The 51061-nt window shown below is 34.2% G+C and overlaps 1 protein-coding gene across 1 annotated transcript; it reads left to right on the forward strand.

The window, feature by feature from the left end:
- The first annotated feature begins 5044 nt into the window (after nucleotides 1-5044).
- Nucleotides 5045-46863, forward strand: LOC123529699 (fibroblast growth factor receptor-like). The gene is made up of 21 exons (XM_045310151.2): nucleotides 5045-5224; nucleotides 13545-13622; nucleotides 15263-15343; nucleotides 20950-21021; nucleotides 22055-22126; nucleotides 22769-22840; nucleotides 26172-26252; nucleotides 26452-26529; nucleotides 27072-27140; nucleotides 27472-27540; nucleotides 32551-32619; nucleotides 36209-36402; nucleotides 37159-37283; nucleotides 38299-38415; nucleotides 40301-40445; nucleotides 41176-41286; nucleotides 42153-42352; nucleotides 42489-42611; nucleotides 43526-43734; nucleotides 44386-44491; nucleotides 45556-46863. Exons 1-21 carry the CDS (start codon nucleotides 5115-5117, stop codon nucleotides 45613-45615), a joined length of 2241 nt encoding a protein of 746 aa, XP_045166086.2. The 5' UTR covers nucleotides 5045-5114; the 3' UTR covers nucleotides 45616-46863.
- Nucleotides 46864-51061: the final 4198 nt, after the last annotated feature.

A 51061-nucleotide genomic window follows, 5' to 3' on the forward strand; every position in this document is an offset into this window, starting at 1 on the left:
AAAGGAACAAGACGCAGATACCAGATGTCAATCTGCGCAGAAATACGTTTACGGCCCTGGGAAAGCACTTCAAAAATAAAAATCGGGTAATAACAGCACGTGAATTGCCTTGTTTTCTCCCGTTAAGGTGATGTCACTTTTTGAATTTCCGGTGAATAACAAAAAACCAAAGAATATTCAGTTCTTTCCAAAAACCGTTATATCATGATTCAACCAAATAGTTTCCTTTGTCTACCAAAAAGGAACAATTCTTATATCTTAATATTGAGATTTGATACCTTTATAACAGACAATAAACTAAAACAATAGACATTCATATGTGACGTCGGTGAGCTCAACAAAGCAATTTCAAGCACAAATATTAATGTGGAATATAAAGTAAATTGCACATTACAATATCCGTCCAAGATACTTCCGAGAATTCCTATTGTTTCAGTCATTTGTCAGTAATTAGAGCAACTCACAGTGTTGCAATCATACAAAACACATCCCTTGTTTTCACATAGATATTGAGGATTTATCTAATTAGCACATGTATTGGAAACATAATTTCAATACCGACTGTGTATTGTAATAATGCTAAACTATCTCAGTCGTGACGTCTCCTTAATACATGGGCTGATTCAGTGAAAAAAGTAGTTTTTATGCAAGAATGTTATATTATATGCCCTTATCAAATGCACTCATTTGTCTGGCCCATATTTCATACACATAAGAAAAAGTGATATTACATGAGTCATTATCACTTTTGCGGGTCAATTACGCTTTTTGCGGACCCGCGCGTGCGCCACCCCTTTCGATCAATCAAATGAGCGCATTTGAGAAGGGTATATAATATAATAAATTTTATATAAATTAAAGTTCGTTTATAAAAAAACTGTTTTCAAGATAACGAGCATTAAGTTATATTCTATATTCTCTCTTTCTATGAAATCAGGATTGTCTGATTGGCCCCGCTTCTTCCTATTTTTATGATGTGTGTATGAACTGGTTAAAGCATGACCGGACCATTAAAAACAATTTATCTGCATTTTTCTCCTTTTTTGGCTTCTGTGATAATATATTGAATAATCAAGAAGCTCTACAGTGAAAACAATCCGATTCTCGTTCAAGACGATAACAGATCAATATGTTTACGCCATTACAACGATCATCTAAAGTTGTAAATACAAACAATGCTTTAATCATCAGAACGATATTATGTTGTCCTCACGTCGACATGATGATTAGCGACATGTACGCATCGAGAAATAGCACTTTCAAAGATTAAATATTTTACTTAAAAACATGTTTAAAACGAAATGTCATGTCATGTCATTGTCTAGATTCAGGTGCGGTGTTGCACCCATAAGACTCGAAACGGGTCGTTACGAAGGTTTAACAGAAAATCAACGATTGTGCCCATTTGGTTGTAATGCTGTAGAATCAGAGATACATGTTATTCTATGCTGTCCGCTTTATACTGTTGAACGAAGACTTCTATTAGAAAAGGTTACTTCTACATTTGTAAACTTTGAGAGTCTAAATGACAATGATAAACTGGTTCTGTTATTCACACATCCAAATTTGATAAGAATAGTTGCAAAAACCTGTTATGATATACTTAAAAAAAGAAGTAATACTTTATATAATATAAATACAGTTTAATGTACCTGTATAGATAGGCTTTTATTTATTTATAAATTTCTTTTTTACTAAATTGTATGTAGATTCTTTTAAATAATTACAGTATTTTAGTGTTAAGTAAGAGATATCTGCTAATCTGTTCTCTGCCAATCTGATTGGTGGGGATACTTGATTCTTTAAGCCATTTTTTTACTAGCGCACATTTAGTGCACCTGTCTAATCTGGTTCAGTGTCTTATAACCCTTTTTTTAAATTAAATTTTAGGACACATCTTTGTGTTATGATTAGCATACATGTCTTGCTTTTTATTGTAATATATGAGAATTGATTTATGTGAAATATGTGATATGTAGAAATTTTAAATATATAGTCCCTTGTAATTCAAATTTGAGTGGCCATTTACTTGTGTTTTATTATGTATATGTCATATTTTTATACTGTAAACATGTAAATGAATGAGACTGAAATAAACAATAAACTCTATAAACAATAAACTCTGTCACATATCATAACTTTCTTAATTAATTAACACACTCACGGAGTTGGTTATTAGCTGTGCAGAATAATTCGCCATCATTTGCGCAGTAATTGAACTATTCCGCAAGACGTATTACAATTTATAGCATAACACTCTTTTGCTATAATATTTTTCTTAATTATAAAACTTTTTAACCTTAAAAGAATCTATGTATCTTGACTTTGTTAGTTTACTAAAATACTGAACAAGCTAATATTATTTGTGAGCTGAAGTTGAATTGTCATGGGAATTGATAATACAGAACGCAGATATCATAAAAACAGTATCAGCCCTAAAATGCGTTATCTTCTTACAAAAATACTATTTTGAAGGAATCCAAATAGCGTCAATTTCCGACAAGTTGCCAAATAAAATATCTTGTTCAAGGATTTCAAACGCCATGTGGTAAGAAGATAACCGCTACTGTTCTGGGTCTCATTTACATTGACGTTGATGTTAAAAATGTTTCTTATGAAGACCTTTGAACGCTTGGACTACAATCGTCGAACTTTATTTACTAGTAACTGTAGAATGTTTGAATGTAAAAGGTCAATGCCACTTAAATGGTTAATGATGTACAGCCGGAGAAAGGTTGGGCCTGTTGCCATTACACTTTATAGGGTCAGTTGGTGATCCTTATTGTTTTAGGGTCATGAGGCAAAGATCAAGATGATTTGGGCAAAACGAAAATTTACACACCCAGTACCTCTGACAGGTCATCATTGTTGTATGATTTGAATTAATTAATTATGGTGTGGTCTTTTCTGTGAATGTTTTATTGGTATGAATAGGGAATATCTCATGATGATTTATATGTCAACAGTAAATGGTAAACATTTTTAGCCACATATTTATATTTAACAAATAATCAAGGCCTTCAAGTGGTTTCGCGTCTAATTTAACACGGTTCAGAGTTCAGATGCGTAGGAATTGAACCACGAGGGCGTTAGCCCGAGTGGTTAAATACTGAAGCATCTGAACGATGACCCGTGGTAAATTAACGATAAATAACAAGAAGGCATTAATTGTTTTCATTCTGACATGCTCATTGATATATTATCATAAATATTATGCTGGACTTCATTTACGCGAGGAGTAATGTATCGGACGTCATGCGGCAATTTGACGTCATAATTAACGTCATAATGCTCTCTTACCGGTCCGCGCGTCAACCGTTGTTTATCACAGATTCTAACATGACTCGGTTAGATTTCCAGTTAAACAAAGAAGGAAATCAAGCTCTGTATATTTAAGAAATAATAAATATGTGCCTATATTTTATCAGTTAATAAAATATGGGCAGGAGTTCGGATGCGTAATAATTAAATCACGAGTGCGTAGCACGAGTGATTTGATATTCGCATCCGAACGACTGCCCATATTTTATTAACTGATAAAATTATTGGAACATATTTATTATTTCGATTCTAACCACGCAAATTCTTCGCATTTTACAGCACTACATTTTAGCTCGATATGTCATTCGGCTGCATATGCTATTATAAAAACCTCCCCACAAATGGAAAGCGTTGCATATTACGGAATTTTCCGATATTCAACAAATTTTAATTAAAGTATTAAGTAGTTACTGCTGTAAAAATGAAAATCAGAAGTAAATACTTCGTTCAAAGTTTATACATGCAGTTTCTAAAAATAGTGCACGTCACCTTCATGATGGCACTAAAACATACACGCCAGAACATTGCGGCGGCATATAAACACGTAAACACTTGAGTCTGGAAGATTTGAACATGAATTATAATTTATTTACTGTCAAAGTAGAATCTAGTTGATTTATCGTCTTATTTACCACGGTTCATCGTTCAGATGCTTCAGACGATAAACCACTCGAAGGCCTAGATTATTTGTTAAATATACAGAGCTTGGTTTTCTTCTTTGTTTAACTTGAAATCAAATCGAGCCATGTTAGAATTAGCAAATAATCAAGGCCTTCGAGTTGTTTATCGTCTGATTTACCACGGTTCAGAGTTCAGATGCGTAGGAATTGAACCACGAGGGTGTTAGCCCGAGTGGTTAAATACTGAAGCATCAGAACGATGAACCGTGGTTAATTAGACGATAAATAACAAGAAGGCCTTGATTGTTTTCATTCTGACATGCTCATTGATATATTTTAATAGATATTATACTGGACTTCGTTTACGCGAGGAGGAATGTATCGAACGTCATGCGGCAATATGACGTCATAATTAACGTCATAATGCTCTCTTACCGTTCCGCGCGTCAACCGTTGTTTATCGCAGAATATACAGAGCTTGCTTTTCTTCTTTGTTTAACTGGAAATAAAATCGAGCCATGTTAGAATATGTCTTATATAATACTATAATATCAATCACGCGTCCAAACTCCTGTCCATTTTTTATTAACTGATAAATATAGGAACAGATTTAGAATCTATTATTTCTTAAGTAGACTGGCATTATATAACTGCAAAATCATAAGTAATTTTTGAGTAAGTCATAAATATTCAGATTTTGTTAATTCACTTAGTTCAATCGTCTAAATATGTATAAGGATCAAATATTTACAACAACTCTTATTCCTCCTAAGGAAAGCCTGGGCAATCTAGTGTGCTTCATACATTAACAGAAGTCTAAATTTTAACATCAGTTCCATCAGAACACAAACTACCTGTGATGTATTGACTAGAATGTATTCGCAGAAACAGCACAACATCAAGTCCACTAATTAATGAAACATAATTATGCAGCGTAAACAATCTGTTAACTGGAATTACAAACAATTAATCATCATGTAATATTGATAATGTTTTCATAAATGAAAGCCAATGCCTTCTTTAATAATTAGCCATGTATAACATTTTATGAAAATTGTATCATGTGCCACTTTATTGTTAACCGTTGAAACGTGCGCGTGGAAAAGATTGATCGCAACCTCCATTGCCAGTGTGTGGGCATTAAGCAATTGAATAGAAACAGCGCGTTTAGCAATGTGGTGTTCAAACGCTTTATTTTATTTGTATTTAAAGATTTTTATAAGTTTGTTGAATTGTGCCAATATCTCTGGGAATTGTGATGATATTTATTCTTCGAAAGGAATGTGAGTACAAAAATGAGTCATTTAGTTTTATTTCTTAAATACATTTTCAATATGGCTAAAACTACCGTAGATAACTTTTTAGTTAGTATATGTCAAACAAGATTCTATAACGATCAGATCAGTGAATGTCTTGAATACGAATATGTCCTTTTTAATATTCTTAACTTCACAATCTGACGAAATATAAAAGTTTTTTTTTTTTTTTTTTAGAAATTCAAAACTTTATTACGAAGACATAGATGGACGTATATATAATGCCAACGCTTGAAAAGTTATTTTATCAAACTTAAGGCTGTCATATTTTAAGCAAGTACATATTTTGCGATGTCGTAAAATGGAAAAAAAAAGTTTATGCAGCTGTACATTTGGGCTCATGAGATGATAGCTAGCAAAAAGCAACCCCTTATTTTCTCCGTTTAAAATTGACATTTTTATAATTTTGATATATAAGTTGCTTTTTTCTACTTTATAGTGGATTTATGCATGTCATTTTAGATGTATTTGTATTGGACATTCCTGAATTTTTAGATACAAAAACAAGTCGAGTATACGAAAATTTTACCGACCATTTTTAAGAAATTCAGTGAGGTACGTATACATCTTTTTCTTGTTTGTTTTTACTAGATAATTTAGGAGTATAAATCAATGAATTCTTTTTGTAACTGACTGTATACGATAGTTCTTAGAAATATGAATATTTTATGTAAAGCGAAAAGCAAATATATTTTACATTCTAACATGGCTCGAATTGATTTCTAGTTAAACAAAGAAGAAAATCAAACGCAATATATCCTGCGATAAACAACGGTTGACGCACGGACCGGTAAGAGAGCATTATGACGTCAATTTTGACGTCATGTAGCCGCCTGACGTCCAATACATTACTCCTCGCGTAAATGAATTCCAGCATAATATTTATTGAAATATATCAACGTGCATGTCAGAATGAAAACAATCAAGGCCTTCTTGTGATTTATCGTCTAATTTACCACGGTTCATCGTTCTGATGCTTCAGTATTTAACCACTCGGGCTAACGCCCTCGTGGTTCAATTCCTACGCATCTGAACTATGAACCGTTGTAAATTAGACGATAAACAACGCGAAGGTCTTGATTATTTGTTAAGTCTCACATAATAAATAATATGGCAGCATATAATGGTCACATGTTCCTACAGATTAACGTCACCCCCACATTGCATGCGTCATCACAGTATGTTGAAATAGATTATATTGTTCGATTTATCACGTTTGGTTTATTTTTACTGTGTGTGGACCCTGATCATTTACAGATAGAGCATAAGATTTCAAGCAAAAGATATCATAACATATGTAGCACCATCAGATTCGGGATGTATATAGTTACAAGAGTATATTAAGTGGTAGTTAGTTACGGATATATTTTTGATTATGATCTATGGTTGTAATTAGATCTTAGGTAATGTTTGATATATCCGAAAGTTTCAGAAAAAAGGTATTATGTCCTTTGGTAGGAAAACTAATTCACTTTAATTCTCCAAAATGTGTATGTAAGAAGTTAGAAATGTTTTCTGTATACACAACAGTATATATAACATACTAGGTTATTCCCTGTTGTCGACCGTATTTGATTTCAATATTTGACGGATTCTCCATTAAGGTCCATTTCTATACGATATTATATCAGATTTGTTCGAGATCATTTTTCCATTTATACGGGTTATAATAGGGAAAGGCAATATTTTGCAACATGCTTGTGTCTGGTTCATGAACCTTTGAGTGTTTGTTAGGCATACATTGTATGTAACAGAAATAATGCCTGAAAGAATATTTCAAACCAAACATTTTTCGTATTGACAGCTAATAAGTAAGAAGCTGAAGGATCAGCACTAACGTAAATAATGAAAAGCTGATCAGTCACCACTAACGTAAATAGTAAATAGCTGATCACTCAGCACTAACGTAAATGGTAAATAGCTGATCACGCAGTACTAACGTAAATAATGAAAAGCTCATCAATCAGCACTAACGTAAATAGTAAATAGCTGATCAATCAGCACTAACGTAAGTAGTAAATAGCTATCAGTCACCATTAACGTAAATGGTAAATAGCTGATCACGCAGCACTAACATAAATAATGAAAAGCTCATCAATCAACACTAACGTAAATGGTAAATAGTTGATCAATCAGCACTAACGTAAATAGTAAATAGCTGATCACGCAGTACTAATGTAAATGGTAAATAGCTGATCACGCAGTACTAACGTAAGTAATGAAAAGCTCATCAATCAGCACTAACGTAAATGGTAAACAGCTGATCAATCAGCACTCACGTAAATAGTAAATAGCTGATCACGCAGTACTAACGTAAATGGTAAAACGCTGATCACGCAGCACTAACATAAATGGTAAATAGCTGATCAATTAGCACTAACGTGAATAGTAAATAGCTGATCATGCAGCACCATCGTAAATGGTAAATAGGTGGTCAATCAGCACTAACGTGGATATTAAATAGCTGATCACACAGCACCATGGTAAATGGTAAATAGCTGATCAATCAGCACGGACGTAAATAGTAAATAGCCGATCATTCAGCACTAATGTAAAATGTTAATTGAAAATCAGTCCGCACTAACGTAAATAGTAAAAAAACTGATTATTCGGCACCAATGTAAATACAAAATACCTGATCAGTTAGCACTAACGCAAATATAAAATAGCTGATCAATCAGAAGTTTGAAAAATACGTATGCTCCCATGACGGGTTATCCCTTTTTCAGTCCAATGATCACTATGACCTTCACCTTTGACCTACTAACTCCAAAAACAATAGGGAGAATCTACTTCATATGCCCAGTCACGCTATCTAGTTTGAAGATACTGGATCAAGTGGTTCTCAAATTATTTATAGCAGAAACGGTCTTCAAGGTTCAGGCCCCTGTGACCTTGACTTTTGATGCACTGACCTCAAAAAGAAACGAGATTATATACTTCAGCTTTCATGTTTAAAATAATGGGTCAAGTGGTTCTCAAGTTACAGAGCAGAAACCGTTTTCAAGCTTCAGGCCCCTGTTACATTGCCCTTTGACTTGCTGGGACAAAAATAAATAGAGGTCAGCTGCATTATAAGCCCGGTTATGGTACCAAGTTTGAATGTAAAGTGGTTCACAAGTTAATGAGTTTAAATAGTTTTCAATATTCAGGTACATGTGACCTTGGCCTTTGATCTATTGATTAAAAAAATCAAAAGAGTCATTAACTTTATAAGCCCAATCCCGCTAGTAAGTTCGAAGGTTCTATGTTAAATGGTTCTCAAGTTAATGAGCGCAGACGGTTTATAATGTTCAGGACCCTGTGAGCTTGACCTTTTGACTTACTGAATTCAAAAGCAATAAGAATCATTTATTTTATAAGCCCAGTTATGCTCTAAAGTTATAAAGGTCCAAGGTCAAGTGGTTTTTAAGTTACCGTGCAGAAATAGTTTTTAATGTTCAGGCCGCTGTAACCCTGACCTATGACCCCGAAAACAATAGATGTCATTTACTTAACAAGTGTAATCATGCTAGAAAGATTGAAGGTTCTAGGTCAAGTGGTTGTTAAGTTATTGAGCGAAAAGGGTTTTCAAGATTCAGATCCCTATGACCTTGACCTTTGACTTACTCACTCTCCCTGCCCCCCTCCTCCAATAAAAAGAGCAATAGGGTTATCTACTTCAAAAGCCTGTAGCTAAGTCAAGTGGTTATCAAGTTACAATTCAGAATGATTTTTCAATATTCAGGTCCCTGTGACCTTGACCTTTGACGTATTGAACCTAAAACAATAGGGGCAATCTACTCTGTAAGCCCGATAATGGTAGCAAGTTTGAAAGTTCTGGGTCAAGTGGAGCAGAAACCAATTCAAGATCCAGGTCTTAGTGACATTGACCGTTGACCTATTAACCCCAAAAACAAAAGTGGTCATCTACTTTATAAGCCAATTTATACATCAAGTTTGAATGTTCTGGGTAAAGCGGTTCTCAAGTTTTTGGGTGGAAACGGGTTTAAAGGGTCAGGCCCCTTTAATATTGACATTCGATCTGTTTAACCCAACGCCAATAGGTATCTTCTTAAAACGTCCATTCAGGCTTCTAAGCTTGAAGGTTTTGGGTCAACGGTTTTCAAGGTCCAGGCGCCACTAACTGTGAGGTGCGTAAGATGCAACGTATTCAAAACATGTGCGCAAAACTTGAGTTCAAGATACTTTCTTTCATGTATAGCTGCCACACTGGCAGAGCACCTCTGTATTTAACAGAATTGCTTACAGAGTATATTCCTAGTAGACACGGTTTGAGATCCGTCTGAAAATTCTGAATATCGTTATGTTGTTCCAAACAACAAGTGCAAAACATTCAATGATAGAAGTTTCTGTACTATTGGTCCAAAACTTTGGAATGAACTGCCGCCGTTAGAACTACGCAAAAGTAAATCACTTGACACATTCAAAAAAATCTTAAGACACTGTATTTCGGAGACTTAGCGGCATTGTTTTAATTTTTTTGATAACTGTTTATTAAGCGAAAAACGCAGGTGATAGTTCTTAAATTTTTGTAAAAGGTTTTACATTTCAACATTTATATTTACAAGGTTTGTTTAATTAAACACACTTGTTGGTAAGGCTCTTTGGGTAGGGTAATGTGTGGTATTTCTATTTTAAATAGTATATGATGGCGCCATTAACCGGTGGGTTTGAACCTCTATATGCAGCTCATCTTGGCGTACCATGTGGTACTTTAAGCATTGGTATTCGCAATAGGGGTAAAATGATCTCAAGGGGAGGGGTGCGGTCATGACTGTTTGTTACAATAAGGCTGTTATTATTGTCGTTATTAATATTGTTATAATAACAATTATTAATTATTATGTAGATCTACAACGCTATTGAATATATCATTGTATAAAAATAGGCGTTTAATCAAAATATTCAGTTTCAGTTTTTCTATGACTGTGACCGTTGACTTACTGACCCCAAAAGCAACTGAGGCCATCTACCTCATAGGCGCAATCATGCTTCCTAGTTTGAAGATACTGGGTCAAGCTGGTGTCAAGTAATTGAGCGGAAAGCGTTTTCAATGTTCAAACTCCTGTGGTCTTGTCCTTTGGCCTATTCACCCCAAAAGAATAGAGATCATCTATTTTGTAATTCCAGTCAGGCTACTGAGCTTAAATATTCTGGTTCAAGTGTTATTAGGCAGAACCCGTTCGCTCTACCGAGGGACGGACAGACGGACCGACTGACGCGACCGACAGGTGCAAAGCAATATACCCCTGCAAATAATGTAATAAGTAAATAGCTGATCAATGAGCACTAACGTAAACAGTAAAAAACTCATGAGTCAGGAATAATGTATATATGAAATAGCTAATTAATCAACACATGATGATCATTTAGCTGTTATGTAAATAATAAATAGATGATCAATCAGCACTAACTGGAATGAATAAAATATCCTAAAATGCGCCTTTACTTATGCGTGATCTGTACAGCGCATTCTTGTGTTTGATTTCAACTATTAGCATTATGTCAACCCAGTAAAACGTTAAAGATTTTTTTTCTCGTTTTAAGAGTTCCTATCTTGTTGCGTTGTCAAGATGGGATTGGAAGTAAATGAATTCGAATGCCACAGTCTGTTTTGAACTACTAGCATACATTGTTGTTCAAATTGCTGAAATATCCTGACATTTATCAACAGAACAGGGTGGCCAACCCACGTTACTTTTCGGTATGGTATACACGGTGAAAATTTAGATAACATTTTTGTTTATAATTTAACTTATTACTTGGCAAATTTTAATGAATTGAAAAGCGTTGAAGACAGGAACATGGGTGCTTTTCTCCTCACAAAGCGTCTGCCAGAAATTCTTGATACTTTTCTCTAAGAAAGCTCTAGTTTTCTGTCTTCGACGGTTTTTATTTTATTGAAATCTATCAAGAAATAATGAAATTACAGACAAAATGTTACATGAGTCGAGCGATTTTCCCCATGTGTACGAGAAAAGTCACGTGGGTTGGCCATCCTGCCAAAGGCTTAAAACAAAATATTATATTGAACTCAAAGGAATTAAATTGCTTTACAAATAAACTATATATGAAAGGGGCACAATTACAAAATTTCACCAAATGATACATTTTCATTAAGGATCCAACTACTTGAAATGTGTCCTTTTATTTTTTAAATAGATCTCTATTACAAATACAATGTAAAATGCCATAAATGTTGCCTAAATACAAGCCATTTCTCATGATGAGAATAGTATTTGTCCTCATATATTCGCCAAAACCCCATTCCTTGTCCATAAGCATTAAGCTTTTTCATACCATTATATACGTACAAACTTCACGTCTTAAATACAGCTTGTATTATACAAACGAATACAAGTCAAATGGTTTATCGCGGCCAGAAATTTGTACAAACCGGACAGAAGTTGCGAAATTGTCATTTGTGCAGGAAAGAAGCGTTTACCATAATGTCCAGTACTGGACAGTTATAGTGGCATACGTTTAAGATATCATGCTTTCTGTTTATGCAGGTAAACTTGTGTTTGGTTAAATTTCAACAGAGCACAATTGTCTGAACAGTGTACAAACTCATTACTGTTTTTTTCAGGCAAGGGTGGAAAAAGTGGTAGACAATGAAAGCAGTAACATTTTTATTAAAAAAAACAAAACAATGAGACAAACATTTCCAACATCTTTGGACGGTTAAAAAATCCCATATTAAACATACGATAAAGCCCGAAACGCGTGAAAATGTTCCGAATGTAAATCGGGTGATGTAGGCGCTCTATGAATAGAGTTAGATTATGCGTCTTGATACTGTACCAGAGGGGTCGGTCATTTGTGGGTTATTGATTACACTGGGCGAGTCTACTTACTTATTACTTGAGGATGAAAAAAAACGTGTTTTTAAATGTTGCTCTTAAACAAGGGTGGCGGTTGAACTACAAAAAAGTACAACAACAGTTAATTCACAACACATCGTACGGTATGTTTTATAATCAGTAGAAGCTAGTCGTATTTACGCTTATGAGACCTGTTTCACCCATAAGTAAAGAATTCATAGGTCCATCATGAAATATTTTCCCCAGCGCGCATATACTTCAGGCCAGGCCGCGATCAACAACCCAAAGTTTTCAACTCCCGTCGGATATAGAAATATATTGGATGGTGAGACTTTAAGCTTTAGTCATGACGCCAAATCAGTCGATCGAACCGTCTGTCGGTGAAGCAAACGGTTTCAGTCCAATAACTACACTTGACCCAGAATTGTCAAACTCATTACTATGATTGGGCTTATAAAATAGACGGCTCCTTTTGTTTTGGGGTACGTAAGTCAAAAGTCAAGGCCACAGGGACAGAAACCTGCATGCGGTTTCCGCATGATAAATTAACAACCACTTATCACAGAACGTTCAAACTTGATATTATGATTGGGCTTATAAAATAGATTTTTAGGGGGTGGGGAGGGGGGTCAACAGTATGTCGAATGTCAAGATAACACTAGCCTAGACACTAAAAATAGTTTCTGCTCAATAACCTGAGAACCACTTGACCCAGAATGTTTAAACTTGATAGCATGACTGGGCTCGTGAATAAGATGACTCCTAATGTTTTGGGGGCTAGTTGGTCAAGGTCATAGTAATCATGGGACTGAAAATGGGACAATCCATCATGGAGTTGTGGGCATACGTGTTTAACAAATAGCAGTTGTTTTACAATTGTGTCCGAATATTCCATGTAGCCAGTGACTTGTTATCAGTTAGAATTAGAATCAGGCTTCATTTCCAATGTACAAATTTCTTAAATTTAAGAGGTGTTTTATATACAAGATCAAGGTCGATCAGTCTTACAGCTTTGCAATACAACACAAAATTATGTCTCTATGATTATGTATTTGCCTATAAATATTCTCAATGGAATAACCTACTAATTATGAATGCTGAGCATCTAAAACCTATGCATATTCAAACAAATGTTACCCCAGGGCAATATAAATATTCAATGATTATCAGACATAAGATTAAACTGGCTAAAATAAATGAAATTACTTGTCAGTAGTTAGACTAGAAAAGTAGAATTGAATAAACTGAACAATTATATCGAATTTTCAAAACTGAACAGTTGTTTTCTTTATTAGAAATTAGTTTGATGAATTATGTTTAAATGTTTCAGTGTAACAGTACTTATAATTTCCAGTTTTTGTAAGGAAATGAAATACACGGTATTTTACATATGTGCTTCCGTTACAGCATGGGTTAGCACTGTTTATCTTTGACCTTAATTGATATACTTTTTACTTCAGAAAACTACTAAACATAACGAGTGGTTGGTTTGAAGAATATTCCAGATGCCTCTACAACGCAACAGCATTCAAGAAAGTGTGAGTTCTTTTATACCACAGTGAAATTTATATCATAATAATTATTTTTATTTGTACGTAAAGATGTTTAATCATTGTTTTATATAATCTGCAGAATTTCTGAAGTTATATCGACCATCCCATCAAGCTTTTTACATGGTGCTGAAGACAGATCATACCTTTGGATAGAATAATAATATACTTAAAAAATCAATATCATTAAAATCTTTACGCATGTTTTCTCATTTCATATAAATGTTACCTTTAACATCCTTTCCTAAAACACATAGAGTACCTGCCCGCTTAGCTTCAATAGGAAGAGCGCCATTTTTTCAACAGTATTTCAGTTATGTAACGGCGGGTAGTTAACCTAACCAGTGTTCTTGGATTCTGTTCCAGTATAAACATGTTGTCCGCAAGTAACTGCCAACTTCCCCACATGAATCAGCGGTGGCGGACGAATGATTTCAGACACAATGCCTTTTATCAAATCGTCACGGGGAACATACGCCACGCCACGACCCTCTCCCTATTGAGCTAAGCGGGCGGGCTAAAATTAGTTTTAAATCAAACACTTTAAAGACATATATGGTTATACTGCAATCCAATCACTCGTGAAATGCACATTGTAAGAATTTTAATAATATCTGAATTCGTGAAATAACGTCAAGGACTTTCAATACCTACGTAATTTACTAGGACCTGCAAAGTTTATAATATTCATAAGTTCCGATGATTTTTGCAATATCTTTTTCTAAACTTTGCATGAAAACATTTAATACGCATTAAACTATTTCGTGAAATTGCTTGTACTTAAAACTAATATGTGAACAAAGATTATGGAACTTACGCCAGTTGTGTAAATATAAGATCCTGATAAGTTGTTAAAATTCGGTACAATATTTCCTTTCACAAAATCCTACTTTTGCCAGGCACGTTTTTCAAATATTTGACAAGGAATGATTATTCAAAACAATAATGATTAGGAATTTCCCTAATTACTAATGCAAACTCGTTTTGGTTTGTTTTAGAATCTTTATATTGATTTAAAGTAATTCTTGGTAAAAAAAACTAAAGGTGTTTTCAAAGATAATTAAACGAATATAATTATACGAACAGTTATCAAAATGCCTTGAACAGTTTATCTATATAGTATCTTCGACCTTTGCTGAATTTCAACATGAATACAGCACGCAGTTGGTAAATCTTGTCATTGTAATCATTGGTTATTAGATTTGTATCGAGAAATATGCATGAGTTCTGCAGTGGAAATATTGCGCGACTTTAGGAGCGCAATATTATTCCGCGAAAGAACGAGTGTGTGACGTCATTTGTGACATCATTTTTATGCATGTCGTCACGTTTAAAAGTTCTTTAACGACGATTTTTTTTTCAATTTCATCCAGGCTTAATAACAAATTTGTATTATTTATATGATAATTTTAGGTGTAGATGTGTATGTAATAAAAAGATTATTAGATTTGCAATAAAAAGTATGCAATCGTTCTTTCGCGGAATAATATTGGGCTCCTAAAGTCGCGCAGTATTTCCGCTGCAGAACTCATACATATTTATCAATACAAATCTAATAACCCATTAATATTCATCACTATTTGTTGTGCTAACCACGTACGGTTAATATTTGGTCAGGTTATTTTCAGGGACGCAAAGTACCTGAATGTCACTATGTATGACCTTATTACACACTTACCGGACAACAGATCGCTAGAACTCAGATACTTGTAAGTAAATCTTAAATTTTATCGAAACAGGTGCAAAGAATTGTCCGTATGTGTTTTCTGTTTAATTGTATATTTGGTATAAATGTTTTGTTTTCTCAATACTTTTACCTACAATAGATAGAATTCAATTCAAAGAAAAGATCATAATAGTTTTGTTGTAAAACCTCCTTCCGCAGATTTAATTTTTAGACTACCTGGGGGCCCGTTTATTGCCAACACGGTATACCTAAAATTGCAAGGGTGCCATTTTGTGGCCTAAAACTTACTTTTTTAAGATCAGTACCGAATGTTTTATTTACCGATTTAGTTTTACTAGTATTGTAAATTAGGTTTGACCTAATATCAGTAAGGTAAATATACGGCTTGGTTGTGCATTCTTGCCATAATGGCATACCTATTGTCATAATTGCCCGAGGGCTTAATCCTGACGGTCATTGTGAAACTCGGTGTGCCATTATGGCAAGAAGGCACAACCAGCGCTTTTTTTTATTGAACTTTCTATTATAAACCTTTACTTCGTATTTATATTGGTATTTTCATTTTACTTATTTTCGACAAAATTATATATTAGCATCATTTGTATTGCTTTTTTTATCAATAAGGCCATGATTATTTGACAATCGATTAAAAAACAATTAAGGACCCTTTCACCCGCCATCATAACGTTGCTACATGACGTCAACGTCAGAACGCGCTGTCGTTCCTGTTACTCTTTGGCCATTATGAGTACTGCGCGTGAGACACAATGCACAATTATGGATCCGTCGACAGCGACTGTAATGACCGCTTTAAACGGCTTTTTGTTACTATTTATAGTAAGTTATATAATGATAGTTGCTATTTTGTATATTTGCTGGCGTCATTTTCACCGCGATTTCGTGTGTGTGATATTTTGCGCCGTAAATTGTTAATTTCATTGGTAATTTTAAAACATCGATTTTTACATTTTATTACTATAAAAGCACACTTGAACAATGTTCTCGGAATGTCGGACCCTCTTAAACTGTTTTGCGTAATATAAAAAGTGATTTATGCACGCAATAGGTAGGATTTGCTTATGTTGTATGGAGCACGCGTCCCGACAGATATGCGATATTGCAACTGGTCATTAGATATCGATTTAATAAAAGACAATTACTTAATTATGGAAGTGACCTGTCAAAATTGGTTGTGGCGATATTTCAAAGCTGTCAATGAGTATTTGAAGATCAAAAATTCATAGTTGGCCTAGCGACCACCCTAGCGGTTTTAAAAAAGAGTTACACGTAAGTTACAACTTCCCTTTCTGGGAATAAATGACTGCAGACATATTCTTTTAACATAATTATTGTAATAATAAGTAAGGACATTCATCTAATCCGGTATTGAACTAACGGCTTCGCTTCTTTACAGTATTGTGTTCTACATTTGGAGTCGGTCGGGCTATAAGGTATGCGATTTGTTTTGAATTTGCAAAACTTTCACGTCCTCGAGGTTTAAACAGTTCTACAGTCTAGCGATCTGCCTTTTTAATTATTATCTGCGAATCCTCCCGGTGGTGTCGGAAGAGAAGAGTGTACAAACTTTGTAGCATACATACAAACAGACTGAAATCCTGACATACAGACAGACAGTGCTAAATCAGTATACCTCGCCCATTACAATAACTCTGCAAAGATATGATCTCACTTGCTTATGTTACTGTAATAGAAGCGAAGTGCGCGATTTGCCTTTGCAGATGTCAGAATAACAAGTGAAACATAATTAATGGATAAAAATTGATTAGATAGAGTCTACTGTTTTGCGGTGTATGCTTCAAACGGCTCTGTTGAATTAATTTACTTACTTAATGCCGTGTGGCGGGCGAAAATGATACTTTGGACTATCATATATGATTGTTTAAGATCATAGAGTCCATTTAGTGTACATTTATTATAGAGTTCCGTTATATCCACCGGGGCGTTGCACTCTTTGTTGCCTTTAGATTAGTAAGCAGACTCAGATAGGTTATTATGTTTCTTGGTTGCCTTCTGTACTTCCAACTAATATTTTATTGGATAATTATATATAATTTCTACAGATAACATGCTTTTGCGTTTCGACTCTGATAATCTGGAATTTCAAACATTTTCACCATTTCTGTGTTGTAATTAAGCAATGAACCTGTTCTATAAAAGCTGATAAGTATCTTTCAGAAACTTTCTTAAGTTAAGGAAAATTCACGATGAATCTAATTTTTATTTATAACTCTAGGGATCAGAACACCGATGAAATACTTATAGAAATTTATCTTACTACCTTATACTCTTTCATTTTATGTAAGTTTACCTAATTGTTGAATTGCTATATGAGAGTTATAATATCTGTCAATTTCCTTTTTTAAAATGTTAGAATAATACCTAATACTATCATATGTGTGGCAAAAAGCATTTCTCTCCGCTTTTAGAGACAGATTCACAAATTTTGCTTGTATTTGTAAAATAGTCCATCCCACACACATCACGAGTGTGATAATTCAGAGTAAACCGATATTCCCAATGAGGATAAATAACAATCACAAAAAATGTCGAACTAAATAATTAAACATTAGAATTAAAACGTGACAGACAATATCAATGCATTATGTCCTTTGTTGAATTGATGTGATATTAATTTCCATGTCAGATGTGTGATAAAATAGTCATTACAAGGCAAATGCTTTAAACAGTTGTTATTTTAATATTCCCAGTGCCGGCAACAGGATGCAACCTTAGGACACCTGGCACATTTTTGAGTCGGCTAAACGCTGTCAAGCGTTTGACGAGTCCTTGCTATCGCCCGATTTCTCATTCTTAAATGACCTCACAACACAGCGAAGTGATGTAGTTCCATTAGATTGTCTCTAATTTCAAAGAGTTCATTGATCGAATGAAGTTCATTTATGTCAATCCTATTTGCTATGACCAATATACGATGTAATCTGTCATATTTATGACTTGTAATTGTGCAATACTCGAATAAAGCCACGTATTTTCTTCCGCGGTAACTCATTAAGCATACACACGCATAACGATTCTGCGGGATTTGGTAATACATTTGCGCATATGATTATGGTGACGAATTTTATGCCCTTTTGTCACAAAATAGCAAATATGATGTTCACAAATTCAAATAAAAACTGCATATTAACTTATTAGCCAAATTATCCATTTGTTACCCTGTCCGTTTCAAAAAATAATCTTTAAAATCATTGCGCAAATAACAAATTTATTGCGCTGTGCATTTTATGAATTGCGCAGGCTTACAAAGCTTGCATAACATCCAGCGAAAGACAAAATATAGTTCCAGAACATACTGCTAGTATTTTATTGAGTGGGTACCTCTGAAAGCATTGGAATGTCTCTTATCAGAGAGTTTACCACATCGATGAAATTAAATTATGACAGCTTCATTTTAAATGACCCGAATAAGATATGTGCAGTACGTTAATTCTTCCGCGAGACTTCGCGGATGAATCCTAACTTCATTCTGGACACTTGTCGGCGAACACGCATTGTAATACTAGAAAGAATCTAGGTAATATTTAGAAATTGAAACAGAAGATTTTCAGTTAAAATCGCACCAAAGGCTGTATCAAGGATCTACATATTCAAAAATTTCTTGTGGTAATACCCCAAACCCTACTTGCAGGAGGGGGTATCTTCCCACACCCTTCTCCCATATTGCCACTTTACAGTTTGATACATTTGCCCTTTTACCACCTGTCGCAATGCCCATTTCAAAATCTGACTGCAATTTAAAGCGGAAAGAAACACCCCTCCCCACACCCACCGTGCTACCGACCACGTAAAAATGGCTCAAACATTTTTCTGCCCAGTCTAGGCCTGTCTGTCTACATGAATCAAAATGGATAATTGAAAGTGGATGGACTTCGGGATAACAGGCATGATTTTTAAGGGGTTAACAAGTCTGAAATAGAATAAATGATAGTTTTAACTAAAAAAGAACTGCATTTATTAATATCGGTTACACTATATATTGACACTCAGCAACATTTACATACATGTATCTCTAAACGCAAAAGTAAGTATACTTTAAATTGACATCACTTATAATATGATTGAATAATACCTAACATATGACAAGGCTATCGCCAGGCCCATTATAATATCTGTAAAATATCAGTTCTTTCGTCCATCCGTTACAAATTGTATGCGGCAATCCGCGCTGTAAAATTTTAATATTATAAATTGTCATATTCAAATTTTATCATGTGCGAATATATACCAGCCGATAATTGCCTCTTTTGGCAATGCCGGAGGCAAATGTTTACTGGAAAAATATATAAAGTCATGGGCAGTATCTTAGTGTCAGCTGTCAAATTGTAGTTTGTACTTTCAACATTTTTATTTCTGCGAACCAATTTTTAATTTTAGAGAAATATATTGGGTTTAAATACTTGTATAATGTCAATCAAAGTTTTACTAGGCATCGACCGAATGTTCATTTCATTTATTGTAACAAAATCTCTCTTTAGTTGGGGAAAAAAACTAAAAACAAACTGAAACTGGTAGACTATACTGTCAGTACATCCATCATTAGCCGACTCAGGCCCTTCAGGCCTTTGATTATACAATCTCGGAAGGCATACGTATGTTTTTGACAACACAGAAAATGACGTCAAACAAACCAGCTTTGACGGAAGTGAAGCAAATGAAACTACACATGCTAAACTTGAAAACGACAGTCGTATCATCAAGGGTTTACGTGAAGGGGTCGCCCGGTCTAATTATTTTTTTGCTAACGGGGAGATTATTTTCAGCACTTTCTTACGATTTGAAAATATTTGAGTTTGAGCACGATATAGCAGTTTTTAATCCATGTACAAATGGAGGCGGTAACCCCAGATGGGGTCAAGGACGTGCCCCCATAGATGTATTCAGGATTGTTCGTTGAATCATCTTCTCTAGGCCTTCAAGACAGAGCTAAATCACATTTGAATGTACAAATCCTTTTAGAGAGAAGGAAACCCCACTGGTAAACCTCACTCCCTTTTCAATACCAGCCTATGGGCCCCTAAGCAATCTCCGGAATCACTATAAGAAATGAACGGAATCTAGACGGTAATCAGTAACTATTTCAAAGTAATTCAAATTCATTTTAATGGAAATTCAAAGAAATTTAAGTAGAATAAACGACCGATACTAATGTAATGCTTCTATTACATGCTAAGACTTAATGTCGTTAGACGATTATCAGCCTTATCGGAGAATCGTTCTCTGTGCTGAGTAAAGTGGTTAAGCATTTAGACACATTCTCGCTGCCCAACATACACATATCGTTTCCAGTCGTTTTTACTTGCATAATGGCTGTACATAATGGCTGTAAATAATGTAATCCAGGTGATTAAGTAAGCAGGACTTTTGTGTCTCTACTTGCAGTGATTTTGTTGTTTGACTATACATTAACCTGACATCTGTTGAAAGAAAACACACAAAAAAAACTAAGGAAGTTATCAAATTTGTCTATAAAAATTCTATTGACATTTATATACATTTCGACCATTTTGCATAATGTTTTCATAACATAAACTCACATTATATGTGCCATTGAACTGTATTTAATTATTTTGTAAATATGAATTACAGATATATACAGAATAGTTACGTTCCTGTCGTGCGGAGGAACTCTTTCCGGAAATTTATAAATATTACGAAAATGTAAGTACCTTAAAATTAATTTTACAGTTTTTGTACTATAAAACACATGTTTTCATTTGAGGTTACAACATATAAATAGCTGTTCTTCTTTCTTCTGTATAAAATCGACATATTTCCAATGGCTGCGGCACACATCAGGACCCATTTTAAATGTCTGTAACTTATATTTCCTTGAAGAATATTGTCAGTACTGAATAAAAATCAAAAGCAAAGTGGGATTATATTTGATGCAAGAAAAATATTTTCTGTCAAACACAAACTGCAAAATCAGCTAAAAATGAGACCCCAAATTGTAGTGGTGGTGTATGATCTAAGTTTCCATGAGAAATGCTGTCATGTTATTATTTCATTGTGAAAATGCTGCCTACATGTTAAGCATAGATCTGTCATGTGATTTCAGCAACAAAAATGCCAAGAATTTAAGGAAAGTAGCTCTACAGAACAAAAAACCTGAGGATTATTTGAATCCGCAATAATGCTCCAATTTTCGTAACACTACGAGTTTACGTCAGTTAATCAACAAACCTGTAGCCCCAGTTTAAGATACTATATATAATGTTTTGTCATAAGTACAATTAACATTGAAGATGAATCAAAAGTTGTGCATACGGCAATCACATTTATTGAAATCTAATCTAACCCTGTCAGACGTATTCAAAACATAGATTCAGTATTCCAAAATAACTAGCCACCATTTACATTGACTTTGACAAATAATTAAATAATAGTATTACTTATACGGTTTTGACACTGTCAACTCAATACAGAGATGTAGGTACATGTAAGCTGTCTGGTAATAATCTGTGTAAAACATAGGTAAAGGAAATCTTTCTTGAAGTAGGATCTAGATATATAAAAGCTTTCTTTCAATACATAGATAAAGGCAATCTTTCTTTTTACAGTAAGACATAGTAAATTTTATGATCTACCTGGAAAAGATTGTCGTCATAGCACTAAATCAGTACGTTGCGTTATGCAAAACAAAATGCTTCTTATAAAAAAAATTATATCTTTTGAACATTTTTGATTTCAGAAATCTTGCATATAACCGCATACAGATATTAGAAGAGAAAGCGTTCTTTAATTTGAGCGCGTTGCGGTACATGTGAGTATTACGTGTGCTGTCTATATACATAGTGTCCGCAGAGACATAGTGTCCGCAGAGACATATCTTTGAATAATTTGTAGCGAACCCTTTGTATAGTTGTTTGCTATTGTATGGAAATGCGTTCATACAAGTTTCAGCCAGACTGCCAGAGAAGCACAACATTTACGTTCAACTGTACTTCTGCAGTGTTTACTTATAGAGTCTTTTTCCGTCCGTCCGGGTCATATCTAATCCATTGTTTAGACTATTTCAATAGAACGTTGTAAAATTGTTTAATAATGAACAGACAAGCCGCTCTGCAAGTTGCAGTGTGATCACTTCTGGAACACAAGAGTATGTAGCTCTTTGTATACTTCTTAGGGTATTACATTGCAACCTTAGACCAATGCAAGGTCAATGTCAATGTTTGTGTTCTTAAAAAATGAGCATTAGTTTAGTTTTCGCGCAATAACTTTAGTTAGAACGGAGACACTTTTGCCTAAAAGTAAGTAAACAATTATATCAGCTATGTAATTGTTAGGAATGAGATGCTGCGATCAAACTGACACACAAAATAATAAAATTAGTTTGAAGCTTTATCAAGAATTTACCCTAAGCCTATTCGGCGAATTTCACAGTATTTTCTTGTTATTTTTAAAGCGACCTTTCCAACAATGAGCTCGGCGAGATCGGCACATCTGTGTTTTGCCACTTGCCGCTTCTTGATGCACTGTAAGTTTAGTTATATCAAGATTTATTTTATTTTTTTTTTCGTCTCAATGCATTAAAGCTACTTGTTAACAATTTAGTAAGATATCTGACGATCTACGAACATAAACCAACTATTTGTAAAATTGTAGAGTGTGAATTTATTCGTTATTTAAAACTCTACTCATATTTTTTTGTATTTTACATGGATATTCCGCAAGAATGCATTTGTGATCTAAAAGGTCTTTATTTTCTACCGAAAACAGCTCGAACGAGTCGCTTTAATCGTATTTATTTCTACTTTGTTCCTTGTTGTGTGTACTGTAAACTTCAAACAGTCTTCTGTTATAATCTATAAGCTACTTCATTTACATTAATACAAAAAACAAATCCATTTCAGCGTGGTAGTTTATTTTGTTCTGTTGCAAAAACAGCTAATTGATAAAAATGGTGAAAAATCTCGATATGAAAAAAATTGTCCGTTACTTAGTATGTTCCTTCAAGGTTTACATGACTGAACACTGTATGGTCAGGGTCCATGCAGTTGCCTTTTTTGTTTTGTTTTGTTTCTGTTATTGGATTTAGACACAACTGAGGTCATATAGCGATTTTTCGAGCGACTTTTCCGACTTTTAATGGTAGAAGACCCCAGGTGCTTCTTCGGGCATTGTTGCAGCTATATGTGGACAGCTTGGTAAACAGTAGACCTCCCGTAACACAGACAAATGACATCTTTCTATGAAGAATTCCATACGCCAAGCAAAGTTTCCAACCCACATCGTTTAGTGTGAATGACATTAACCGCTCGGTCACAGAGGTCTCTGTTCTATGTTAGTCTATGTCAAACGATTAAGTATTCTTATACGAATAACTTTGAATATTCTGTATTTGACGTTCTTTTACAGCTGTTAAAATTAATTCTCCACGGTTAGTGGTGAACTAAATGCCCTCACATTATATTACATAAATAGAGACTGTAAGATTAATTCATAACCAACATCCGGCTTATTCGTTTTGCAACAGAATCATTCTGACAATTTATTCACGTTATTACTTAAATAGCAAACTAGTCTCATGTCAAACAAATTTATCCGTTCAAATATAACCTCGAATAATAAACCACGTTTATTCTGTTTTCGATATATATTGTATTACAAGAAATATCATAGGAATCTTCCGTGTGAATAGAAGCTTTTAACTTGATGGAACGTTTTCTGCTTAAATAATTCCATCGCAATATGTTTTATTTTCATTTAAATGTAGATGCTATTTTATGGAAATTATCGTTTATCATACGGCTTAAATAATTAATAAAAGAAAGAAAAGTTGACCATATATTTCTCGTGCATCAATAGAATTTATCTGTACATGCAATCAACTCCCTTAAAAGTGTTACACTTTCCAGTGTGTAGTACAGATTTGGATTTAAAAATTGACGTAGGCCCGAAAATAAAAATGCTTTAAAGGGACTGGCCTCCAGATCGTTCGACAACAAAAACTAAATAATTTTTTAGATATCTGGAAATATATGCTATATTTCTTAAAAGGCTTTAAAACGTAAATACTGACAAACTATAATTTACGGAAACACATGAGAATTTGCTGTTTTTACTACTTTTTACGATGAAAATCGAAAAGCGTCTGTAACGCTTTACTCCAGGTTAACTCTCAGTTATAAATATCTATATTTTGAAGACATTATTCATTAATTTTGCTATAGCACCATTGGTTACGACGACGGGAAAATGTCTTTATTGCCGCGGCAGTCCAGGTTTCAATTCCCGACGCGGTCATCCTTTTTTAGATTTGGAATTTTTAAAATATTTTAGAAACAAAAACTCATATTCTAATGATGAAAGATTATTTTTACCCACATCTGGAGTCAGTGCCTTTAATTCTTACCGTTAGGCATCATTATAGAAAACATTTAACAAAGTAATTTAACTTTCAAACTCATGACATCAAGATGACATCGGAACTATCCACCTTAATTATTTTCGTGGACTGACCTATTACCATGGAACGCCTAGACTGTCTAGACGTAATGATTATCAGTTCGTCATGTGCTTTTCCAAATATGTTCAGTACAAATCATAATTTGTCTTGTAGATAAAGCAGTTTGTTATATACATTTAATAGTTTGTCCGGTATATTTCTTAGTTTACGTTGTGCATTCACTAGTTTATGATGTCCAATTAATAGTTCGTCGTGTGCATTTTCCCAGTCTGTTCGGTACAAATCATAATTTGTCTTTAGATAAAGCAGTTTGTTATGTACATTTAATAGTTTGTCGGGTATATTTCTTAGTTTGCGTTGTGCATTCACTAGTTTATGCTGTCCAATTAATAGTTCGTCATGTGCATTTTCCCAGTATGTCCGGTACAAATCATAATTTGTCTTGTAGATAAAGTAGTTTGTTATGTACATTATCAGTTTGTCCGGTACATTTCTTAATTTGTGTTGTGCATTCACTAGTTTGTGCTGTCCAGTTATAGTTCGTCGTGTGCATTTTCCCAATATGTTCGGTACAAATCATAATTTGTCTTTTAGATAAAGCAGTTTGTTATGTACATTTAATAGTTTGTCGAGTACATTTCTTAGTTTGCGTTGTGCATTCACTAGATTGTGCTGTCCAATTAGTAGTTCGTCGTGTGCATTTTCCCAATATGTTTGGTACAAATCATAATTTGTCTTGTAGATAAAGCAGTTTGTTATGTACATTTACTAGTTTGTCCGGTACATTTCATAGTTTGTGTTGTGCATTCGCCAGTTTGTGCTGTACAATTGATAGTTCGTCATGTGCATTTTCCAATATATTCGGTACAAATTATAGTTTGTCTTGTAGATTAAACTTTTGTTATGTACATTTACTAGTTTGTCCGGTACATTTCTTAGTTTGTGTTGTTAATTCACTGGTTTGTGCTGTCCAATTATAGTTCGTTATGTGCTTTTCCCCATATGGTCGGTACAAATCATAATTTGTCTTTTAGATAAAGCAGTTTGTTATGTACATTTACTAGTTTGTCCGGTACAATTCTTAGTTTGTGTTGTTAATTCACTTGTTTGTGCTGTCCAATGATAGTTCGTTATGTGCTTTTTCCAATATTTTCGGTACAAATCATAATTTGTTATGTAGATAAAACAGTTTATTATGTACAATCACTAGTTTGTCCGATACATTTCTTAGTTTGTGTTGTGCATTCACCAGTTTGTGCTGTCCAGTTATAGTTCGTTATGTGCATTTCCCAATATTTTCGGTACAAATCAATTTTGTTGTCAAATTTATAGTTCGTCTTGTGCATTTTCCAATATAACTTTCTAAATGTTTAGTCATTATTTCATCTCTCCTTTTCAGCTTCCTGTACAACAATACGTTGAAATACATCATAGACAATGCATTTGTTGCCGTTGCTACAGAATCCATGACGTTCAGAATGTAAGAAAACACTACAAAAACCACTATCCGCCAATTTGACATGTCACCTATGATTCGTGAATATTCAGTGATTGCCATTGCAAAGATATGATCATAACCAAAATCATAATCATAATTAATGAAATAGGCAATAGTCATATTTCAGATTTCTGTTTCAAGGGATATACTTCTACAAGTATAGATGTAATATACATTTCAGGGATGTTTACAACAACCAGCTGGAAGAAATACCATGGGGAGCCTTGTCTAACATATCTGTTATTAATATTAATGAAATGTAAGTAAAGTATATCTTTAAAATTATAGGAAACGTGACTGTAATTAGATAAGTTAATACAGTAAACGTAGACAGTAATTTGGAAACAATATGTAGCAGCAAGTTTTATCAAAGCCCTTATAGCTGTGTATTAAAATATGCAGGAACCTAAAATACCAGCTGTATATACATTGTACTGTAGAAAATAGGTCTGTTAAATATAAAGAAGATGTAAGCGTGTCGTAGATGCTGCTGGCATGCTAGTATATGAGTTTTAGTATTAGTTTATACAATAATTTACTTAAACATAACGAATGGTTCCCTTGCAAAACGTGACAAAGTCTAATTCCACTATATTGTTATCATACATACGACATTTTTTTTTGTAAATAACATATGTACTTTTAATTGTTTGTTTGTTTTAAAATGTGTAAATGAATGAGACTTTAATGAATGATTAAATCTAATGTTGACACTCATCTAGATTGTTCACTTTAATTAATGGCGCAGCAAGTATTTTACTTATAAATAGTTTGCAAAAATATCAATTTACACTTTTTCAGATTTGCAAGTAAAAACAAAATTTCTCAGATTCCGTCTTCCATTGGTCAATTAACAACACTACAAGTACTGTAAGTTTACACTTTCTAACACTTAGCGTTCTACACTCTACTTATACATTGCATTTTACCTTCGCATTACAGTTTTAATAACAATAGAGACATTTGTGTGAATCATATATTTCAAATATCTTATATATTGACGTTGGTCGTAAAAAAATAAGTGGAAAGTTTTACACACACAAAGCGAAAGGTACGAAATTTAGATTGTCTGCAAGAGAGTTTTACTTGAATATGTTTTCTTTTTATTTCTTGTTTGATTACATTAAATACAAAATGTAATACTTCATATTAAAATACTAATGCATTTGATCGATCTAATATGAAGCTAATGTTTTAACAGGGAAGTTCAAAGCAACAACTTAGAGCATGTGAGCAGGAATGTAGCATTATTACCGGAACTTCAAGAAATGTAATTATTAAATCACTTTCTACTTTTTGTTATCTTTAAAGACTACTGAATCCGCCCTGTCCATTGAAATGACTACTACTGAATCCGCCCTGTCTATTGAAAAGACTACTGTTGAATCCACCCTGTCCATTGAAAAGACTACTACTGAATCCACCCTGTCAAAAGACTGCAACTGAATCCACCCTGCCCATTGAAAAAACTACTACTGAATCCGCCTTGTCTGTTGAAGAGACTACTACTGAATCCGCACAAGTCCATCGAAAAGACTACTACTGAATCCGCCCTGTCTGTTGAAAAGACTACTACTGAATCCGCCCTGTCTATTGAAAAGACTACTACTAAATCTGCCTTGTCCGTTGAAAATACTACTACTGAATCCGCCCTGTCCATTGAAAAGACTGCTACTGAATCCGCCCAGTCCTTTGAAAATGTACTCTACTTTGCATTTTTTGCTGCTAAAGAATGTTCTTATAGGCCTAGAGCTGGAAGGTGACCCCCCACCTCTAGGGATTTTTGTAGACCCCATTATTATTGAAGCCCCTTGTATATAGATCATATTTCTGAATTCTGCCATCTGACAAGCGGGTTCTCTATGCGTTACAGGCTGTTATTTACGTTACCTTAACAATCATTTAAGAAATGATAAAACTGGAATGTGGTGATTTATATGGTAGAAACAACCAAAATCATTAGCAAGTGGGTTTAGATATATGCAGAATATGCTGTTTTCAATGTTCCCACTTAGTCTTGCTCTCTAAATCGATCAATTCATTTTGTAATTTACGTTACCATTATGTTTTATAAAAATACTCATGTAAATTGATTCAGTATGTTTAATTGTCAAAAAATATCAGATATGTCTAAAGTATAGTATTTTCAGATGCACATTACATTAGTTTTTAAGAATTTATCGTTCAACAGTTTTAAGAACGAGTATGTTACCATTATTATATTCGTTACTAAAATTCACGATATAATATTTTCATTTCTTAGTCAACAGATTGTTGATGTAATACTTATAATGATGTTCAAACTTAGATAATGCGAGTATCTTATCAAGTTCGAACTAGTTTGATATAGAAATGCATATAGCACAACACTGACATTGTAACCTACGTTACGATACGTTACTGAATGTGTATTTTAGTAACTGAAAAATACACACAACCGCTTATCTGTTTAACCAAATAAATTCACATAAATCAAAATTGAGAAACAATAAAGTTGCGGGGTTCAGTCACCTAAGTCGTCATAATCACTGTCTGTTTCGTATATGGTGTCAATGATATTGGTAACCTCTACTTCTTCATAGTCATCATAAGAGTCATCAAAGTCACATGTGCTGATGTGTCACAAATAATTTCAGCTAGTTCTTGTAGCACAATATTATCGGAACACTAGTCGTATTCCAACAAACTTTCTGATCCATATTTCTATCCACTTTTATCTACTTTTGGTAGCATTGGGTAAATTGATAGTTCACACGTGTTATGTGCATTTTAAATGACAATTGGCACAGTGGAAATAGACTCATGTCCATACCATTATATGTACTCTGGACATTTCCAGCACGTACTTGATACTTTGCAAGAAACATGTCATGTATGTTTGTTGATGTTATTGTATTCTTTAATACATAGATTGCACAGACAATATTTTCGATGCCGTTAAAGAGGACATCAGATCATTGATGTGTATGAACTACTACTGCTAATGTTACAACATACACCTGGTTTTTCTCTACTAATTTGAGCGGTGTTACTTTCCCTGTGCAAACAAAAACACTGGTTGTGTCAACCAGTCAGACAGTGTATTGCAGGCAAAATTGAGCAGATTCTTTCCCCTTTGCTTATAAAGATGTTGTGAGCATTTAAATGGCATCTCTTATTGCCTGTTCCAATGTAAAATAAAACAGTATTTTGTGTTTTTGAAGATATCACCAACAACACAAACGCGTTGGTATCTGGGGATCTAACTTTGATTTTCGCCTTTCGTGTAGTGCTAGTAGTACTGAAATCTATGCAATGAATATTATTCTTGTGTCTGTTACTTCCTTTGTATAGAAACAGTTGTATATAAGGGCGAGCTTGAACTTTGTTCCCATCTTCACTTGTGAGTAAATAACACTAATTTCACCATTGACAAACTACAGTTGTATTCTCTTCATTTCTGGTGCATAGGAATCACATTTTCATTGTTCGAAAATTAGATTGATCAACTGTGTTTCGTTTTCACTATTTGACATGAATGCTTTTCAGTCACGTGGTACTTTGGTTTTCACTCCTGACAAGTAAGAATTTTGGAGAAGATCCGCGTCTCCCATGCCTGATATGATTTGATCGGCTGAGGACTGTAAGTGTCAGTTACAAAATAGACACGAGCTGTCTTAGGTACTTGACTGAACACAGCTTCGGCTACGTCTGAAATGTTGTAGGGATGGTTACTAAGCTTTGCAGCAGAGCGTTACAGTCAATCAACAAAACAATGTCATCTTTTTCGGACGGTCTCAGCCTCTACATAGTGAAGTAGTTGTGACTTGTCTGTTTTCATTGGCGTTCCAGTCGCAGAAGCTATAATGGTCAGGTGACAGGTCCTAGAAGAAAAGAAAGTGTCAATACTAGATCAATGTTGTGCTGAACAGCCAAAAGTACCAACTGTTCATACACGTTACGTTCTGCTCTCATATGTAGTATTTTGTTTTGAGAATTGGTTGCATTCCTCTTAACTTCAGCTGTGGCAAATGTTTTAAGTTTTCTTCTCTTAATGGGGTCTTAAAAACTTAAAAAGGAACTGATTTTTCAATCAATCTTCTTTTGATAATCCATCCATTGTCTTTTCACCTATTTCAGTTTCAGTCAGGAGCGACTTCTGCTTTCGCAGGATTATAACAGACGACACATAGTAAATTTCATCTTTGTTAGTTTTTATTTTCAGCCTGGAATGGGTTTGTTAATGATTCTGTAATATCATAACCCTCTTAACTTCTTCTTCATTCATGCCTATCAGGTTATTCTTTTTTATGGTCGGACATGTCTTCGCTATTCATGTCTGCATTCTGAAGTGTTGTTTCAACATATCTGACTCTGTAATAACGGGTCATGCACCAGTTGAAATATGCAGCATAGTTTCTACTGAAACCAAGTATGCCAACCTCAGACTTTGCATGTCTGTTAATTGTCTGCTCTGTAGTAATATCTACAGCATTTCTCAATGCCGGTACAGAAGACCTAGATGCACTAAAATCATTACTTCAGAGTAGCTCTTCTGCATCTATATACCGGTACATTAACCAAAATTGAGCGCTTTTGCCATTTTCACCCTTTCTGATTTCTGATTTGAACTGCTCATGTCTGTTGAAATATTCTTCAGGAGGGTTTTTATTTCAAACACATTTTCTTTGCATGGACTTTCAGTCCGTTTCTGTAATATTAGTGTCTTCTAAAATGCTTTCCTTGCGGGTTTCTGTCTCTTCAAACTTGCATAGAAGCAAACGCTCAAGAGTTTCTATTACAGTCCTGTGTACATTTAGGGTATCGATGGCTGTAGCGTTTACCTGGTAATAATTTATCAAGTTAACCACTAGAACAAATTCCTGATTCTATTTCAAGTTCTGCAAGACCATTTCCCTCCATTAATTTTCCTACTGGCTCCAATATAGGGCAGATTGTGGGAAGACACCCATTCTAACAATTATGTTACCAAGTCCATCTCTAGAACCAAAGAATATGCCTTCTTAGCAACAGCCGAGTCACATGCTACTATAGTATGTTTCTGGCCAACTTCATTACTTGCATCTACTGACGTTTTTAACATATACTGAACTGTAGCATTATCATTGATTGAATATTTCGAAGGTGCCATATATATATGAAGCAAGTTTGAGCACTCACTCTCTGGAAATCATTCACAGTTTGAGCACTCACTCTCTGGAAATCATTTCACACATTTGTAATTTATCTATTTATTTATTGATTTATTTCATTTTATTTTATTTTATTTTCCACTCAATGAAATCAGTTTCATTTCACATGAAAAATGATTTTTTGTTAATCTTGATTGTAAATTCAGTAATTAGTAATTTTCGTTACATAGATTTTTAATTTGTGATGTATTTATATGTTTTAAAATATATAATACATATTTATGGATTTTGTACATGTTACATCTGTTTAAACAAAATATTTTACCATATCCCAAATATTTTTAGACTTTTTTTAAAAACAAATAATCATTATAAATTTGAAACTCATAATTATTGTCAACATTATGTTATTTTATCTTCTTTACTATACATTACCGCTTATTTTTTCGTAATAATTATAAATATTTTACAACCGATATAATTATGTCAAACTCTTATCTGTTATAACCACAACCTCTATTTTCAGCACTTTTGACATAGACACTTCAAATAAAATATAAAATCACATAGTTATATTTTCTATTTTTCGTTACAATTTTTGGTAACGTACATTTGATAACGTAAAACACATGCCTATTAGTGTCAATTTTACCTGCAAAATATATCTTTATATTCCATCTTTATATATTGATATATTGTGTAGCTAGTGAACCATTTATGGCTAACTGTCAGTCAGTATTTTCTATAAAATTATTAATGGTAACGTATAAAGTAGGATGTAACGTATAAAGAACCCGACTGCCAGATGACAGAATTTCTGGAATGATAGCTCATATTATATGCTTTAAGAAAAACATAGCGTAGAAATATCCCTAGAGGGGGGGGGGGGGGGTGGGGGGTTATTGTCAGCTCAAGGTCTATTATAGATTTATCAATTTTTTTACACCAACAGCGTTACATGTCGATTAGCCATTAGAAAAAATTTCTTCGATTAACGGATTTTTTGCTTAGTGCGGTTAGTAGTTCTGCTGTTTTGAGATTATTGGTTCTATTTAATTCTACTTCTAAAATGAGTTCCATTTAAGTTGCCCTTACGAGGATTTCTTAGCCTCTTATTTTTATTGATACAACATATGAATTTATTGCAGACACTTGCAGAACAATGATCTGACTACACTGCATGAAGATATGTTACCATTAATTAACAGGAGTTTTTGGTACGATTATATGTTATATGTTACCACAAATTATTACGAGGTTTTGCTATTTTGGTAGATTTATGCGTTTTAAGTTAAAATTAATTAACAAGAGCTTTTAGCTAGGTTTATATGTAAAATGTTACTATTAATTAACAGGAGTCTTTGCTAGGTTTATATGTAATGTGTTACCATTAATTAACAGGAGTCTTTGTTAGGTTTATAAATCATATGTTACTATTAATTAACAGGAATCTTTGCTAGGTTTATATGTAATATGTTACCATTAATTAACAGGAATCTTTGCTATGTAACCATTAATTAACAGGAATATTTGCTAGGTTTATATGTAACATGTTACTATTAATTAACAGGAATCTTTGCTAGGATTATATGTAACATGTTACCATTTATTAACAGGAATCTATGCTAGGTTTATATGTAACATGCTACTATTGATTAACAGGAGTCTTTGCTAGGTTTATATGTAATGTGTTACAATTAATTAACATGAGTCTTTGCTAGGTTTATAAATCATATGTTACTATTAGTTAACAGGAATCTTTGCTAGGTTTATATGTAATGTGTTACCGTTAATTAGCAGGACTCTTTGCTAGGTTTATATGTAATGTGTTAGCATTAATTAACAGGAATCTTTGCTATGTTAGCATTAATTTACAGGAATATTTGCTAGGTTTAGGTTTATATGTAACATGTTACGATTTATTAACAGGAATCTTTGCTAGGTTTAGGTTTATATGTAACATGTTACCATCTATAAACAGTTATCTTTGCTAGGTTTAGGTTTATATGTAACGTATTACCATTTATTAACAGGAATATTTGCTAGGTTTATATGTAACATGTTACTATTAATTAACAAGAGTCTTTGCTAGGTTTATATATAATGTGTTACCATTAGTTAACAGGAGTCTTTGCTAGGTTTATAAATCGTATGTTACTATTAATTAACAGGAATCTTTGCTAGGTTTTAGTTTATATGTAACGTGTTACCATTTATTAACAGGAATCTGTGCTAGGTATATATGTAACATGTTACTATTAATTAACAGGAGTCTTTGCTAGGTTTGTATGTAATGTGTTACTATTAATTAACAGGAATCTTTGCTATGTTACCATTAATTAACAGGAATCTTTGATAGGTTTAGGTTTATATGTAACATGTTACCATTTATTAACAGGAATCTTTGCTAGGTTTAGGTTTATATGTAACCATTTTTCATTTATTAACAGGAATCTGTGCTAGGTTTATATGTAACATGTTACTATTTATTAACAGTAGTCTTTGCTAGGTTTATATGTAATGTGTTACTATTAATTAATAGGAATCTTTGCTATGTTACCATTAATTAACAGGAATCTTTGATAGGTTTAGGTTTATATGTAACATGTTACCATTTATTAACAGGAATCTTTGCTAGGTTTAGGTTTATATGTAACGTTTTACCATTTATTAACAGGAATCTTTGCTAGGTTTATATGTAACATGTTACTATCAATTAACAGGAGTCTTTGCTAGGTTTATATGTAATGTGTTACCATTAATTAACTGGAGTCTTTACTAGGTTTATAAATCATATGTTACTATTAATTAACAGGAATCTTTGCTAGGTTTATATGTAATGTGTTACCATTAATTAACAGGAATCTTTGCTAGGTTTATATGTAATGTGTTACTATTAATTAACAGGAGTCCTTGCTGTGTTTATATGTTAAATGTTACCAATACTTATCATGAATTTTTGCTAGGTTTATATGTTACCAGTAATTAACATGAGATTGTCGGTAAGTTTATATGTTTAGTCCGTGGTTAAAAAGTTAAATGTAGCCCTAACTATACCGCCTCAGTAGCCTAGTGGTAGAGCGTCCGCTTAGAGTGCGGGAGGTCGTGGGTTCGATCCCCGGCCGCGTCATACCAACGACTTAAAAAAATGGTACTAGTAGTTTCCTCGCTTGGCGCTCAGCACTAAGAGGGTAGTGCTAGGACTGGTCAGCCCGGTGTCAGTATAATGTGACTGGGTGGGGTATCATGTCACGTGTCTACGGCGTGATATTCCAGTGAGGCAGCACTATAAAGTTAGGCATTGTGCTCACTGCTACAAGTAGACACCGTCGTTTATATGACTGAAAAATTGTTGAAAAAGACGTTAAACCCGAACACACACACACACACACATAGCCCTAACTAGTAATGTGCTAAATTGAGGATATTTCATGAGTGTCTCTTAAGACTGAATTTATTTAATTATTTAATGAGTTGAATAATGTTGAGAATTTTATCGATCTAATAAATTCAGTTCAAAAAAGGCAATAATATGATATTCTTTTTATCACATATTAGCTTTTCCTGCTGAAACATCAAACTTTCTTCTTTCTTTACTCATTATAGATTGGGTCAAATCGACAAAGGTCATCTATACTTAAAACGGCGTCAACTATACTTAAACCCAAGTCATGTCATAGTTTATTTCACTTCAACTGCGTCAAGAATATGTTAGGCAAAATGTGTGTGCTAAACGTGTCGGCGATCTTCAATAGTCATTGACCAGAAGAGAGCCTACAATAGTCGTTAACTACACTAGAGCCTACAATTAAGAGCCTACTTGCGTCTAGGCGGATATATACAACATTTGGTCTTCTTGCAAATCCATGAATTGCGCGAGCTTTTCTTTGATGATTAGTATCAATGTGGTTTATATCCTTCTGAATGCAAAAAATGAAATTAACAGTAGCTTCCTGAAAAAGATAAGTTACTTGTTTTCCATCAGAAAAATAAAATAACCTATCAGAACAACAATCTTTTAAACATCTATATAGAACAGCCCAAAAGACCCGGCCACGTTTAATTCTAATTCGCCTTCAGATAAAATACAGTCCTGACTTTTATTTGAATTATTGTTAAATCCGAAAAAAATGGAGTTGTGTCAGTCGAGCTAAAAAATTGAGTTTCAGTTATAAAAAATATTCTTTTTGAAGTTTTTATGTCCAATTTTGAAAGACTGTTTTAAGAACGACGCCATTTTGTTCATTTTTTTTTCGTGAATGACGCCAGATCGCGCGTGCAATCTCGTGGGAAGGGTCATCCTTGATAATATTGTACCAATATTGTTTATACTTTTATAGTTCTTAATTACACATTTGAAGTCATAGGAGTGAAATCAGACCATCATATAATTTGGTATCACACTAGTATTACAACATTCTATCGTTGACGTCGTTTCAAGTAGAGAGCTCTTGTTTACCCAGCGGGAAAAGAGGATAATTAAGGCATAAATGAAACGCTAAAAATCACATTAGCGATTTTATAATTAACAATATCTTCGAAACTTTAGCAGTGGTAGGAAATAAAATGGATCTTACATGTCTCCTTGTGTCAGACAGGTGTTTTCCCATCTAGTGCTCGGTTCCTCATTACCCACTGTCCGATGGTTTGGTAAAACCATGCCATACACAGACAGGCATGTAAGAGAATATTACATTTGTACCTTTCCACATTGAGTTCGTTACACTCGTTGAATAAATTCAGTATAAAATTACAGATGCTCATGTAATATCCTTTATATACTGAATGATGACCCATTCTGTGTAGGAACATAAAGAAAATGAAGCTGGGTGGAAATCCTTGGCGGTGTGACTGTTCTCTGTCCTGGATGATTGAGCTAGTTCAAACGTACACTGTCTGGGAAAATCTTACATGTAATGAACCGAAACACATTCCTATGCAGGAGTTCGATCTTGAGAATTTGACATGTGGAGTGGAGCCACAGAAACGGACAAATTCAGGTCAGTATGTTCCATTTGCAGTATGAAACTAATAATAACATTTTATTAATAAGGTGTATTCGTGGCCATATTACCGTGTACTTGCACATGGTTACGAGGAACATGATTAATAAACCGTTTCTTAGCAAGTTTTTTTTTTGTTCTAATATAATATCCAATCTCTTTACTTAAAGTTAACAATCCAAACTTGATATCTTAAAGCGTATAAATTTTAGTACGTGTTATTGTAGAAAATAGGCCGCTCGAGTCTATACGCATATAGTTTTACGAAATCAGGTAGAAATGAAATTGAATGTATAGGTGTTCTGGAATAGATAAAATTTGTATTGAACCCATGAGTTCACATTGCATATAAACAGTGCATAGTATATTTTGTTCAATGGTGGTACAACCATATAGAACATACTAGTATTATAAATACAGAAGTTGATAATCACCATGAAGTTTCATTAACTGTGTATGATGAGGCAAAGAAATATGTAGCAGAAATATGCCTATACATAATATGCCACAGTTTAAAGCAAATTATACTTTCCCATATAAGATTAATAAGCATGCATACATATAATTTCACGTACTGTGACATGTTCGTCCTATTCTACTAGACCACAGTTTCTTTAATGAATAGTTGAAGTAGAGATCAACTTTAAAGAAAGCAAAAATGTGCCTTTTCATAACTATTAAGCACAGTGTAACATATTACACTGACTTGAGATAAAACTATCTATACGTAAGTTACATTGTTTATCATTTCAGGTAATCTGCCGAAACTGAGAGTGTTGGGGATCAGTTTAGCCTGTGTTCTAGTAACAGGAGCTTGTGTTAGTTTTGTTATTTGGTTGTGGAAAAGAATGGTTAAAAAGAGAAGAAAACCTTTTAAGGTAAATATTTTTTTATAAGCAAGGCGCGACTGTTTAAGACAACCAGAAGTGAAAATAGACTGATGTTTTGTACGAATGTAAGAACGATCAGGCGAAAATGCCGGTCAAGTGTTAAAATCATTATACAGCATTTCACAGCACTATTTGATATATGGCCGCGCCATGGGAAAACCAACATAGTGGGTGTGAGACCAGCATGGATCCGGACCAGCCTGCGCATCCGCGCAGTCTGGCCAGGCTCCATGCTGTTCGCTTTTAAAGCCTATGGGAATTGGAGAAACTGTTAGCGAACAGCATGGATCCTGACCAGACTGCGCGGATGCGCAGGCTGGTCTGGATCCATGCTGGTCGCACACCCACTATGTTGGTTTTCCCATGGCACGGCTCATATGTGTAGAAGCGTCCTGTAGCCAGCAGAGAGAATTGTAAAACACTGCTACGAACGACTTTCTTACTCTACTCTACGCTCGACGTACTAAAAATAAAATAGGCGACTGGTAAAAGTTTTTGAAATGCTCACTATAGATAAGTGTGTGTACGTTTAAAACTTCTTGCTTCAGTTGTTCACGCACAGCTTCAACTTTTAGTGTTAAATAATAGCAACGTTGAAATGATCTGAATCAGACGCTTATTTACGTTAAGTTCCTTTACGTAACATTACATTTAAGCATACTCGTACAAGTGGGAAATATCTTATTGTATATATAGGGAAAATCTTCTAAAGTAGCACTATATAAGCGTATATATCATTGAAATGAATGTAACTGAGATAATGTGTAGCCTAGTCCAGCGGAAAAGTCCCGAAATACGAAATCTGGCACTTACAACGATCTACCTATCCTTTTATAAATTTCATTGAAAACTGAGTCAAATTACTCAGTTTATTATTTAAAGTACGTTCACGTTTAAGGCCGTAAATATGTAAGCTATTCGTAACCAACTCAGTACAAGATGTAGAACAATATCAGTGCATATTTTCTTTCTTATCATTACATTTTCACTTTTTACTCTACAGATGTTAACGAACAGGCATTACTACAGACCACAATCGATGACGGATGTGTCCGGACTGTCTATATCACCTGGTAATATCCATAGCAACCAGTACAAACAAGACAAAAAACAACAACTGGTAAGTGACAGAAATTGTACTATTAATATAAACTGAACAAACAACAACTAATAAGACATCCACTTTAAAATCAACCAAAACACAGTAAACATCATATGACTATTTTCAGTGACTAAGGACACAGTGTATATCTCTCAAAGAAGACCTTTCAAAGAAGTCCTTCAAAATATATCTCCCTCATTCACAAAACAAATAATTCGGCTGTGGATACATATGTACTGAACATGCTTGTTTAATTTTCTCATTCACTTTTGAACTTGATAATAGAAAAGCTATTGTATTACCTGGCCAGAGTTATTGCTTACAATACCTTACTATTTGCACATATCTGTATTTGTTAATATTTTATACCTTTTCAGTCGTTTTGGATTTAGTTAAATAGCAAAAAAGCCCTAGTGACAATGATGAGCGATACACCTTCCAAATAAAGTGTATGTTCCGCTCAATGAACAACACAAAGCACTTTGAATGCAACTTACTTAAAGGTTTCTCAAATCTCTTTTCAAACAAAAAAAAAAAAAAATAAAAAAATAAAAAAAATACCCATTTAAATTGACGATGGCTGTCAGTTGAATTTTCCTTAAATAATATATATTTCCCAAAGATCACAAAGGGGGGTCATATAGTGGATATTTTCATGAACTGAGTTTTAAGGAACGAAAAACTGCAATAATACATAACTTCTCCAATGCTTCACTTGGACTATTACACGGGGAGATATAGCGTCATTGACTATACCAGATTTATATAGCGCCCTTTTCATGGAAAAACACATTCAAAGGCGCTTTACATAGCGCAAAGAAAGCAACTCGGGGCACTAAATTCATCCGCTACTTGTACAGACAGAGAGCGATCTGTCCAGAGGGAGAGAAATCCTTTTAGATACTTGGCTGTCCAACTAACTTAGCCTAGTTATTTGCGGATAGACAGTCTGTTTCTTTAACAAGCCCGGTGTATAGCACCGGGATACGAGAAACCGTCTTTCCTGTGAATAACCAGTACTGACCTCTTATTTTTGTTTTTGTTCGGTTTAACATCGCAGAGACTAGCTTTGATAGTGGAAGACGACCCCAGATGCCTCTCCGTATATTATTTCATCACGGGCGGATACCTGGGTAGAATCACAAACCTTCCATAAGCCAGCTGGATGCTTCGGCCTCACATGAAGAATTCAACACCCTGAGTCAGGCTCGAATCCACATTGGTGAGAGGTTAGTGATTCAAAGTCAGCGACCTTAACCGTTGGGCCGAGGAGGCCCCTACTGGCTTCTTAGTTTGGCGGGTGACACCCAAGAGCATTAGAAATTTCCAGTGTCTGGACCGGTTTTCAAACCAACGACCTCTGCATTGACAGTCAAGCGTGTTACCACTAGACCACCGAGCCACAATGGTATGTACTGTACCTCTAAACGCCGATGTTTTGAAACATGAAAGTTTTCAAAGAAACACAGTTTGTGATACTTACATCTCGGGTACATGTACCAATTTATTTTACTTTTTTTCGACATTTTGCCTTTGCTGTTATTTTCTGACTACACTTTCTTTCAATATCCATTTATCTTCAATTCCCGGCCTTAGTTTCATTGTTGTTGGCTGAAAATTGCACATATGTAAAGTACTGGCAAGCATATTCATACTGTCAATTCTCATTTGCTCCTGTCATTCCAAGTTGTTCAGAAAAGGTATATGCCTTCTATGGGAGAAATCGAGACATGTAATATTTGTATATGGGTAATTATTATAAAACGACAGTGCTAATTGTCAAAAAAAGTAAGTTTTAATTTATCCAATACATAATTCCAAATTTATCCAAAGAAAAAAAAGTAAAAAGAAATACAATGTTCAGAGTACTAAAACTGAAAACTAAAATATCCTTTTTGTTCAGGATGTTGGATTTACGGAACTCACTTTATATGGTAAAGTTAAGCTTATAAAGCTGCTGGGACGCGGGGCATTCGGTGAGGTTTACGAAGGGTTTGAATCTGGATTCAACAATACTGGAAGGAAAGTTGCCATCAAAAGAATAAAAGGTATATTAGAATAATTGTAATGGCATTTGCTCTGCCATTTGCAAAGGCATAGAATACATGCGTATTTTAGGTTCGATTTTGTAATTATTTACATGAACATTTCAATGTTTTAGACATCGTGCCTTTTGTTTTTTACCATTTTGTATCTGCTAGGGATTCACTTGACGTGCATCATTGGAATTTACAATGTGCTGCAGCTTTTAAACATTGTGGATTCGGATACGCCAGTAGCCGATTTTATCTCCCCATGGTGGTTTTGCCCATTAAAGTTCAGAGTGTTGACTACATGTTAACCCTCTATATATTTAGGGTTCCATACATACGCGGTTGCAGAGTTTTGGTTGGAATAGATTTTTTATTGGATTGTAGTCTTTGGTTTTGTATTCATACATGCAATAAATGAAATCAAATGTTTCCTGTATGGATTACTCTATTCGGTGTTGCTTTTAAATTTTGAGATCTACAATAGCATGAAACGAAATTTTAACGTTGTACAAATATGTTGCAAAATACTTGATGTGAATGATTAATGGAACAAGTTGTAAATTTAAGCACCAAAGCTGAAGTATAACATATATTTAAATTCTGAAGCAGCGTTATAAAACTTGTTTTATACATTAAAGACATATACAGTTACGTTCAGTGTCTCTACGATTAATAGAACAATATTTTCTAGCTGAAAAAAGTAAAAGGGTTCCGCAATAGGTAATTAGAGGAAATTCTTTTACAGACAATGCAAGTGCAGAAGAAACAGAAAGTCTGATGAAAGAATGTGAAAATTTACAGAAAGTCGGATCACATCAAAATATAATTGAAGTGTATGGGTCATGTATAATAAATGGTAGGTGGTGTTTTAAACTAGCTTTGGAAAAGCCGTTGATTAGCTTGTAATTACGTCCCGGGCGAACACAAATATTCTCATCTCTGGGTTCGGTATGTCCACAACGCGCCAGGCAAACTTGACTGAAAGAAACACACCACTGATGTGAACAGTCCACCGTACCTGTCAGTTATGTGCTGGAGACCAGACTTGGGAAGTTAACTGACGAAAACACTGCTGATAATGACGTTGAACCGTGCAATATACCAAAGCAAATTAAGGCAGTGCAATAAGAATGTGGCCCTGGTTTAATAAATCCTCTGATACAAAGCAAATGGTGGCTATACTGAGCATGTCCGTACGTTGGTCCATTAGTCAGAACGTCCGTATGCGCACCACATACTCCAAATTTTTGTAAAACTAGCATCAAATACTAAACTCATCAAGACGATGTGCAGGACTTTGGTCAAAGGTCAAGGTCACACTTGGACGTTATAGATAAGATAGATGATTAAGTTTGTGTTCGTTCTATATGTTCTAAATCGCTTCGAAATTTTTCATAGAACTAGCATCAACTATTTACCTCATCAAGATGACGCGCAGAACCTAGGCCATTAGGTCAAGGTCAAATAGCTCAAAAGTGTGTCTACTCCATACTTTCTTTACGACTGGAATGACTTTCATAAAACTAGCGTTAACTAGTTCGTTAACACTAACATGAGTACACAGTCCAGGTCATCAGGCTCATGGTCGAGGCCAAAAGCCATGATCAAAGCATTTTTACCCTGTATCAAAGCGGCGTCTTAGGTTATTGATATGTAATAGCGCTAGTTTAATATGATATTTTAATAACGGTATGTATTTTAACGTGTTTTTTTATTCCTCAGGTTCACGTGCACTTGTAATGGAACTGGCTGAGGATGGAGATTTACGTAACTATTTGAGAACTTATTATGAAGCAAACAGAACAGTGATACAAAACCTAGACAGCTCGGAAGAACGGTCGTATCTTGTAACACAGTGTTCACGACTGTATGTATTCATGTGGCAAATAGCAAAAGGAATGGAATATTTGAGTTCATTGAAGGTAAGATAGTTGAATAAAAATTTGACAAAATATATGTTAAAATAACAATTAAACTGATAAAGAAAATAGATGAATTATCATGTTTATGATAACAAAAGATTGCAATCAAATATGTTATTTTCATATCTATTTTCAGATTTTACATCGTGACCTTGCCGCTAGAAATATTTTGCTTTCTAAAGGACCGATTGCAAAGATATCCGATTTTGGCTTATCACGTGACATTTACGAATCTGACTACTACTTTCAAGAGTCAGCGGTACGTATTTAATGTTAAATAAGAATTATATGAACAGTAGCTGACTATGTTTGGTCAGTAGGCGAGTGTTGAAAGACCCCTCTATAATCCTCGTCACAAACCTATTAACCTAGTATTGCCAGCAACTGTACACATGATTATTTTATAGTGCAATTCAAACATTAAAATACGCTTTTCAGCCAATTTATACGAAAGGAGAAGGTTCACTTTCACCCCCACGCCCCCTCCCCACTCACCCCTAGAAAAGACCTTAAAATGGAAGTCTAAAGTCCAATCGCCAAATGACCTAAATTGTGGCGGTGCGACGTTAAACCCAACAAAAACAAAAATTCCAATATCCCTGTGTTGTTATATTTTCTGGGCTTTGAGATCATGGAGTCCATTCAACATATGTGGTGTAATTGAGTTCCGCTTAAGCCGGTCTGGGGGAGAGGGGGGAGGAGCGGGGCGTGAGAGGTGTTGCACATTTCATTACCTCTCATGAACAGACTCGATCCAACAGAGTCTGCTATTATTCTTCTTGGGCACAGCTGTCGACCACATCCAAAATCTAACCAAAAATACTGTGAAAGAAGCTGGACCTATGAGCAATATATTAGTGTGGTCCTTGACTGTGCTCACTGTCACAGAGTTCAGGTAATTTAGTTGCATTATCTGTTGCGTTATGTACTAGATCTACAGCCGATTAGAAGACCAGAACTGTACTAATCTACCAGCTATTGTATATAAAAAATGGGTATTTGTATCTCTAGATTTAAGTAGTTATTGTTCTCAATCTAAATATTCTTTGTCAAACAAATTTTTATTCAATACACAAACAATTGTTACCTAAATGTCTGAATAAAGATAAATGTCCTAACTAACGTTAAAGTTCATACCGCCTTGATGTTTTTCTGCATCTATGTATTAAATAGGGGAGACTTCCTTACAAATGGATGAGTCCAGAGACTCTCATAAATGGAAAGTATACTACTAAAAGTGATATCTGGTCATATGGAGTTCTTCTCTGGGAGATGGTAACTCTCGGCAGTAGCCCATATCCAGGCATTTTACCCGATATGTTGATATCCATGCATAAGTCAGGATATATAATGCCACAGCCACCTCTTTGTCCCAGTAGTATGTAAGTATATATGTACTTTTACATATTTTATCATTGATACTATGTTTATATTCACTTATTCTTTAGAAAAATATCATCTAAAAAGTATTATGTCAACAGGCTTAAAGGAAATTATAACTAGGAATTCGAATAAAGAAATTAGACTAACGATGGAAGCACAAAAATATTCAAACGTTTTAGTTTTGCTCAGAATATTTTTGCATTAAAAAACTGTTTTTGCATTTGACAAATGTAAATGTAAAACGTTACTTTTTAGTTTGACTTGTATTCATTATCTACTCGAATATAATTGCTCATCAAAGACTTACAGTTTAGAACTTGCAGTGAGGAAAAGGTCGTTTCAGATACAGGAAACATGTTTACATACGGTTGCAACTTTGTTGTTGGTAATATAATTGTGTTATCTTAGACACATGTGCAGCTTCTTGCATGTCTAAAACAAATATTTCTAGTTTCTATAATATATCGATGCCAGCTGATCCTGAGATAATATGCATTGCGTGACAATAGTGAACACATGGATGTGATTGATGAAATGAAATTTAGAAAAGCTATTACAAATTGTCTGATTCTGTCAGAGAGCATAACCTGTTTCTAAAATATTACTGAGTAGTAAAAATATTTTCACGAAGATACGGAAATTTCTTACAGTTATTCAATTATGGTGGAATGTTGGAAGCATACACCAGATCAAAGGCCGGTATTCAAAACACTTGTTAGAGATTTGGATGAAATTATACAGAAAGACACAAAACAGGTACATTACATTACTTTGTTAGTATCTATAATCCAGACAATGCATACATAATTTAATGTAAATACCCTTACTGTCTGATAGTTTACTTAAAATCCGCCGTTCTTAACCTCATAATTTTATACCCCTGGTGTGGAAGACCAGGGAGGCATATAGGGATTGAACTGTCTGTCGTACATCTGTCGGTCTTGTCCATAACTTTCACAGTCCCTTTTTTTATAAGAATAGGTTACTTTGAGTTATTTCTAAGTAGCCTAGCAAATGACTGGTTACCAATTTTGATCAGTATAGCTACTTGTACATAACCTCTACATATATATATGTATGTGTAATTTCACTGTACTGCATTGTGAAGTATTTCATTATGTTGTATGCAGCAATTGTCTGCGTCTACTTTGTCATTTGGAAGTGTTTAATATCTTCTAAAAATGTTCACACAGTAGGAAAGAAAAAGAGATTTTGTATCAGTATTCACAGTAGGACAAATGTTTCCCATCCCTAGAGCCTAGCATCTGTTAAATTTGATGTCTTAATTCCATTCCCGTACTCAAGTGTTACATATACAGGCATGTAAGATCAAGAGAGAGAGAGAGAGCTAACCAAACATAAAATATGTAATATTGTAAAACATCTTCATTGGGCTGTTACAATAAAGAAATGAAAATGTTACTTTAAATATTTTATATGATCCTTAAGATAACTGGGTATAAGTTGCTTTTAAAACCGGTAAATGTGTTATTTATCGCAGTCTAAAGAACAGTTCTGTATCAGAGGTATGCAAGGTAAGATAAGATTGTAATATTTAAACAGAACTGTAATAAAATGAAATGAAAAGTGTCACCTATTTGTGCAAGTTTCCATTAAAAGTAAGTATAAGTATGTTGTTCGTAACTATTAAATCAGGAAGAACATGTTTAATACAGTGTAAAAACTCTCAAAACGAAACGTTATGTGTGACTTAAAACATTAACTTGTCCGATGGTATTGATTCCTAGACATTTTATCTGATAAGTGTTTAAATCTGGACATGTCTGCACAGACTGAAACATTTTGCAATTTATTTTCAGACGTATATAAACTTGTCAAAGGAGTCACCAGGAAAGCTGAGTTCAGTGGATGAAGAGTAGTGAGACATTAAAGAATATGAATACAAATATTTATCATATACAGCAATATTTTTAAACTGTTAGCAGTTTAAGATATTTTGATATATTTCCCCTTGAATGTCAGTTTGTATTTTTAGAAATTATTGTGTTATCATTCAATGTTTGTTTCAAGTTTTATTCTTGACATGTGTTTCCTTTCTTTTTTGAAAACCGTATTTGGAAACTTTAAATTGACGTTGTGTCACTGTGTATTAGCATGTCAGCGCCTCATGTTTGTTCTTATCTCCGCTTTTGCCATGGTTAGTAGATAACCATAACAAAACTACTGTTTAGGCACACCCCTTGCTCAAAGGACTCACAGATATTCAAGAAAATGCTTCATTGCCAGACTATAAATCGTTATGCATTGCCGGATATTTGAAAAGCTTGTTTCAAACAGTAGCTATCAAAAGACAAAATACTGCACGCAAGACATGTGCCCCTACCTTTGTGAAAAATTAAGAAATAATGTATAGAAAAACCGTGTTATACGTCAGCGGAATAATAATTTCACGAGGGCGAAGCCCGAGTGAATTATTCTGCAGACGTATAACCGATTTTGAGTGTAGTAATTTAAGTAAACAAGTTACGTCCATGAAAGAGTGCTACTGTATTTTATTTGCTGTTTTAGATTAAGGGCATATTAGAATCGAAATAGTGTATAGCAAAACCTTGTTTAAACACTATTTATACACTCGGGCGGTAATACGTCGTACATATAATTTCACTCGGGCTGTGCCCTCGTGAAATTATTGAGCCCGAGGTATATCCGCTCATCGTGCATAAATAGTGTTAAAACACTCTTGCTATAACTTATTTCTTAAATATACCGGACGTCATGCAGCAAGTTGACGCCATAACTGACGTCATAATGCTCTCTTAACGGTCCGCGCGTCAACCATTGTTTATCACAGAATATACAGAGCTTGACCTTCTTCTTTGTTTAATTGGCAATCAAATCCAACCATGTTAGAATGTTGTTAATTTCGCACCATTTTAACGGACTTTGTATTTCGCGGCAATGAATCGTTTTATTTTATTTTTCAGATGTTTTTACATCCCAGATTCCATTTACACTATACCTAGAAATATTGCTAAAAATTGTTTGTATAAAATATTACAACATTTTGTTGATATTAAATTATAAATATGATCATAATAATAATAATAATAATAATAATAAATTTTTGTACAATATTTTGTCTTTGTGAATAAAAACATATACTTTCATTTTTGTGTTTAGTTGATAAAATAAGTAAGTTTTTTTTGTCTTTGTTGCTATGTTAAAACAAGGTAAGGTCTACAAGTGGTAAAATAATAAAGGCGTTTGAGTGGATTATCGCCTGGTTCATTACAGTTGGTTGAATGTTCATTACCGCGATGTTTTGGGGTTAATGGGTCAATGGTCAATGTCAAAATGATCACAGGACTGAAAATGGAACAACCCATTATGGGTAATGCATGTGTTACAAACATCTCTTGTCTGAGTAGTAATAAACTGGACGCCATGCGGCAATTTGATTTAAGTCAGTTGTTTACAGCCGAATAGACGATATAGCTTCACCTTCTTCTTTGTTTACCTGTTAATCAGATCGAGGTATGATAGAATTAAATGCTGAAAACTATACCAAAATGAGGTAAAAATAAGAAACAAGTTAAGATAAACCAAATAAGGGCAATGTCAATTGATACTATAACTATACTAACGTCGAGAAAGAGTTTAAAACGACAGGCATAACTTGTTCAACTAGTGTTTCTATGCGCAAAAAGTAGAAAAACATCTGGTGAAACACTAACTTACATGTAGTATTGATTGAAAACATAAATCTCTACATGAATTTTCTACACATGTGTAACAAAGCATTTACATGTCTGTCATTTCTCAGACATATTCCCCCCCCCCCCCCCTTGAATGTGTACGCGGGTTTGATTCTATACTAGTGGCTGCTCAACTTGACATTGTTGACACTGATAATGTAAATTCTAAAATTCAAAGTATGATATGTTTATTTCGAAAAATTCGTCAGTATTAAGTAACTTGTTAATGATTTCAAGATCAGTGGATGCTATGCCATGTACCTTTTTGACCCAATCAAGTACAGAAGAGTAGTTTCCCTTTAAAAATAGCTTTTATCAATGCAGTTCAAATAGAAGCGTCTGTCAAAATAACACTAATGTTTGATATTTATTCACATTATATTGGAAAAAAGTTTCAATGTTTAAAATGATTGATGGACATAAAATTTCATTTTAAACAAAATCGTGAATATAACAACTGATTTATTCCTCTGAAAACATTCTTCATACAATACTTAGTTCTATCGTCTCGTCCAGATGCCTTTATAACTAACTCTGAAATGTTATCTGCCCTATAATCTACAGTCAAAATATCCATTATAAAATGTTGACAATTCAGAAGTCCAGGGCACAGAGCTCATGCCCGTTATTGTTAGATCAATGCTGAAAATGTTATACTTTCAAGTTTCAGAAGTATGAAACCTGATACAAAACGAATCTCTATCGTTAGGGATTTCACGTTACACGATTTATATTTCCACCTTCAACTGCTTTCTTAGAAGCACCATCACCACAAAACAAAATGACCACTGAATACCTACTTTTACACTTATACCCTTACTGGCCTGTATTATTTATGTTATTTATCATTTTCAAATTTATATTTACCGCCAATTAGAGAAACAATTGATATAAGCTCTGTTTCGTTTTTGAGCGACCCGATATCAAGAATAGTTGAAATATGACATTCAGGTAAAGAGTAAAATCTATAAAAGTACATATCTGATCATCGTGAGGGTGGCGATGAGTTTGTTAATATCTTCTACTTCATGAACTTCAAACTTTTATTTGACTGAATCTCCGTTGGAAGGTTATGCAACACTTCATGACATTCTGGCTGCTGCTTTCCTTTGGCAAAACCCATTGTGTATGAAACTGAACCTATCAGAATGTGTTTCATTATTTTAGAATAAGCTTTGACTGATTTATATGGAAAATAACATTTAATGCAGATCATTGGCTCAGATAACAACAATAACAATATCAACATGCGAATTTGAGTCCAAGAACAAAACAGCCTCGTCAGACAGCAACGAGAAACTTAAACACAGTACAAAATGATAGGGAAAGGCTCATGGACCAGGGATGTATACAAAATATGCTCAATAAATGTCGATATTGCTCTTGAATGCTTAAGCACTGCAATTCAATAACACTGTTTTATTTTTTTCATGAGAGAATAGGGAGAGATTTAGTGAAGTATTTGAAAAAATAACATTATATTGCCAAAAAGATATCCTACATTTTAACATAATTAAAACATGTAGCATTTACAATACTCTACATAACAATCTAATAAGATATTGTTTGATACCAGATTCAATTCAGACTAGGTGCACTAAAAAACCTCCAAGCAGGCACTATTCAGTTTAGATAAATGTCCATCAAAATTCAATATGAAAAACGTAGTTATTTGAGTCAAAATAAATCCTGGCAAATTCCAAGGCCGCTATATTTTTGTTGTAGGTTTAGGGGACTAATTTATACCCAGAGGACATGGAAAATAACTAAATTGATTTGAGCAGTGGCTTAATCCGACCATTTGTCAGTATTTTCAAACAACAGAACTGTACAAATCTAATTAAGGAATACAGGGGAGAAATTGTAACAATTTATGTTCTGAAATGTGTCAACAAATAGGATTTTTATAACAAATTAAAACTTAGTAGCAAGGTGTTTCACCAACATCACTTTAAGCATATTCATTTTAACTGTTTGGCTGTTCTTAGAATTTAAGTGGAACAAAAATGAAATATATTTGATTTAAAAAGTGAATGTTGCAGGCTCGGTTTGACTGAGCCTGTTCATGGACGGTAGTTGAAATGGATGCTACCGCCCAGGCCCTCTAGCCCCGGGTTGAGCAGAACTCAACATTTACACATGCTACAAGTATAAAAAAAATAAGAGACATCCGCAGATGTGTTCATACGGCGGTGCGCATGGAACCTTCAATGATACACTAGCGTGAAATTCCATGAAAAGCGGCGTATGGTCCCCAGTTAATCAAATAAGTTTGCCCTAAACGAGAAAATAATGGACAGGGATTGAAACTTTATGACAGATGTTTAAGAATAGTATAAACCCACGCACTTTTAGCATTTGTTATCCCTAGTCACTACGTTTGAAAATACTACTTTAATATCCCTTCTGTAACACAGAACACAATCGAGCAAAATAATAACTCTTTTGTTCACGAGAGGAAATGAAACATGCAACATCCATCACGCCTTCTACCACCGCAGAATTCGAATAAATGAACTACGATGTAGTTGTAGAATGTAACATGGACCACAGTAGCTCAGGGATACGTGTTTTCCGGCCGCTACACGGCAGTACAAAACTTGTAATGGTTTATAAAATCTATTAGAAATATCATCTTCCTTACAAGGCAATATAATACACATAACAAAACCTGTATGAACAACTTTGCCAATTTTGGGAGGGGTTATTGATGTTTTAATATACAAATGGTATATTGCCAGAGACTTTTATTGTTAGAGTTTGTTTCTTTTAACATATTTTACTTCCGTCTTGCTTAATACGTGCAATGTCCATATCTTTGTATGAGAAACATTTTGCAAATGATATATATATATAGAGACTTTTCCTCTCCAGAAATGTAAATTGCTTTTCTGTTCTTTTATCCCTGGCTTTGGTTTATATCTTCATACATATACTAAATTATTCTAGTTAAATCGATATATTGTATATTACTGAATGTTTTTTGAGGTAAAGAACCTTAATCAACTGTGTAAACTGTCATAAATTAATCTTGAATAAAAATCAACCGAGAGAGTTTTAATCGACCTTTCACTTGTCTGTTCTCATGATTTGGCAGGTTTTCTGATTAACACGATATTGTTTTTTGGAGGAAATATTTATAGTTTCATGCATGGGTGCTGATTTCTCTTAACTATGTAAAACCCATTTTTATAAGCTCGACTATTCGAAGAGCTAATGTACTTACTTGTGCGTCGGAGTCTGTGCCCTCGTCCCGATTTGATAAAGTTTTTGTATAAAAGCTGGTATCTCAGTAACCACTTGTGGGCATGGATCGAAACTTCACACACTTATTCACAGTGTTGACCTGGCATGCATTGCCTAAGATTCAAAACTCTACTTCACACTAACTTCACACATGTATTCACTGTGATAAGTTGACTAACACCGCAAAGGTTTTATAACCCTACTTTGTATTTTGACTAAATTATGCCCCTCTTTCGACTTCGCGGATTTTGGTTAAGTTTTTGTATGTAAGTTAGTATCTCAGTACCCACTTATGTGAATGGATTGAAATTTCACACACTTATTCACAATGATGACATGGCATGCATTGCCTAAGATTCAAAAC

This window comes from Mercenaria mercenaria, chromosome 13 (genome assembly GCF_021730395.1).
Source record: "Mercenaria mercenaria strain notata chromosome 13, MADL_Memer_1, whole genome shotgun sequence".
NCBI lineage: Eukaryota > Metazoa > Mollusca > Bivalvia > Venerida > Veneridae > Mercenaria > Mercenaria mercenaria.

Coding starts and splice junctions, on each gene's coding strand:
- LOC123529699 (XM_045310151.2), top strand. CDS start 5,115: ATGTGGTGTTCAAACGCTTTATTTTATTTGTATTTAAAGATTTTTATA. Junction 26,530..27,071: donor GTTATTAATATTAATGAAAT/GTAAGTAAAGTA, acceptor ACACTTTTTCAG/ATTTGCAAGTAAAAACAAAA. Junction 27,141..27,471: donor TTAACAACACTACAAGTACT/GTAAGTTTACAC, acceptor ATGTTTTAACAG/GGAAGTTCAAAGCAACAACT.